General features: G+C 37.5%; 4 protein-coding genes across 7 annotated transcripts in view; all 4 read left to right on the forward strand.

Moving 5' to 3' along the window:
• Positions 1–1,438, forward strand: part of mtmr9 (myotubularin related protein 9) — a 17,477-nt gene extending 16,039 nt beyond the window's left edge. For all 4 annotated transcript variants that reach the window (XM_084432723.1, XM_084432721.1, XM_084432722.1 and 1 more), the window contains exon 11: positions 1–1,438. This exon is cut by the window's left edge and continues 30 nt beyond it. In XM_084432723.1, coding sequence (XP_084288849.1) covers positions 1–134 — 134 coding nt within the window. In that variant the 3' untranslated portion in view covers positions 135–1,438.
• A 3,213-nt stretch (positions 1,439–4,651) lies between these two features.
• tdh (L-threonine dehydrogenase) lies at positions 4,652–10,030 on the forward strand. The gene is made up of 9 exons (XM_084433251.1): positions 4,652–4,792; positions 6,492–6,691; positions 6,854–6,896; positions 7,025–7,095; positions 7,541–7,690; positions 7,909–8,081; positions 8,162–8,252; positions 8,566–8,835; positions 8,932–10,030. Exons 2-9 carry the CDS (start codon positions 6,502–6,504, stop codon positions 9,069–9,071), a joined length of 1,128 nt encoding a protein of 375 aa, XP_084289377.1. The 5' UTR covers positions 4,652–4,792; positions 6,492–6,501; the 3' UTR covers positions 9,072–10,030.
• Positions 10,031–15,147: 5,117 nt separating this feature from the next.
• Positions 15,148–44,269, forward strand: pinx1 (PIN2 (TERF1) interacting telomerase inhibitor 1). Its single transcript, XM_084433362.1, has 7 exons — positions 15,148–15,338; positions 15,749–15,858; positions 18,113–18,205; positions 18,313–18,394; positions 18,614–18,697; positions 25,136–25,221; positions 43,443–44,269. The coding sequence occupies exons 1-7, from the start codon at positions 15,320–15,322 to the stop codon at positions 44,100–44,102; spliced, it is 1,134 nt and encodes a 377-aa protein (XP_084289488.1). The 5' UTR covers positions 15,148–15,319; the 3' UTR covers positions 44,103–44,269.
• Positions 44,270–53,516: 9,247 nt separating this feature from the next.
• On the forward strand, positions 53,517–56,338 carry sox7 (SRY-box transcription factor 7). The gene is made up of 2 exons (XM_084431679.1): positions 53,517–53,951; positions 55,180–56,338. The coding sequence occupies exons 1-2, from the start codon at positions 53,720–53,722 to the stop codon at positions 56,112–56,114; spliced, it is 1,167 nt and encodes a 388-aa protein (XP_084287805.1). The 5' UTR covers positions 53,517–53,719; the 3' UTR covers positions 56,115–56,338.
• The last annotated feature ends 15,751 nt before the right edge of the window (positions 56,339–72,089 follow it).

A 72,089-nucleotide genomic window follows, 5' to 3' on the forward strand; every position in this document is an offset into this window, starting at 1 on the left:
AGTGTTTGGATGAGGCCTATCAGGAGATGGTCCATATTATAGAGTACAACAAGGAGCTGCAGAACAAAGTGAACAGTCTGCGGAGACAGCTGGCCCAGCTGGAGACGGAGGACAGCCCGCTGCAGACACCGTAGGACATCAACAGAATGAAATGAGTCCTACGCACATGTATCTACACTCCTCCCTCTGACCGTACTCTTTCCTTATGATTCCACTGCTCAGCTTTATTCACATTAACATATTTCACTGGTCTCCAATGGATTCTACTCTATGGCCACTAGATCTGATGCTATATTAGTATATCATTGTAGTTTTCTTCCTCAAACACTATGCCGCACTCGTCCTTATTATTGCTTGTTCAACACTTTGAACTGATTAGCTTGTTATTATATGTCATTTCCCTAGATATTGCAAATTGGGTGCTGTGGTTTACACATTCTCAAAAGCAAAGGGACTGCTGATGTGCCATTTTTCATTTTTAGTCATTTGTCACGAAGTGCAATAGACAATGCAGCTATAAAACAGCTGTTTTGAAAGGGAAAGAATTAGAGACTGACTATGAGATGCTGAAAATATCATTTCAATATAACACTGGTGGTTTACATAGTCTTACATGATCCGTAACTCTGGCCACATGAATAAGAGATTGCCAAAAGCGGCACTGTTTGCTTTACAAATGTAAGATCTTCTGTGCACGGGTAATATACATATTTGTATTGAGTAATAATATATAGCATTTTGTTTAAAAAGACAAATTTGTTTTAGAGATCAAAATGTGTCATAAATCTCCATCCACAGCCTTTAGAACCTTTTTTTTGTGTGTGTGAAGATTAAGATCTTTATTAGGATACACAAAGCCGTTGTTTGGGAACAGCTAAAAATAAAGCCCACTGGGATCATTACAATTTCCGTTGTGAACAAAAGCACTTGATTCCCTCCAGTTCTCCATGAATGACTTGAGCATGTTCTTCTAGACTAGAGGTGCTCTCTGCAAAAACATTTCTCAATGAATCAAGATATACACTCATTGTGCCATTAAGGTTTTTGGAACCATTTATTTCATAAATATGTGAATATTTAAATCTATGATGTATGACTCCCGTTGCATATAAAGGTAATTTTAATATTCCAGTGGGTTCTTATCATCAAAGAGACTGCTGCAATTATGAATGTGTTTTAGTTTAAGGAAGGTTTTGATACTGGGTATAGACAGTCAGTTGTTATTGTTGTTGTTTTGTTTTTTTATACATGTGCACAAGTTAATCATTTTTTATTAATTCATTCTGGCACTTCAGTAGCATCAACTGACATACATCATTAAGATCTGTCTTATAAGTGTCTGTATAGTGTCATGCCTTGCTTTACAAAATGTAATATTGATCAAGTGTTACATTGAATTTGATTATGTTCTGTGGGCATTAAAAGATTGTTTAATGTACAGCCTTGTGGTGTTTTCATATTTAAACTGATCTATAAGAGTCACAGTAATCAGGTTCAGTAATCAGACTTACTACTGTAAAGAGTCTACAGAAGTCAGTTTGACTTAGCATCTTATCAGTGCAAAGTGATAATGACCGATAAGGACTAAACACTGATAGTACATGTGCTGAAAAAAAAAAAAAAAAAAAGCAAGCAAAATGGGATCTATTCTAGAATATATAGTTTAAATAAAATATTTCATAGAAAAAAATACAAATAATTATATATATATATATACACACAGTCACACACACACACACACACACATACACGCACTACTAGGACATCAACATATACAGACCCTTTCCAAAAAATTCGAATATCATGGAAAAGATTATTTATTTCCATAATTCCATTCAAAACGTTAAACTTCCATAGATTATAGATTCAGGGCCCACAACTTAAACGATTTCAGGTATTTAGTTGTTTATTTGTACATAATTTGGGCTTCCAGCTCAAAAAACCCACGAAAACAGGATTTAAATTTTTTTGAATATTACATGAAATCACACAGTAATTACACAGTGATACCATGGTCATTGAACCAGGTTTTGGTTATTTTGGCAGTGTGGGCAGGTGCAAATCCTGCTGGAAAATGAACTCAGCATCTCCATAAAGCTTGTCTGCTGAAGGAAGCATGAAGTGCTCTGAAAATGTCCTGGTAGACGGCTGCGTTGAGTGGACAGCACAGTGGACCAACACCAGCCGATGACATGGCTCCCCAAACCAACACAGACTGTGGAAACTTCACACTGGACTTCAAGCATCTTGGATTGTGTGCCTCTCCATTCTTCCTCCAGACTTTGGGACCTTGGTTTCCAAATGAGATGCAAAATTTGCTCTCATCAGAAAAGAGGACTTTGGTCCACTGTGCTTTATTAAATCCAGAGTCAACGCAGTCGTCTACCAGGACATTTTCAGAGCACTTCATGCTTCCTTCATTTTCCAGCAGGATTTGCACCTGCCCACACTGCCAAAATAACCAAAACCTGGTTCAATGACCATGGTATCACTGTGTAATTACTGTGTGATTTCATGTAATATTCTAATTTTTTGAAATCCTGTTTTCGTGGGTTTTATGAGCTGGAAGCCCAAATTATGTACAAATAAACAACTAAATACTTGAAATCGTTTAAGTTGTGGGCCTTGAATCTATAATCTATGGAAGTTTAACGTTTTGAATGGAATTATGGAAATAAATTAACTTTTCCATGATATTCAAATTTTTTGGAAAGGGTCTGTATATGTATTAAAGTTGTCATTTTTTGTCCCAAATGATAGTTTTACATTGCATATGCTTATGCTACATATACAACCGTTGGCTGTGTAAAGCGCCATATCTCTCATCACATAAACACATGTGTGCTTTCCCTGCTCGTTATCAGGAACATGCAGTGCTTCCTGGGGGACGGGCCTTATACGTGTACTCAAGTTACAAGTGCCCCTTATACGTGACCTCTTGAGCTGTGAAGATCATCAGTAACGATTTCTTTGCAATGTCTGGAAATAATGTATGTGCTAAATTTATTTTGCTTTTAATTTTGTAAAAACAATGTCTAGACACATTAGGTTCACAGAGACAGTAGCAGACCTGAAGTAACCCCTCTGGTAAACACCCCTCGCCAAGCCTAAAAGTGTGTCACTTTGAGTTACTCATTCACTATTTTGTTCTGCGGAAGATGCTTTTTAACCTTGTGGAAAGAGGAAGATTTGTCATCCTTTCTCTGTCCAAGTATTGATCTCTTAAATTGAGAAGCCTCATAAATACACCTGGAGTGATGCAATTGAGATTTTAATGGATTTTCAGGGTAAAGATTCGATTGATTGTTTTGAGAGGAAATGGCCTTGAAGCATCGCAGGAAAACTTAATCATATTAATGGTGTGTGGCAGAGCATAACCTGTAATAGCTCTGACTTGTCGTCCAGGCATTGGCAGAAAATAGCAGCAACAATAAAAAAGGAAGGCTGATTTATGCCTGGTAACGTTCCTCTATTATTTTTGTTCACAGCATATGCTCAGGTTTATTTTTTTTCTAAAGATGCCAAAACATACTTTTTAGGGGTGTTCACAGATTTATAATAATAATTATTATTATAAAAATAAATCAGTAAAATTGTTTTTTTTTTTTAAGTTTTAAGTCACCATGAAATCAAAATGGACAATTCTTATGTTTTAAAGTAATATTGTATTATTTATTATAAATGATGTATCCACTTTTGATCTTTAATTAAAATAACTTCCACTCCCTCTTGCAAGGACATCTCTTCTCTGATGATGACGTGTTTACTGGTGTGAGGGCGGGGCTACCTGTCACTCACATGACATCACAGCAATAGCAAACCACAACCATCCAATCAATCACGATGGACAAAATCAAGTCCCGCCCTACATTTTTTTCTTGCTTGAGAAGCCTTCACTCGAAAGTTACCGCAACTTCCGTTTCATGCCGACTGAACCGGACGTTGCAAACGACTTTTCTCCAGTATGACGTATTTCCAAGTGAAACGGAATATTGAACAGAGGGCAGGGTTTTACTTTAGCGCCCCTCCTCTCCATCTCTGCTCATAGCAGACTAACGGTTTGAGGGGAGTGGTTATGCGTTTTCAACCCAAGCCGGCAAACTGACGTCATCAGAAAAGGAACGCCATTCCAGACCGGAAGCAACTTTTCAGATTTCGATTAAAGATTACCACGGCAAACAGTTTGTTTCTGTGTATTAACTTGCACGGATTAATTGTTCACCACAAGACTAGTAATATACGCTAACAAAGTAAGGGTCACTTTGGATTTCATGTCGACTTTAATAGTAATGTTTAAGAATAAACGATTTTCTTACAAAATTTAGTGAAAGAAAATTTCATTGGGTCATTATTTGTTTGGTCCTCCATATCGGAATACAGAATATGTTACAAGAAATACGAAATGTTCTCTCCCAATCTTTACTACGAGATTTCTTCTTTCGCTCACTTTCCACCCCCATCTCATAATCAAAGGTCCCGTTGACTGCATTCGTTGTGAGAGGTGGGTTGAACATGTGCAGCCCTGAAGAAGACCCTCAGTCGTCATGTTTCAGTTCTACAGACGTCAGGGGGGCGTGACCAGGACCTCACCTCCAGCGCTGGCCAATCAGAGCGCAGCCGGCTTCTCTTGAAAGCCTCTCGTGCTGCGGATATAAAACCTCCTCGGCGGGCTGATGCAATACTGGAAGATACTGAAAGAAGCGTCAGTGACGGAAACCCAAATAAAGAAAGCTGCTCGCGTAGACCAGAAAAACACGGTTTTGCCAAATCTCTGAATCTTTTTTGTCAATAGGTGAGTGAATTCATTTACTGAAATCTATTGCGTTTTGCTTTTAAATTGATTGAAATTAGAACCTTATATCTGTAAAGCCTTGACTAGAAAGATAAAATGCATTACAGGCGATTGTTTATTTTACACTATCTGTTGAATCGCTTTTACCTTTCAATCCAATTACTTTGTCTTAAAGATCTCTGCAAAATATCTGTGATTGTAGGCCTATAATGAAGCTCAAGAGGTGACTGTCCTCTGTCTTTATTCATCATCTCATCGCAAGACTCCCTTTTAGTGTTTGACAAAATACGATTGTTCATGTGAAACAGAATATCCAAATCCTGATGTGCTCGTTATTTTAAGATGTTCATTCATTCATAGGGTGTCGTCGTCGTGAGTTTGCTCACGTTCTTCACGCACAGAGCCGCTATAGTCTGTGTTAGATAACAGCGAGTTGTTTAGCAACAGACAACCAATCATGAACATCCTCAGTGCTTATTTCTTGAAATATTCACGCGCAGAGTTTAGTCTCCATGTCTGAGTGAAACGGATAAAAATGTCGAAGAGCGGCAGCAAACGGACACAGTGGGATATGAAGTGAGCGTATTATATTGGCTGTATGATATGTGAATACTTAAAGAGACCAGAGCGGGTCTACGTGGCGACTTTTGGGTAACGTTACAGATGGGCAAGCATTTATTAATACGAGCCGCGTGCTGCATTAGCCTAATAAATATGCAAACAAGAACTTCAATACGGGGTTTACAATCTCTAAGCATGTCTACCAAGGATTAATTACTAACCCAGAATAAAGTATTAACAGTGTGAACATGTAACAAGACAACCCAGAATTACGCCCCACGGTTGACTGGAAAAGCCAGTCTAACCTAAACTGATCTAAATTCCCTGAAGGCTGACTGACCTTTCCGTTCAAGATCAAATCGGCTGATAGTAAGGCTCGGATTGTGTGTCATGATATTGTTCGGCAGAACTTGGCACAATGAAGTCTTTAGAGGTTGAATTGAAGGATGTGTTCGGCGTGGTGCCAGAGCAGCGCTCGCGCACAGGTCTTGCGTGCTGATTGGCTGCCGCCGAAGGCGGGGCCCTATAAATACGCTCAAATTACATCCTTCGTTCCTTTAGTTCTTTTCACATTTGCAAGGTAAGAAATTCGACGATGACAACCTGGAAATGTACTGTTTTCTCAAGTTTACTGTATGAATTTAAAAGGATGAACTTTGAGATGCATTACACTAGGGTTCATTCAATTTTGTTTGGATACCGATGTATTTTGCGTGGGTAAATCGGCTATTATTAAGCCTCATGTGATTAAGTTGGAAATAGCTCTGAAGTAAGAAACATATGTTCGATGTTTGACCCGAAATGTTAATACAAATATAGCACACGCTTTTATATTTAGATGTCCAGTATCTACCAAACCTGAATGACTTGCTTCTATGGAACAAGAAAGAAAGAAGTTAGGCAAAATGACAGTTACCTTTCACTTCCATTGTATGGAGGGGGGAAAAATGCACTGAAAGTGAATGGTGACTGAGGTTGTCATCATTGTTCCACAGAAGAAAGAAAGTCATTCAGGTTTGGAAGAACACGATGGTGAGCAAATGATGACAGTTCACGTTTTAGGGTGAACTATTCTTTTAATACTCATTCAATTGGTTATGTGATGTCTCAACGCCTGTCTCTCCTCTTGTTTTTGCAGGTAACCGAGTATGCCAGTCTTCAGAGCCCTTAGTAAGGTGGCAAAGCAGGCCCTGCTGACCCCTGCGTGTGGATGTCAGTCTCTGACTGTGGCGATACGCAGCATCAGCTTTTCCCCGCGTCAGGTCACCTCTGGATCTGATGCCAGCTTTCATTCTGTGTCCTTCTCTGAGACGGACCACCCCAAAGTTCTTATCACAGGTATGAAAACGACTAGATTAATGATTTAAAAAGTTGGGACTTGTGTAATTCTCACATGTTGATCTCCATGTTTTAGCTTATTTTTAAGAAAGGTGCTTCCTGACTCCCCTACTGTGTTTTTTGCATAATATTTGATAATTCGATTTTTTCTATCTCTGTCAGGTGGCCTCGGGCAACTAGGGGTTGGGCTTGCTAAACTTTTAAGGTATGTATGTTACAGTACATGGAAAAAATGTGTTCAGTTTTGCATTATAGATGCATTTGTAAGTGTAACACTTAATTTTAAGTTTTACATGAAAAAACGCATATAAAACAATTATTCCCGTTTCATAGGAAGCGATTTGGAAAAAACAATGTGATCCTCTCAGATATCAGGAAACCACCAAGCAACGTATTTCACAGTGGTACGTCTTTTGTTCATCTCAAATGAAAGGCTGTGATTTCTTAATCTATAATTTAATTAGACAAGTAATTGTGTTTGCACTCTATTAGTGGGTTCTGTTTTATTATTATTATTACATTATTACATTACATAAACCATATTCATTTAAACCAGATGTTTGCCAAATGTAGTTTAGAGCTGTTGTAAGGGATCATTTATAATTTCCATGTTAAGGTAATTTAAATCAGTAAAGAAATGCTCATTAAGTTAATTGTGGTGTTAATGACCTGTTCTGTACAATCTCTTATAATTAGTAGCTTAGAGAATTGATTTGCATTCCTATTTTAGTAGTTTTTCCCTTATCAGTCCGTTAAACTTTTTAAATAAACAATACTCAAAGCATAGAGCTTAACAGATCACGCAAATGCTGATGTGTCGATTAACAGTTCTCAACCTCTTCCACACAGGACCCTTTATCTACTCTGACATTCTGGACTACAAGAACTTGCGAGAGATTGTAGTAAATAACAGGATCACCTGGTTAGTGCATTACAGTGCTCTTCTAAGTGCTGTCGGGGAAGCTAATGTGGCACTGGCACGAGCAGTCAACATCACAGGTAAGACTTTAGAAAACTTGAACTCAATTTAGTGCCTTACCATGTTTTATTAGTGGCTGATAGTCATTTAGACAATACAGTTAGATTTAACATTCCCCCCCAGCTTTCAAACAGAAATGTATTCTCAACTACTTTGATCTTACTGTTACAATAGCTTAACTTTTGATTGCTTTTGGGCAGAAAATGTAAATAATCTTTTTCTTTTTTTTTTTCTGTAGGACTACACAACATCCTCGACATTGCAGCAGAACACGGGCTTCGGCTCTTTGTGCCCAGCACCATTGGTGCCTTTGGACCAACTTCACCTCGAAACCCCACTCCTGACCTCTGTGTGCAGAGACCACGTACCATATATGGCGTCTCTAAAGTCCACGCGGAGCTTATGGGAGAGGTAAGACACGAGTCATCCTTATTTCAGTATTTTCAGTACTGTTCTGGGCCTTATGTCACTCAGAATGTTATTTCCTGCAGTACTACCACCACCGCTATGGCCTCGACTTCCGCTGTCTGAGATACCCCGGTATCATCTCTGCAGACTCGCAGCCCGGCGGTGGCACAACAGGTACGGTACACTCTGCTCCATCTGTGTTTTTGCCACATGACCTTGCTCGTGTTCGTAATTGAAGTTACGCAACGGGCACATGCTCAGAACGGGGGTGTTGTTCACTTTGAGTATTTTTAGATATACTGATAACCTGCACCAATGCCAGCCAGCCATTTGAACCACACCTCCTACTGCCTAAAGTCACATGTTAAAACCTGAAAAGTTGTTTTACAGCTGTTACTGTTTTACTGTTACAGCTAGCTGCGACTGCTGGCCAAAAAAAAAAAAAGAGCAAAGAGTCATGAAAGTCTGTTTCTTTTGGCTTTTCCAGACTATGCCGTGCAGATTTTCCATGACGCCGTCAAGAATGGCAAGTTTGAGTGCAACCTAAAGCCAGATACACGGCTTCCCATGATGTACATTGATGACTGTTTGCGGGCCACGCTGGAGGTGATGGAGGCGCCAACGGAAACGCTCAGTATGCGCACCTACAACATCAACGCCATGAGCTTCACTCCAGAGGAACTCGCAAATGAGGTCCAGAAACAGCTTCCTGACCTTCAGGTCACATATGAGATTGACTCTGTACGACAGGCTATAGGTATGAGCCAATAAATCTACTCTCAGACGCATCATCAAACATTTTTGTCAAATAAATGGTGCAAAATATTGTGTGATCTTGTTTTTGTCTACATAGCTGACAGCTGGCCCATGAACTTTGATGATTCCAACGCCCGCAATGACTGGGGCTGGAAGCACGACTACGATCTGCCAGAGTTGGTCCAGACGATGCTCAACTTCATCGGCTCAGACTCCCGCATCGCTCAGGCCAACTGAGTCTGCTCATGGACAATGAAAATATGTACATATTATAAAGATTTATAGTGATGCAGAAGAGAGATCCATGGTCTGTAAATAGTCATATTCCTGTTCTCTTTTGTGTCATCTGTATAGACTAGCACAGGCTATGTATGTGTAATTGCAGATTAAATGCAGATTATACAAAGAGGTCAGGTCTCTTTTCTAGTCAGAGGGGAAAACCATCAGAGACGCGAAGGTATTTTAAAAGCTAAATGTTGGAAAAGGAATGGGTTTAAACCCGACGTGTCCTTAAGTGCTTTGCATTTAGTGAGAAAGGATCAATTATGTCTCCAGGCAAAATAAACCAAACAGACATGAAAATCCAAAAATGAACGTTGCAGCTCCTAAAACGTAGCTTCCCAAATTCTACTCTCTTTCTGAGTTTCTTTTCTCTCTTTTTTGTTCTATTTAAGATGAATCATTTTACTTTACCTTTGAAGAAGAACATAATATATGAGGAAAAAGGCTGATGGCTGTGTTCGGAGTAATGGGAATAAAACTAATAGGAATTGTAACGGCAGTTGCTGCCCATTCTAAAATAAACAGACAAAGATTCTGTGGTTTTAACAGGGTGGGACTCAAATGAAGGTCCTCAGGGAAAGTGGGGGTTGTCTTGATAAATGATGTTATCATAGCCCTCTTGGTTGCTTTCCCTCTCTTGTGCACTATCTATTTATTCAGACTGCTCACAAGTAAATCGCAAGTTTCGGTCTTGCTCCACTCTAATAAAGTTGCTTTTTGTTAAATGCAATTTCTCTCATATCTTGCATTTGCCCATAATTGTTTTCCCACAGCGAATATATTATCCCGTAAGAAGGGGAGACTGGGAAACGAAATTAAATTATTATTTTTTAGTTAAGCTTTGCATCCACATTTTTTTGTTCTTATGATCACAAAACTTGTGTCAATAAAGCTTTTTTATCTTTAACATTGTCTTTCATGAGTTGTGTATCATTTTTTTCACAGTTCATCTGTGCTTGTTAAGTATTACTCGGCTGACTATCCTGCCAGTCAAACGTTTTATTTATAACTCTGTGGGAAATATGATCCAACTTTTTGATGGCAGTCTCTCGCAGCGATACTGACTGCACAAGACGAGACCTGTTCATTAATGCACATCCGCATTGCATGTCTTGTTGCTTCTGTTCAAGGTGATTAGCACATAATGCATTGACTTAAGACTAATCTCCCTAAGTTATCTCCGCGGCCTGTTGCCTTTGCATGTTTTGATTGAGTCGTGCCACGTAAATATTTTAGTGCCTTTAGACTGAGTCTCCTTTTTATTTAGATTGCAAGTGTACACTTTGAAAGCAAGTTATGTAATGTCTGTTTGTACAGTAGATGCAGTAACAAAAGATTTACCATTCTTTCATAAAGTGGGGCAATAATAGGGCGGTAGTTATATGATAAACAGGGTTATGTAAGCACTTGGCAATGCTGACTGACAAAAGATTATTTTAAGTTTTCTTTTTGTCTCTAGCATGAACACTGCAAAAATGTAAAAAAAAAAAAAAAAGACTGCATCGTATCGTTGCTTGGCAAAGAACTTTGCCGTCTGTAATATGAGAGTTATGCTCTAGCCGAGTTTCAGTTGAGGACCATTTTAACTGTCAGCAGTTCTTCCAAATGAAATTGTATCTCATGTAAAATATGATCATGTGAAATGTGAACACATAATGTTGTTTGTCTGCACTGTTGCACAATGTGAGCGATGGTGTGACATAAAGTAATGTCCACAGACAGGTTTACACTTACACTGATTTAATTTCTAATAATGTTGTAACAAAAGTAGGCTATTAATTTACTGTAAGTGGTTGCAACAGGTCTATTTGACTTCTTTCTGTATCTGATATAATTATAAATCCTTTGTTCAATAACAATGTTTCAAAATACGTATTTCCATAATTTCATAACTTTCCATAATTTCATAACGTTGTAGAATGTAGAGGTTGTCACACATCACATTGTCTGGAATCCTCACTGGTATGAGGTATGCCTTAAAACAAACATAACCTCTACTTGACCACCAAACTCCAGCCAATGGAAAAAGTGAAAATGTAGTTGTTACATTTAAGATAACTGATATAGTTATAACTGATAAAGTTACTTTTGTTGGTGTCACCTAGCCCTATATAGTATTAAGGTAAATCAAATTTAATTATAATAATAGCAGCCATTATTATAAAAAAATTTATATAGACAAATATGAATGATTTGAGTGGTTTTGACAGCAATATGCATTAAATAATCATCAAACAATTAAATAGAAAAAAAAGAAGTTATTTTCAAACATAAGATAATAAATGTATAAAGTTAAAAACATAATAATAAAAATGTATGATATAGGGTTGCAAATTTAGCTTATATTAAGCTGTAAAACTGGATATAGTTTAGGAACAAGTAGATTCAAATCTCATTTGATCTTTTTTTTCTTCATTTGTCTTACAATAATTTGGGTAACAGAATTAAATGGCTGAACTCGATAAATGCAGCCAAGAGACAAATTGTGTAACAATGTCTATTAATTTTTTTTATAAATAAATAATTCTAATAAACAATAAAACATTTTATAACAAGGCACTTTTAATTCTGAGTAAAATTTATTTAAAGGTACATTATGTACATTTATTTTAAATAATGTAATAAGTCATCAATCCTTCTTCCAAAATATTTCCGGATGGTTTGCGCGGGAAATTGCGTACATACGTTACTCGCCCGTGTGTCTCGTCATATCCGTAAAAAGAGAAAAGTTTTTATTGCTCAACAGGTGAGTCAGTTACTTTATTGAACAGATAAATTGTCATATGTAGCTATAACAGAGGGTCATAATAATCATGTGCTCAGTCACGCAGAGCAGCAGCACAACCTGAACAATGTTATTCCGCAAAATGCATGCATAAATCACGTTAGGCACATGATGTAAGACTTTTGTACAGGCAGTTGGGTTTGCACTGTATAACCTTCCAACTTTCACATCCTATTATTGCTGTAAACATCCAGCTATCCATTTTATTCTAAATTATTAACAGCAATGTTTACCATAATCTAAATGTCATGCAAACATCACATAACACTCATTTGCATGGCACCATATGACAGCATAAGCTCCTCCCACTCGTTCTCTCAGGTATTCTGGCACACCTAATTCAAGAAACCCTCGTTGTGTTTCCCAGAACTGAGCAATGAAATTCAAATGTCATAAGTCTTTCGTTCATCTTCAGAGCACAAATTAAGATATTTTTGATTAAATCTGAGAGACTACAGTGAACCATAAGTTTATCAAGCGACGAGAATACTTTTTATTCTTTTCTTTTTGTGTGTGTGTGTCCTGAAGATGAACTAAAGTCTTACGGGGTTGGAACAACATGAGGGTGAGTAATTACCATGGTAATTACTGACAGAATTTTCATTTTTGGGTGAACTAACCCTTTAATGTGTGTCATGTTGTGTAACCATTGATCGTGTCGACACACCTCCTCATGTCTCCTGTCAACCAATGCAAGGGTCTGTCAACATGCTGGATGAATATTGAATATCAGAGCTGGCAATCTGTCTGTGCTAAATGAAGATCAGTATATAAACATTCCTCCACCTGGTTGGTTCCTTAAACAGGGGAGTGCCAAAAAACTCTGTGTTGCAGCCATAGACAGTATATAAACGGGTTGCAGCTGCCACAGGGTAACCGGTTGCTATGGAAACGGACAACAACCATATAAGGACTTCCATATTGCGGTGGTCTGATGAATGAATAAACAAACATGTTTTACTGCTCTTTACTGACACTTTCCACGAATAGGGGATTGTTGCTAAACTTTGTCAAACATCAAAATTAAATAGACAAAATGTAAAAATTGTCTTCATTTCTTTTTTTTACTATAACTTCCAGTCAAGTTACAATCTGTGTAAAAATGTGAAAAGTGGAAGATTATTAACTAAGATACTAATATAGATTATTTACTTGATTATTAAACATTTTTTAAATAAACAATTGTTAAAAAAATAGCTACTTTTCATAATAGGTTAATTGTATGTTAGATAATATTTTATCTAGCTAGTTATCACAAAAAAACAACATGATTTGTGCCACTAATTTTAAAAAGCAATGGGGCACCAAAGTGCATGTATTTAGTTAACGTAGTATTTTCAGATAAATATTGAAATATGCTCCAGTACATCCCTTTTTGCCACAGTTCTGACTGATTACTAATGGCAATTCGATCTGTGACTTGCACCTCTGCGGTTGTGCAGCGTACCGAGATGGGAATTCAATAAGACATCAGCAGTAGCAGGTAACATTAATCACCCAGACTCTTCTTCTTTCACTGTATATCACCACAGACAGCGGATGAACTCTTCAACCTCAAGATAAAGATCACCTCCATAATCACATGCTTCCCATTGCAGGGAAATGACCGTTTGTGTTGTCCTAAATGGATCAAGAAATTTCAGCCTTGTAACAATGTATTTCTTTAAAGAGTTTTACCTTTAACAGCTATGTTTTCCTTAACATATCCAACTATATTTCAATCTGTCATTAAATGAAAGTAAGTAAATAATCCGTAGTTTATTTATATTCAGCTCATTTTCAGAAACAATGCCCATCTGCAGTCATTCTTGTCTTTTTCTTTCTGGATTATCTGGTAATTATTATATCTTGAGTCTAAAACTGAAACAAACCCAATAATTAGAGACCACAATACATTTGGAGGTAATTACAGGCTCATGACATTATATTTATGGCGGATTATATATTTTATCTCTAACAAATAGATAATGTATAAAAAGTATAGTTATGCAAAGCACAAATAATTGGAGTCTTGCAAACAGCAACTGGACTGTGAAACAGAAAAATACTTTTAGCACCAGAGTGGAGAAAAACAAAGACATTACGGATCTTGGACTGGTTTAGGTTTAATGAATAAACATTATTTTAATCATTTTTTTATTTTGATTAAATTTGACTAAACAGCTCATAAAGCAGCTCCTTCTATATACAATGTTAAAAAAATAGAAGTTATGACAACACATGTTGTTACATTGCTTTAACTCATCAGAATTAAGCAATTCTCAATTGCTCTTTTTTTATAAGTTATACAAGATTCAGTTATTTTTTTTTAAAAAGTCAGTTTAATGTAATTTAAGTTGAAATGATTTAAACATCCAAGTTGATTGTAGCCTACAAGGCAGCAATTTATTTTCTTTTTTTACAGCGAAGAACCTTTTTGGCAAGGGTTCTTTAAAATTAAGCCAAGATAAGCCCATTGAACATTTTAATGATCTCTTTAAGTGGCCTTTTATGTAATTAATATTATTCTATCTCCAAATTTTTATCTTAAGTACAGGTTAAAAAAATACTTTTTAAGATATGGAGTACATTACAAGTGCAAGATATTTTGCTAACATTGCACATACATTTGATTTAGTTTTTAAATCTGATCTTTGGGACTGACTGTCCACAGTGTAATTTTGTAAGTAATGAAATTGTATCTGTTTGTTATTCAGACAGTGTCCTCAAAATCTGATATACCTGCATTGGCTGCTATGGTAATCACTTAATCTTCAGCTCTATGCTTAGAGACATTAGAGAGTGACAGTCATTGTGGGAAAGCTCAGTAAAAACATTTTTTCACTGGAAACTTTGTTCATAAGGACCACATTAACACAGTACATACACATACTGTATGGGGATTTTCATTTATAGGCTTTTACTTAATCTTTACATTGATATTACTGTCATCATAATTAGCTTTAAAAACAGCATATCATCTAAGCAACTTTGGCCAGGCCTTCCAATGATGTACCATGGAAACCAGAGTTTACCAGGTGCAGTTACTAAAGTAAAAATGTTTATTTTAAGATCTTAATATTAGCTACCATTGTTATAAAAATACACTATCGTCAAAGAAACGCAAATAAATTAGTAAAAGCTCACATGAGTTCCTTAAGCAGTTATTGTAATTAAATGTTTTGTTTTTTCCTAAAAATTATTCTGAGCAGTTAACCCACTTACGCCATCTACTGTTACAAAAGTGTTAAAATACGATGATATGACGGCTACTAATTTCGTAAATAATCTAAATGCACGTGCATGATATAGTTTGTTGTGTTTTTTGAATAATTATACATCATATAATAATGTTTGAGACGACAGAAATGAGCTTTTTTAAATCAGGCACAAATAGGACAACCTGCCTGTTCCTCCATGTGTTCAAGGACCCCTCAAGATGTCCATGCTTGCCGAACGTGAGTTTACAATTTGGAATGTATTCTAGGATAGTTGTATGTGTTTTTGAAAACATTACTTGTCGGTTTTGTAAAATTGAATTAGGGATGTGCTTTTGATTTGGAAGAATATCGTATATTAAAGTTATTCTTGCATTCTTCCACGTTGTTTAGTATGTTTGCTAGCAGGCTAGCCACCTTGGCCCTATGATATCACAGGGCGAATCATGAGTTGTCAAATACTTTAAAAATAATTCCGCTTTATACTGTAGGCCTACCTCATAGACACGAAACCCTTTGACATTCATAAAAATAAAATAAAAAGATTGAAACATGAACATATTTCTGATAGAACATGAAACGAAATCTGCTATTATTGTAGTCGCTTATTTTTTTTGTACACTTATATCATAATTTTTGTATTTTATTAGCACGTCGTAAACAGAAATGGGCAGCGGACCCCCAAAACACCACGTGGAGCAACGATGAGTCTAAATTTGGACAGAAGATGCTGGAACGAATGGGCTGGGCCAAAGGAAAGGTATAATGGCCTGAACTTAAGTAACACACTAATACAACCATACGTCAAATGTCTGTGATGAATATTAAAGGCCATTATAATTTTATATATATATATATATATATATCAACCAACCCACCCACAATTCCTACATGTGTTATGAGTACTTGTGTTCTTGAACACCTTTCAATTCTGTTTATATACAAACAGCTTGCCATGGCAACATTATCTAGCTGGCTGACATAGATGGAGAGTTAAATTAACATAGCAATTTATGATCGTCTAATAAACCAAATAAACAAATAAAAAAGTTCAATTTGAATTATTCATTTATTTATATTTGTGATGGGGCCAGTGAAAGCATTGTGGGCTGGCATTGTTTAAAATATAGTATACATTTTTTTTTTTATAATTCACACTATGAAGACAATTGCTTAATGTGTTTTAAATGTAAATTGTAATCCAGATTTGTTAAATTGTTTCAAAGTACTTTTTCCTTTTTACAGTAATAAAAATAAATAGTAAATAGAATAAAATAAAGGTAGAAATAGTTACTATGCACATCCAGGGAGAGACCGTGTGGCCTAATTAAATTCCATCTGAAATAAACTCAAGCATTTTTCATTGAAGTCATTATTTTGAAAATGAACATAACTCAACCAGGGGTGCATTTGGCACACACAAACAAAACTATGGGTGCTCCAGAGGGGGAACAAAATATCAAAAATGCTTGGTGGGGTCCTGTTGTAGAACAAGAAAATCCACATCCAGGCACTTGCATACTTAGACAGGTAAAAAGCGTGTATTGTAAGACAGGGCTACATCTTAAAAACCACCAACACGTATCAGCCCAAACAGGCCTTCGTCATACAATAAAGGCTTTTTTTGCAGTCGGTGTATCAAAGTGCTTGCATGCTTCTGATTATAATTTTGTGAAGGCCACATTTGTGTAAAACCTTATAGAGATAGTACCAGCTAACTGAATCAAAGGGTCAAATCTTAAAAAGGGTGGTTGATTATGATTTCACTTTTCTAACTTTAGTTAGTCTGTAATGTTGCTGTTTGAGCATAAACAACATCTGCAAAGTTACGATGCTCAAAGTTCAAAGCAAAGGGAGATATTTTATTTTAAAGATATCGCTTTTTAAGGATTACAACAAATGGCTGGTAGTGACTATACAACATTCCTCTGGGTTTAGTGACATCACAAACCCTCAAATTTACATAAACTCCGCCCCCCGGAACATGATTTATAGATTATCAAGACATTATGCTAATCAATGACTAGATGATAACTACACATAAGCTACATAAATTCATCATCAAACCATTCAGAAATGTTGTCTACATGTTGTCACTTCTTCTCGAGCCTCTCCATCTTTGTCTGACTCCGGTTTGAAAATAAAAGGCTAAAAGTTTTAGTGCTGAGGTAAAAGGACACAAGTTGTTGTAGCTCCGCCCCCTGTGCCGGGAGCAGCAGCTCATTTGCATTTAAAGGGGCAGACAAAAAAACGGTGCGTTTTTGCTCACCCTTTAAAAGTGACAACTTTAACATGCTATATAAAAATATCTGTGGGGTATTTTGAGCTAAAACTTCACATACACACTCTGGGGACATCAGATATTTATTTTACATCTTGTGAAAAGGGCCTTATACCACCCCTTTAAAGTACCCCCCCCCCCCCCCATTTCCATTTCAGAATGGAATGTGATCAGCTGAAATGACTTTGCTCTTGTTTTACTTGTGTTTGTTGGATGAGCTGGAATTCATGGAGAAAATCAGTGAACAGAAAAAAAAAAGAAAAGAAAAAAAAAAACTCAGAATATGCCTACTTCCATACTATATAATAGGTGTAAAATAGTATGTGAGATGAGTAGTATGTCTGTATTCATAAAAAGGTACCCGGATCACTTACTACTTGCGACAAGTTTCTGAAGTGCGCATCCAATGGTGACTTTACTATACCTGAAGCCATGGGAGCGGATTTGTGAATGGCAGTACTTAGCCATAGGCCACATGACAATGACAACATTGTAGTATTTACAGATGTAGTAAGTCCGAATTTAATTTATACACGCGTTCATACTATATAGAACATACTTTATAGAACAGACTTTTTTAATGGTTGTGAAGTAAGTTTCAAACCAAATGTAGTACCTACTGTATATGTGATTTCAGATACAACGCATGTCTTGCTTGTGTGGAAATGTAATGGTTCTTCTAATAGTCTTATTTGTGTGTGCTCACGTTTTTCCTGGTTTGTTTGCATGGCAGGGTCTTGGCAGGAGTGAACAGGGGTCTACAGAAAACATTAAGGTTAAAGCCAAGAACAACAAACTGGGTCTGGGCACTTCTGTAAACAACGAGGTGAGAAACCATTCCTATTTCTTTCTCTTTGAGCTACTGTATTTTGCGTTGTGTTTTTTTTTTTTTTCTTTTTTTTTTTTTTGTCACATCAATCTTCCTTTTGTTAGGACAACTGGATTGCCCACCAGGACGATTTTAATCAACTCCTTGCTGAGCTTAACAACTGCCATGGACAGAACCACACTGACAGTAAGCAGAATTTTGAACATCAGAGACAAAACACCACTTGTGTAAAAAGTAGTTTTGAAATGCTTTAATTCTCCTTAACTTCCAATAGGTGGTGCTATTGTGATGTTGAAATGACATGGACTATGTTATATGGTTTTCATGTCTGTTACATTAGTCTTATGTTAAAAACATTGTGTGATGCAATTTTTATTTTATTTGAACCTTTCTGTGTACTTTCAGATCCCACACAGGAGCAAGGATTTAGTTTGGAAGAGAAATCAAAGACCTCAAAGAAAAGGGTCCATTACATGAAATTCACTAAAGGTGAGCCATTCACTGTCGTCTTGCAAATCTGACATTATGCAACAGGACTTTATTTTGAGCGAACTTTGCTCTACAACAGTGGTTCTCAACCTTTTTGACTCCAAGGCCAATTATCCACAGCAATAGTCAAAGGCCCCTTTACTTTTCCAGTTACTTTGTGATGTTCTGATTTTTTTTAAAGAATAATAATAATAATAAAAATAATTTAAAGGTTTTTTTTTTTCTTACAGTTTGTGCCTGATAAAATATATTAAAGCATTACAGGATTTTCCAGGGATAAAAACAATCACACTTAAAGGTTGGTTTCCTTACATAACCAGGGTATCAAGTAGGGCTTCACGATATTTAAGAAAAATGCGAAATGCGATATTCGATATGCGATACGATAATGCTTAAAGTGTGTAAAATAAACAAATTATCTTTAAAATATATTTTAAATTATATAACCTACTTGTGTTTCACATTCTTTTTGACAAGAAAACATCCCTACAACTTCTGAAAGTGAACAGCAGTGTTTTACAGTAGCATAAGAGATGTTATTTTAACATCAGTGTAAACCACAGGGTTTAGGGTTTCAGGTAGGCCTACATTAGGTTTATTTAACAACAGAAACCGAATAATCAGATGTAAAAAATAAAACACTGCTTAGTCTTCACTGTATGAATTAAATATATACTGATTCTTATTAAAGCTGCAAAAGTTATTAAGCCAAGAGCAGCGAGTGATTTTCTCTTTGTCTTTTGGTCATGACCCCAGTTACTACAAGCTGTTGCGATATGCATATCGTGAAATATATACATTTGCGATATTTCGATATATTGTGCAGCTCTAGTATCAAGACAGTGGGAATTCTGGTTCTTTAAATAATTTATATTAATATTAATGCTTGTTTTGTCTTAAAATAATTTTAAGTCATCTTGGGAGTTGAGAACCACTGCTGTAGAATCAATAGTTTTATTCATACAATTTTATAAAAAAAAAGAAGTTGTTCTGTATTTAATTGTCGTTATTTATCTGTTTTATTTGTGGGGCTATATTTGGTGATTGATCTGTTTGTAAAGAGATGACTTGAGTCCCTACATAGTCAGGTTTGTCTATTTAAGTCTGGTGGTGAAAGGTGGTTTTTAAATAACCTACATAACGTGTTAATTTGAAAAACATTCATGCAGCCGAGCCAGTTTTTTTTTTTTGTATTATTTTTCAATTTCCTTTATAAATAAAGCCCCCCTTCCATCACTTCCTGTGTTCATTAGCTGAACTTTGTATGCTTTGGCATGTGTAGTACAAGCTCACGGGTCACTGCTGCAGTAGATCAGCATGATCGAGTTGGCGGTCAGCTTAACCAGCAGCCTGTGCCGCCCCTAGTACAGGGAGTCACTTTATGAAGCTCCATGTTTTCTGACAATCATGTAGACAAACAAGTAACCTGAGTTTGATCAGGCAGCTGAACAATCTCCCTGAATGTTTTGTCACTTAGTGTTGACCTCTGCTGAATGGCTCACATCCTTCCCAGCATGGTGAGCAAGGCGGCCTGATGTTTGTTGGTGGTCTCTATGAGTGGGAAATTTATTTGGCCTCGGGTCTAAATATTCATGATGCTGTGACACTTTTAAGGGTAGTATTTTTAGACCTTGTCTCATTTTCCATGATGGATGTTTATAAAAGATGTCAGGAATGTTGGGGAAAAACTCGACGTCTCTTATCACCTGAGAGGACACCGTAACATACCGCTCCTAAGCTTGACTTCCTGTTTCCTGTGAGGAGCACAGGCCAGTGCACTTACTACTCAAAATGGCCTCAATCAGCACCTGATGAGTCCCACAGATAACACCGCATCCAGAACAATGTTGTTGTTGCCGGCCGCCGTTGTCTCTGTTTAAAGCCTTTGTTTAACTACAAGGAGGAAGATCGTACTTTCAGTGGATGGGTCTCATGTCTCATGAGACAGAATGAGACTTCTCACACACAACCTCATCACGACACCCCGAGGCAATTGGGCTACCTCACTAACCTCATGTCCATGACCTCAGCTCTACTCTGATTGGTGGTGTTGACCTCTGCCTCCATAAGTCTCATTTTGTGTCTTCCTGAAGTGAAAAAGCATCACTCAAGCTCATTAGTAAAAAATATTTTTTCCTATTCTTGGTGTGATTGACATCCTATTGTAAAAGCATCACCATTCAGAGGTTAAAGAGATAGCCCACCCAAAAATAAACATTCTGTCAGTATTTCCTTACCCTCATGTCATTCCAAACCTGTTTATTTGTAAAAGAAAAATACAATGTAAGCCAATGGGGACCGAAGCTGTTTTTGTTTCTGAGCATTTTTCAAAATATCCTTTTTTGTGTTTTGCAGAAGAAAGAAATGCATACAGGTTTGGAACGACATTAATATCAGAATTTATTTTTGGGTGGACTATCCCTTTAATAGTAAAAATATTGCAATGGGATTCTGCTTAAATGTATTTATTGATAAATGAATTCTCAGGAGAAGACTATTCTCTGAATGTGTATTAATGTCAGTAATTTGATCCGTAACAGTCTGTTTGAGATTTAAGTTGCTGTGCCTGAAAGTGGAACTAGGACGTCTAACCGTCTTTGAAATGACAAACATGACACTGGTTGTTACAACTGCTAATGGATTTGTGGTTTGTTGTCATGGCAATTGTCTCGTTGTGCCAGCGCGTTGGGGTTTCGCCCATGTCCTCTGTGGAGGCCTTGGATCACCTTTTGCTGATATTAGTTGATCTGGAACCCATAGAAGACCTCACCCTTTGTACGTTTCCCGGGTATGCCCCACCAAAGCCGCTGCCAGGTTAAGGCCTTTAATGGATTTAACAGAGATAAGTTATGTCTAATGTTTAAAGGTGTTACACTCGTTTTTTTGTGTGTTTTTTTTTTTTTGTAAATGTAATACTTCAGTTAGTCTGGAGACCATTAAACTCTAAAATACCACAATACCATCATGATAAAAAGTGGACAAAATCTTTTGACCTAGATGCTTAAATACTAGTATTAAATCTAAATTGCCTAAATAAATACCATTCACAATGGTATGTTCAAAAAGGCTGCATTTATTTGATCAAAAATCCAGTAAAAACAATAATATTGAAATATTACAATTTAAAATAACTTTTCTGTTTGAATATATCTTAAAATGTAATTTATTCCTGTGATCAAAGCTGAATTTTTAGCATCATTAATCCAGTCTTCAGTGTCACATCATCCTTCAGAAATCATTCTAATATGCTGATTTGATGCTCAATAAACATTTATTATCAATGTTGAAAACCATTAATATTGAAAACATAATATTTGTATGGAAAAAATGCTAACAAATTTTCAGGGTTCTTTGATGAATAGAAAGTTCAAAAGTACAGCATTCATTTGAATTAATAGAAATATTTTCTAACATTATAAGTGTCTTTACTGTCACTTTTGATCAAATAAATGTGTCCTAAAAAAAGTATTTCTTTATTCTTACTGTCCCCAAACTTTTGAATGGTAAGTTATGAAAATGTTGTTCTTTTGAAGATTTTACTACTTTTAATTCAAATAAATAATTCCAATACTTTAAATTCATAGTTTACAGTGGTCAACATTTGAAGTGGATCAAAACCTTTCATCAAAGTTATACATGAATTTTTGAACAATACCAGTTCTTGTCTTAGGACAACTTTGAACTTTTTTTGATTCACTTCAAATGTTGACTTATGTAGATTACTTCACTATTATATATATATATATATATATATATATATATATATATATATATATATGTAATAAAGAATGAGACATTGTCCAAATGTTTGACTGTAATATTAGCAACCTTAAATGTATTGTATAGTGGTCTCTTGGTGTTGAACATCCTCTTAGTGTCGATTATCTTTTGTCAGGATATAAATGTGCAGTGTGTAATTATGGTACAACTGCATATATTTCTTTCAATGTCATTTTTATTTTGGTTTTGGACTGATCCTTTAGTATGGAATCAAGCTGAGCCCCACTCTAGACAGGATGGAGGTAGCTTGTTTCAAAGATTGATGGCTTTCAGAACAGGAGAAAGGCACCAGCGTCTCCAGCGCCCATCTCAGACACAAGCAGCGTAAACCAGTAACCCAGATTTAATTGGCTGCCCATTTATCAACTGATCCAGCATTTTTTGATGTGAGCTGAACTGCAAGCACTTCATCATCTGAGTGGGTCAAGCTGTTACACAGATGAACGAAACAATTTGGGACCCCTTCGTTAACAATTAACCTGATTTCTTTTGAGAAACAAACCATTGCATATCATTTATTTATATATTTATATATTTTCATCATTACTATTTCCTGCTCAAGCAGTTCAAAGAACACCCCCTGATCTTTTTTTGCCACCTTCACTTCCTGTTCCAGAAAAGCCTCTGTCTTTGTTCTTTTATTTGCAACTGACAAGCTTAGAACTTATGTAGGTGTCTTATGAGGCAGTCAATTAGTATCTTGCTTGTCAGATTAGCAAGTTGATCCAAAAAAGCCTCTGTGATTGCTAATCTGGTTTGGCCAGAGTTCCATCACATTCGTTGCCATCTCAACAGTGACCTTGCTCCCAACAGGATTTCACAACCTCATGTGCACTTGTAGACTATACTGCCTCTCGTCGATGGCTTTCAGACACTTTAAAGCATTTTGTTTTTAAATAAAAATGTATATTTTATTTTATACTGCTTTCAATATAATCGCAGTAAATGAATGGCTGTCAATTTCTAAAATGACACAAAAAGTGCAGCATACGCCTTGTGAGGTCCAGGACCTGGTACTCGAACTCGGGTCACCCGGGCTGCCCACAAGGCTATTAGCACAGACTATAGGACGTTATTTTCAACTTGACGGCGATGTTTTATCCTCCATCATTCATTTTGCCTGTACATAAATGAACCTTTTATGTCATGTCATCATAGATTAAACTTTATAAATTAAAACATTTATTGCATTTATGAAGAAAAGGCTTAGCACCCAAGGATCTATCGCCTATTGGTTTACTGTGTCTTTGGGCGGATTGTTTAGGCGAATTGCCTGCAACAGCCATTTTTTTAATGTTTTGTGAAATACTCTTAGAGCAAAAATAGGAGTCCTAAAATTAGGACTGACACGCCCATTATTTTTAAGAGTTTTTCCTAAATTGGCGAGTTAAGATGTTTTGTGTATACGTCCCCAGATTTACAATAAGAATAAGGAGTGAAGAATCAAGAAGAATTGGTTGATTCAGTTCAGAAAACCAACTTGAATGATTCATGAATGGCAGCTATCTGTTCTTTCATTTAACTCTCTGATGTATTGAATCATTTCGAATTTTTGAGTTCAACTCAACTGATTCAATGATTTGGTCACAGCAGTTTACAGCTCACTGGAGGGGAAGATTTTCAGTGAATAATGGCTTGAATTTCTGTTTGTTTCTCACTCAAAGCTATCATATGACTTATGAAAACCCGGAATAACGCACGAGTCGTCATGAACTGGTTTTATGATACTTTTATGGTTTGTTTGCTTCATTTTTGAAGCTTGAAATCTCCAGTTTCTCATTCATTTAAATTGAATGGGGGAAGAAAAATCAGTACATGATTCAAATGTTCATTTTTGGTTGCGTTAATCCTTTAAAGGTTTTCTGTGGCACTTGTAGTTACACCCAAAACTAACCTTTGTTAGTTGATAGATCTCTTTTCCAAAAGTAAAAAGGTCATTTTTGGGCTCCACTTGATGTCCACTGTGATCAGTGGAAAGCTTGTTCGGCCTGGCCTTTTGTTTAGACTGCTTACAGGATACCTTGGTTACTTGAAGGCAAGGTCTCCCCTTTGAAAGCCACGCTGAAAAAGACCCTAGAGCAATAAATAAGCGAGTGTTATCAGGAGCTGCTTGGAGGAAGAGGATGCAGCTGTACGAACAGGACTCGCGGCTGAGACGGGCGCCCAGGCACTCCTGGAGCCTTTGAGCTGCTGGAAAACGGGAGGTGTGAGGTGGGGTCGGTCCTGCACCGTTTGTTTTTCCTCAGCCGTTTCATCCCCTGCGACCATGCAACGTGCCCTTTTTTTACCTTTAAACCTTTCCTCTCGGCAGGAGTTCAAAACTGTCCTGTGACCCTTATCCATTTAAATCAATAGTTTACACAGTTGAACGGCACTAGAAAAATATCCATTTGTCAACAAGTTACGACCGGAAACCTTTCCCCTTCATCTCTCCAGATGTTCGTGAAATGCATTAACACGTTTCTCTTTCTAAATCGGAAAGTAATGTTCGATAATGTCTTTTTAAAATGTGTTTGGTAGCGGATGATAGTTTGACAGAAGCACAGGTTGAAATGAACTCCACTGCCCTCACAATAAAACAGAACTCTCATGCTCTATTGTGTGGAATAATGTCAAAGATCTATAAAAAGTCTTCATGTTTTTAACCTTTTCTCACAGGAAAGGACCTGTCCAGTCGCAGCAAAACAGACCTGGCTTGTATTTTTGGGAAACGATCGAAACAAGAAACAAGAAGCCAAGATGAGGTAAGCTGTGTAACTTGGCGACACATCTCTTTTTTTTTTATTATTTTATATTTTAAAATGTCGTACAACAATATTCCAGGTTCAATACAACTATAAGCATAATCTTGATTTAACCCTTGATTTAACAAGAGGCCAAGATGAGGCAAGATGAGGTAAGCTGTGTAACTTGGCGACACATCTATTATTATTATTTTTTTTATATAAGTATAAGCATAATCTTGATTTAACCGGATTTAAATGACAAAAATAAGACCACTCTTCCGCTGCGTTGACCAACAGAAAGCTGTTTAATTTGAAAGTGATTTCTGTGTGAGCTGCCCGTATGGACAGTGTGATCTTCCTTTTACAGTGAAACACTTACAATTGAAGTGTATGGGACAATTTTTTTTAAATACTAACTTTTCTTTGTAAAGTTATATCCAATTTTACTATGTTGCCATGACAATGCAAAGCCAGAAACCTTAAAACCAGGGCCTAAAACTAACTTTGTCACACCTGACAATGGCCGGTGACTTAAGAAAATCTACCGGCCATAGATATTTTTTTACCAGCCGTGAAACAGATTAATCCTTATTAAAGTACAAAAGTTATTCAGTCAAGAGCAATGAGTGGTTGTTCTTTGTCTTTTGTTGTTTGTTTAACATTAAAAGCACAGCAGCAGGACTATAAGGCTGCTGTCACTTTAAGACCTGACGCACAGATCCAATATACTGATACACGTTTTATTTCTCAACTGTTTACGTTCACTTAAGCCATAACCAGTTATGTTGTAAGATGTACATTTTGACTAAATTTGTTTGAATATGTCTATATGAATTCAAACCAAGGTCCATGCACAGCCTGGTAGGTGCAGGTGGATAGCAGGAACGGATTTAAATGACAAAAAGAAGACCACTCTACCGCACACTGTTGACTTTACTTTTTTATTTTATTCAAAGCGAACAACACGTTTCGCATATAGAGTCCTCAGGTTCGCTCAGTGAGGGAACCTGAGGACGCTATATGCGAAACGCGTTGTTCGCTTTGAATAAAAAAAAAAGAGTAAAGTCAACAATGTCTATATGAAGAGCTTAGTTCAGTAATCGTGCACTGAATTCTGGACGCTTCGGATGTCTGCGCACAGAATACTTCCTACACAGCACGCGAGAAACAAATTGAGTTCCCTGTCGCGTCTTGAGCATGTCATCAATATGAAAAATTTGAGGCTTAATCTTTTGTGAAAATGCAGCACTGTCCTGTCATCTGTCCTGAGCGTCGTTCATGTTCTCACAATTTTGCATTGTTAGAATTTATAAAAATGTTACCGGCCAACTGGCAATTAACACCGTTTCATATACTCGCCAACGCCGATTTTTACTCTCATTTGGCGCATGGAGAGTGTTCATTTTAGGCCCTGCCTAAACTGGAATCTTCAAATGCAACATGAAATGGTGTATTGATCAACTTGAAATTACGCTAAAACTTAAAACTACTTAGCCCAAACTCAATTTGCAAAATTGGCATGCCTAGTTGGCCTCTTTTCCCTAGCCATGACCTCGTCCATATTCTCCTCTTTCGCTTCCTTTTTTTAATTTAAATTATAAAAAAAATTCACAATTGCTAAAGTGCAATTCATCTCGCTCTATTTGTTTACCACTAGCGCATGCAGATGTTTTATTCTTCTATTCTAACTTGCGTCTTAGCCTATGATTCAATAGGTGTCATCATCGTACAGTCTACATACATGTCATACCCAAGTTTATAAGATCCATGTGTACAGTGTTATTTGTAATGATCTTATAGGATTGCAGAAATCGCACAGTCTGTAGCAGACATTACAAAAACAAAAGAAAGAAAACAAGGTTAGGTTACTATTTATAGTTACTCTCTATTTAAGTATATATATATATATATATATATATATATATATATATATATATATATATAGTCTATGTTGAGCTGACATTTGAAGTGTTACATAAAACATGAGAAGAATATTGAGATGTGGCAAAGCTATTGCAGCAGGTTGCATGTCACCTTACGGTCCAGCCCACCTGTAAGCACCGCTGACCTCTGCTTTCACGTCACCCGCTCGCAGCAAGCTGCAGGCTGATAATGAGCCGTGTCATAGTGTGCAGTCTGACTCCACACGCGAGCCACTGTAGGCAGGGATCCCGCTGAAATCCCCTTAAAGGATTTGCACCCGCTCGCTCCTCTTTCACCCCATAGTCCTGTCAGCCACCTCTGTGGTCAAATCACAGGTAGTGTATTTCTGATGATGTGCTGGTGGGCACGATCAAACTGCATTTCCCCATCATCTCCCAGGTACAGGAGGCAGTGATAGAAGTAAAAAACAGAATTACTGATGATCCCTTCAAACCCTCGAAACTTGGTTTGACGAAGTTTGGTTGAAGGGATTATTGAGTAGACTTTTTGGCTTACACGGCTCTAATAGTTTGGATTCAGTTTGAAGGTGGCTCCACCAGCCCTTTTTGTGTTTGTATTTCCTTTGGACGTCCACCTTAAATTTGGAATTGTAATTATTTCGCCACTTATTATTTTGCAAGTGGACACGTCATTTGCTCATTTTTGTTGTGATGTAAATACTTTACTGAATTTTTTGTGATTTTTAGTTCTTAGTGGGATTTGTATTTCCACAAAGAAACGGCAGCGCTTGCAAGGCAGCAGAAGAATAGTTTTAGGTAATCTTAGGTTTTAAGCTTTGGCTCGTAAATGAAATGTCGCATCAGAGCAGCTTTGCTGTTGTCATGACACTCGGCACGTGTCTCGTTTTCTGGCTGCTGTGCAAAGACAGAGTTGTTATGTTGATTCGCACACAGTGTAAAACAGTTGGTTATTTTGGTGTTTTCTCATACCACAATTCAGAATGCGAATAAATGATGAATGTTAATTTGCCCGTTTCTAATTAAAAAAATTCTAACAATGTAAATGGGAGGTTTTCAAATGCAATTTAATCTTAAACATCTTAAGTACACACATTATATGATCAGTAAGTTATGACAACATATGACAAAAGTTGAATAAGTTAATTTATTTTGATAAGTTATACAAGAGTCAACTCCTCTTTTTAAAGTCAGTTTAATATAATTTAAGTTGAAATGAATTAAACATCCAAGTTGTTTGTACTTTAAGGCAGCAGCTTTTTTACAGTGTAGAAAATTTACAAACAAAGTTAAAATATACAATAAGCTGTTCCAGTTAACTTAATTGAGAGCAAAAAGGAAAAACAGTGTTGCCTTGAAGGAAGTGTAAGTAAATTCATTCCTGTGTAACAAACTGATCAAACAGGTAATTGCTCAAATGTCTTTCATAAAGAGTTGGTTACGTTGTTTTTATTTTTTAGTGATCTTGTTGCTTAGTGCCAGTTGTGTATGGAATAACACATTCTTGCGACATACTTGGGTTGTTATAAACTGAATAGATGAAATGAGGGAGTCTGAACAGAGGTCATTTAGATTATTATTTTTTTTTTTTTTAAGTAATATATTGTACTTTTCCAGTAAGATATTGGTTATTGGAAAAAATATATAGTAAATTAAGCAATTTTATATCTTTCAGGTGCCATTTAGTTTTCACATTAAATCCCAGTTGGTTTTTTTTCTGTTTTTTCTTGACCTTTCCCTCTTGGTTGTCAATGTTTACCTCAGTGTTCGTGACATAGCAATTCCAAGTGCATCTAATGTATGTGCTGCAGGTCTGAAGCCCCCGCCGAACTGCCTCTTTACTGAGAAAGCAACACAATAGCAGCAGCTCATGCTTTGCTTGAATTTGGAAGTGTTATTTTTTATTTTATTTTTTTTCATTTTTTCTTCCGCTAATCGTTTTGTTGCAGTTTGTTATTGTCCTAGTCTGGAGGGACTTCATTGACCGGATTGAAAACCAATCTGAACAGGCTCACAATGGCATCCCAGGAGGCCGTGTGGCGAAGGGCTGGTGGCGAGCCCTGTAAACGGGGGGCAGTTAGGCCTGCATAGGAAGCCAATGAGGGGGCGTTGTTTGTGTGCATTGTGTGCTTGTGCGGTGATACAGCCTGTGGAAGATTTTTGCCTCAGGTCATAGATGCATCCTGGGTTCACAATGGGACCGTGAAGGTGATTATAAACCTGTTTAATACAGTTTTCGTGACCGAGCGGTGTCACCTTGCAGGTTTTAAGTGCATCACAGTTAGTGTCTATGCAAAGGTCCGATCTCACTGCTTCTGTGTCTTGGCAGCCCTCACTACCACCTCTTGCACCAGGGGTTTTCCTCCCCTCTCTCAGAGCTTCCTGTAAGTCCCTTATCTCTTGTCACAGTGTTCTCGGACACACACATTGGAGGTCGTTCCAATTCGCCCCTGATCTCATTACCTTGATTTAAAAAACTGTTACGCAATTGTATTTTGTTGTAGTGTTGTGTTTTTTTTTTTGTTTTTTTTTTTGTTTTTTTTTATATACAGTGAGGAAAATAAGTATTTGAACACCCTGCTATTTTGCAAGTTCTCCCACTTAGAAATCATGGAGGGGGCTGAAATTGTCATCGTAGGTGCATGTCCACTGTGAGAGACATAATCAAAAAAAAAAAAATCCAGAAATCACAATGTATGATTTTTTTAACTATTTATTTGTATGATACAGCTGCAAATAAGTATTTGAACACCTGAGAAAATCAATGTTAATATTTGGTACAGTAGCCTTTGTTTACAATTACAGAGGTCAAACGTTTCCTGTAGTTTTTCACCAGGTTTGAACACACTGCAGGAGGGATTTTGGCCCACACCTCCATACAGATCTTCTCTAGATCAGTCAGGTTTCTGGGCTGTCGCTGAGAAACACGGAGTTTGAGCTCCCTCCAAAGATTCTCTATTGGGTTTAGGTCTGGAGACTGGCTAGGCCACGCCAGAACCTTGATATGCTTCTTACAGAGCCACTCCTTGGTTATCCTGGCTGTGTGCTTCGGGTCATTGTCATGTTGGAAGACCCAGCCTCGACCCATCTTCAATGCTCTAACTGAGGGAAGGAGGTTGTTCCCCAAAATCTCGCAATACATGGCCCCGGTCATCCTCTCCTTAATACAATGCAGTCGCCCTGTCCCATGTGCAGAAAAACACCCCCAAAGCATGATGCTACCACCCCCATGCTTCACAGTAGGGATGGTGTTCTTGGGATGGTACTCATCATTCTTCTTCCTCCAAACACGTTTAGTGGAATTATGACCAAAAAGTTCTATTTTGGTCTCATCTGACCACATGACTTTCTCCCATGACTCCTCTGGATCATCCAAATGGTCATTGGCAAACTTAAGACGGGCCTTGACATGTGCTGGTTTAAGCAGGGGAACCTTCCGTGCCATGCATGATTTCAAACCATGACGTCTTAGTGTATTACCAACAGTAACCTTGGAAACGGTGGTCCCAGCTCTTTTCAGGTCATTGACCAGCTCCTCCCGTGTAGTTCTGGGCTGATTTCTCACCTTTCTTAGGATCATTGAGACCCCACGAGGTGAGATCTTGCATGGAGCCCCAGTCCGAGGGAGATTGACAGTCATGTTTAGCTTCTTCCATTTTTTTAATGATTGCTCCAACAGTGGACCTTTTTTCACCAAGCTGCTTGGCAATTTCCCCGTAGCCCTTTCCAGCCTTGTGGAGGTGTACAATTTTGTCTCTAGTGTCTTTGGACAGCTCTTTGGTCTTGGCCATGTTAGTAGTTGGATTCTTGCTGATTGTATGGGGTGGACAGGTGTCTTTATGCAGCTAACGACCTCAAACAGGTGCATCTAATTTAGGATAATAAATGGAGTGGAGGTGGACATTTTAAAGGCAGACTAACAGGTCTTTGAGGGTCAGAATTCTAGCTGATAGACAGGTGTTCAAATACTTATTTGCAGCTGTATCATACAAATAAATAGTTAAAAAAATCATAAATTGTGATTTCTGGATTTTTTTTTTAGATTATGTCTCACAGTGGACATGCACCTACGATGACAATTTTAGACCCCTCCATGATTTCCAAGTGGGAGAACTTGCAAAATAGCAGGGTGTTCAAATACTTATTTTCCTCACTGTATATGAATTAGGCACTTCTTAATGTCTCAAGGTCTTGGAAACATCACATCTCTGAGAAAGTTCAACAAAAATGGATAGCAACCAAATTGCTCTCCATCTTTGTCAAAATCCAGTTGCCAACTTTTTGACAGATTGTGATGGACACTATAATTTTAAAATGTCCTCCTATATCCAGGTTTTCCAAGACAGTGGGAATCCTTGTTCATAATTAAAAAGGAATAAATCAACAGTTGTTTAAGTTGTTTAACTAATTAAAGTAGGAATCATGCGGTTTAACTCATCTTTAATCTTGTTTTGTCTTATTTCAAAATAATTTCAACTCTTTGGAAATTTGCTGAGGCCCCCTGGTTGAGAACCACTGCTATAACGGACGGCCGTCACGAACATGTTGGAGAGCCGGCAGTGTCCGAACAGACCGCTGTCTGGAGGCCGCGCTGCCATCCATCACTGCCTTTTGCTCTGAATGATGTGGGAAAGTCTCAGTGGCAGGGAGAGCAATGTTCACAACTAGTGCTTTTGGCTTTTTTTTTTATCATTTTTTTTACTTTTGTGCCTTTCTCACAACCGTTGTCTTTACTTGATCACATTTCTTTTCGTATTTTTAGCTTTCAGTATTTATTCTTGATGTCTCTCTTATTTCGTTCCCTCCCCATCCCTTTCTCTGTCGTTGGCTCGTTCTCTTCTCGGGGGCCTTAGTTAGGCTGTAGGCTAGTGTGTACGGAGTCATGAGGAGTGGGTGTGATTTATCTCCCTCGGCCCTTGCGTAGCCCCCTCCACTCCGGCAGGCCCAAAGGAAAGAGCCGAGTTTGCTTGAACGTGGCTCGGTTTGCGAGGCCCCAGCATTAGCTGAAATAAACCCTCCTGCTGCTGGTGAAAAATGTCCTGTGATTGGCTAATTAATCAGTCAAAAGGGGAGCGTCGCGGCCTGTGACTTGAGGGACCCGAGCAGGCGACCGCTGAGGGCCCGCTGATAAATGGACTCCCTCCTGCTTCATACATCAGTGAAACTTAGTCATTTTTTACCACTGCTCTTTGCGTCAATGGTGGATCGCTAAGGCCTACACTTATATATTTCGTGTGAAACTCCATCTGTGTGTGTGTGGAATGCATTTCAGACAATCGTCTGATTTGGTCTGCGCCCTTTAAATTACTCCATAAATATTGTCTATTCAGCATAATGTCCACATTGAAGTTTTAGTTTCAATATTATCGTGCCCCAGATTGTTCAATTTGAAACTGCAAACAATAGACTTTCAGTTTGAAAATCCAATGATAAATTTGATATTTCTTGTGATTTTTAAATGATCATTTCTTTTTTTTTTTTATCAGTTATTTGTGCCTCTGCTATTTAATTTAGCCTAAAAGAGATGCATTGCTACCTGTTGCTGCAAGTCCCTTGCTTAAAATCCATTTTTTTTAGAATATATACACTACCGTTGAAAAGTTTGTGCTCAGTAAGATAATTTTTTTTTTTTTTTTTAAAGAAATTACTTCTAAAAATTTTATTGATCACAAGAGACAAAGACATTTACAATGTTTTCGAAATATTTCCAGTTCAAAGGAATGCTGTTCTTTTGAACTTTCTATTCATCAAAGAATCTTGAAATAAATGTAGCAGTTTCCACACAATTATGAAAATTCAGCTTTGCCATCACAGGAATAAATTATATTTGAATATATTAAAATAGAAAATTATTTTAAATTGTATTTCACAATTAAAAAACATAAAAAGAAAACATTAAAATATCTTCCCAATTTATTATTATTGTTGCTTTTTTTGTTTATTATTATTATTATTATTATTATTATTATTATTATTATTGTTGTTAGGAAATGGTTATGCATAACTTTAAGCAAATATTACATCTATACCTTTTTACTACACTCTTCCTACACAAATGTAAATATACTACATATGTAAGTACACAAACATTTTATTTAATTTTTTTAAATGATGACTGTAATGAACTGGGATTTCTTGTAAGTAAGCGAAAAGACGGTTCGCGTCTGTGGTTGTCTCCATGGTTCTGGTCAGGCATCTCCTCGCTCTGTGTTTCCAGGGGTTGGCGTGACCCCCTGTGGCCTCTCCCACTCCCACGGCAGCTCTAACACAAAGCCCTCAGGCTAGAGGGTGGTACCTGTAGCTGTTCTGAATCAGCCCACGCCCGTCCTCATGAAGGATCGCCAGCCAGTTGACTCGCCCGTTCCCCCGATGCCGCCACCTCACCAAATGAGGAGGAGAGGCTGCACCATTTGGCAGATGTGGTGAAGGGGCGAGAGGCAGCGATGTCATTGGCCGCATGGGAGTCGGCTGGTGGGCGGAGTTGAATACTGAAATGCTGCTGAGGATGCAAAAGTTGAGATCCAAATATGCCAGCAGGCTGATGGAGCTCCCATAACAAAACCGCTGAGTTTTATCCACATTTAATATATGATTACACAAATGATAACTTTTGGAAATTATACGATATTGATGAGAGCTTTGGAGAGGTCACTACTGACTATAAAGTCCCATTCAACATTTATTTGCTAGCAAATGTAATATTTGTATACAGATAATGTTTGCTGAAAGTTATGCATAACCAATTAATAATAATAATAATAAAACATCAGCAATAACAATAATAGTTTATATACATATATTTTTGAAAACTCAAATCATTACTTCATAAGATCATTAAATATTCAAGTACAATTTATATATTAGAATTTATAAAAATTCGAAAAGTTTGCGGTTGGAAATATTTTTTTAATTGGTTTGAAAGAAGTGTCTTATTCTCCAAGGCTGCATTTATTTGATCAGAAAGTACAGTAAAAACAGCAATACTGTGAAATATTTAAATGAACTATTTCTTTATTTTAATATATTTTAAAATGTAATTTATCCTTTTGGTCAAAGCTGAGTCTTCAGTGTCACGTGATCCTTCAGAAATCATTCTAATATGCTGATTTGCTGCTCAAGAAACATTTCTTATCAATATGGAAAACATTTGTGCTGCCTAATATTTGTGGAAACTGATACATTTCTCATACTTTGATGAACAAAGTTCAAAAGAGATCCCTATAATTTTCTGTCCTCTGTCTTTTCTCTCATTAAAGTAGCAAAATGCAAAAAAAAAAAAAGTGAAAAGCTTTAAACACATTATTGCACAATAAATTGCACAAGCCCACAATAGGACTGCATATTATGACTAGAAGATTTGTGCTCAGTCAGGACCATACAGCAGTGCAAACTGGCACGTTGCAACCATGTGGTCCAGCATGTTTAACTTCTCAACTAATGCGTTAACCGACGCCGGTGTTCAAAGGCATGTTTGTTTGGAAGCAGGAGAGCCCTAATATGTTCTCAGATAACATCTAATTGCCTCAAACAAAAGCGCAGCCTCCCTTACGCTGTTGACAGGGCTACAGAATAATAAAGAAACGGACCGAAATGACTGCTTGCAACATACCCTCCGGCAACTGGCTTTACGCCCATGCCAACCCACGGACATGTACAAATTAGTGTGAAAATAAAAACGGCATTAACTAAAAAGGGTAACTGAAGTGTCCAACTTTAGCAGTCATTGTTGGCCCAGGCAGGGCTGCCCTGGCATGGTGATTACAGTACGAACAGAGGAAGCTAACCACCCGACGCTCCTGAGAGCCACCACCACTGCTGTTTTCATGGGTCTCGGCTTGCATTTAATCACCGCCAGTTTAATCTAATAAATCACCGCAGGGCAGAGAATAAATGGTGTGTCCTCCATCTTGGGGCTGACACATCAGCTCCTTGGAGGGCACGGAAAGGCAAGCACTTTACATTGTAAAGCAAGCAGAGTTTAGTGATGATGCCCTATGCAGTGTGTTGTCGCCATTTGTTACTCATAAGTAATGAAGTCTAGGGTTGGTGGAGAGGTCTGCATCACGCTGGCTTACTGTTTGCATTAGGTCTACGTCTTTGTTATTCAAATGCCTCTTCATCACTTACACCTTCATTTACCATATTCATTCCGTTTCAGGGTTTTGTTTTTATTTTATATACATTGTTTTATGTTGCCTGTTGTACATTTAAATTGTATTAATAATTATAGAATTATTTGCAATATTATAATAATAATAATAATAATAACATACATCATGCAACCTAAAAGAATGTCTTTCGTGTATATCTGGTATGATGATGATGATGATAATATTTAAAGAATTTATTTCTTGTTGCCTTTTGTAAATTAAAATTGTATTAAGTAATTATGTTATTTATAATATTAATAATTTTATTATTATTATAACAATGTAACACATCATGCAACTTAAAAAAAATGCATTTTGTGTATGTGTAGTAGTAATAATAATAATAATAATACTAATAATAATAATGGCCATATCAATATTAATACAACTGTATTTATTATTATACCAAATTAACACACATCATGCAATCTAAAAAAAATGTCTTTGTATATCTGGTTTTATAATATCAATATTAATACAATTATTATTATTATTATTATTATAAGCAGCAATGTGCTTGTTTGTGTCCATCAATTTGTATTTCAACTTTTCATCCACTGCTATGAAGCCATTTTATGCAACATTTAAATATATATTTTTTTAAATTAGCAAGTTGTCTAAAGTTTTGTATGCACGATTTATAGTGCTGCCTTGTTAAAGAATTATGCCAAGCATACATTTAAAGTACTTAGACATGGATCAAAGGATGGCTTGTAATTGAACTATTTGCTTTGTTCTACTTCGTTACATTACATTCACATAATGTATTATATCATGATACATGTTAAAATGCTCATTAAACCATGCAAAGCTCTGTATTGCGTGGGTGCCACCTGTTTTTCTGTCCGCCTACGTGAATGGTATGAAGGATGGCGCGGCGGGTCCTTTCCCCTCATCAGGGAGGGACAGCTGGGTAATCTGGGTCCCGATCCATAAGCCCAGGCCACCACCAAATTTATAATAGTGGCAGGACAATGAGAACCCGCTCGCACAATCAGCCCTCTTCCCAATATCGTCTCGATATTATCCATCGGCCTGCGAGCGTAATGGGCTGTGATCCATTTTGTTTAGAATATAGTTTAACTTGGAGCCCTCAAAGGGGAGTAAATTATCCTCAAATGCTTCCATCCTCAAAAATCGGGGGGATAAGAGAAAAAACAGTGCTGATGTCTTTTGGGGGGAAATAAATCCCCTGAATGAAGATTGATTGATCATTCAACTCCAGCTTTTCACCATGCTTAAATTTAATTCAGTTTTCTACATTTGATGCTACACCAAGAGCTGAATCAGTTATTCATTTAGTCTGGCACAATCATGTACTTTTTTAAAAGTTTTCAAAGATTATCTAAATAAGCAAAACGGGGATTATAATTGCAAAAATATGACAATTTTAAGTCTGGTTTGCAAGACTTAAAGACTTAAAGATTTTATAATGATAGCACTAACAAATACTAACAAATTGTGAACTTTCCTATACCCTGCTTGTACTGCATGTCCACACTATTTATGTTTAACTTCATGTATTGTTTGATGGTCTAACATCCTCAGCTGGGATTATTGTAAGAGAATTACAAAATATCTGTACTAGAAATAATCATAACTTTATATATAGCACAGTATTATTGTACCATATTGCAGTCTTTAATCCCTGGACACTAGAAGTTCTCATTGCTGACGCAGCATTTGCAGTGCTAAACTAGCGTAGTCAGAGTGCCGTGTCTCTATGCTGGGAGGAATATTACTTTTGTATTATAAATTAGGGACTCTCTGACATAGCACAGAGTGGGACAAATTAGTTGCAGTTTTCAGCAGCAAATCCAAGAGTGTGTCACGATTTGGGTTTGTGAAACACATTCCGGAGGCATTTTGACAAAGAAAATTTTTTTTTCACCGTCCCTGGCTGCTATAGACTGTCTGCTGCAATGTGTTGGCGTCAGCGGCGATGTCTTGTTCTACGGTTTCCTCATCGCGGCCTTTTGAATGTCCCGACGCCCCCTTCCAAGTCCAGCCCCACTGCCGCACCGCCCCCACCCCTCCAGCCGGAGCAGGAAAGAGCCCGTAGCTCCTGCTGCAGGGCCCTTATCTGAACGCTGCACACAGTTCGGGGAACGCATCCTCTTCCTGGGGCCTCCCATCTGCCAGGAGGAGAGAAAGAACGAGGGGAATGTGGAGGCAGAAGAAGCCAGAGAGTGTCTGAGAACATACGGGGGCCATTTTTGTTGTTTACACCCTCATTAGGACGTCCAAGCAGAGTCATGAAACCTGGACTTGCGTTATCTCCATGTCAGCCTTCCTGCTGGCTTGTTTGTTTGTGTGCGTCTGCACGTATGTGCTTGCATGTGTGTGGTATAACCCAATCCGTGCTCAGCACTGTTGAGGGAATGCTACCAGCAGCACTTCTCTCGGCACATTAGAGAGATAAGCCTAATGGAGGTCCCCAGGCGGTGAGACGTCGCACCACACACACACACACACACACACACTCTCGCCACCTCTCCGATGAAGAGGATTTCCCCACTCGCTCCATCTCTCTTCCTCTTCTCCTTCTCCTCCTCCCTCGTTCTTTCTCTCCGGAGAGTAATTTCACAGTTGGCTCCAAAATGCCCCCCAGTCGTTTCTCTAAGTCCCTGCTACATGCTGTCAGCCACATCTCCTCTGATGACCACTTTTGGTCCCCTTAAACCAGAAATATAGATTTTATTTTATTTATTTTTTTGGGAGGGAAAAGTGAGACTTCTGTTTTAATGAGCCTACATCTGCAGTTCTCCAGTCTCCCTCTGGGTGACTTCCAACTTTTGAAGAGCCTGTGGTAGCGACTTGTAGTCACGATGACCACTGTCCTGCAGAGTTTAGCTCCAACCCTGATGAAAACTCATCTGCCTGTACCTTTCTAGCAATCCTGAACTTTTTTAAAATGAAAATGTAAAAATAAATAGGCAATCGTAAAATGCATTTTGCAAATAAGCAACATTTTAACTGCATTTTAAAGGGGTGGTTGATTATGATTTCACTTTTTTAACTTTAGTTAGTCTGTAATGTTGCTGTTTGAGAATGAACAACATCTGCAAAGTTATAATGCTCAAAGTTCAAAGCAAAGGGAGATATTTGCTTTTAAAGAAATCACTTTTTAAGGACTACAACAAACAGCTGGTAGGGACTACACGACATTCCTTCAGGGTTAGTAACATCACCAACCCTAAAATTTACATAAACCCCGCCCCCTGAATGCGATTTGTAGATTATCAAGACAGAATATGCTAATCAATGACTAGAAGATAACTACACATAAGCTACATAAATTCATCAACTAACCATTCAGAAACGTCCTGTTGCATTCTACATGTTGTCACTTCTTGAGTCTTGTCTCCATCGTTGTCTCAATCTGATTTGAACATAAAAGGCTACAAGTTTTTTAAATTTTCAGTGCATGTCTATGTGAGTTCAAGCTCTTCAAGCTCCGCCCTCTGTGCTGGGAGCAGCAGCTCATTTGCATTTAAAGGAACAGACACAAAACGGTGCGTTTTTGCTCACCCTCAAAAATGGACAATTTTAACATGCTATATAAAAATATCTGTGGGGTATTTTGAGCTAAAACTTCACATACACACTCTGGAGACAACAGAGACTTATTTGACATCTTGTGAAAAGAGCATTATACCACCCCTTTAATAATTACATCACTGAAATTAATTAAATCGCATGATTTCATAAAAATAGTAATATAATAATAATAATAATTTCCTTGCAATTACAATGAGTGCTGTATTTATTTTGAACCATAGAGATATTTGTGGGCATTCTGTAGGTTGACGCTTGAATTTAGGATGAACTACGATTTTATACGGAGAGATGCATTTATGAACCATTTTTGTGCATACAGATGTTTTATAAATCATTCATAGGCAAGGCAAGTTTATTTATATAGCACATTTCATACACTATGGCAATTCAAAGTCCTTTACACAGAAATGAATTAAAATAATCACAAAATCGAAAATTAAAACAGTTATGAAAGGCAGTTTTACTCTGAGATTTTCCCATGGTGATTACACACCGTCTTCATAGGAACATTTCCAAAACTATCTTGTTCATGTTGACATTATATCCTCATATTTATAAATTAGGCCCCTAAAATGGATGTTTTAGATAAGGGAGTTTTGATGATGTCTGTCTTGGCTAGTATCTTAGTAAACATAGTCGGTTATGTCTTAAGTAAACGTAACCAGTCGAGAAAGACAACAAATGTGCAACATTATCAGTATATTGGATCTGTGTATTGTCTTGAAATGACAGCCTAATATTCCCGCTGCTGTCCTTGTTTTTAATGTTAATCAAACAACAAAAGAACTGCAGTCTCACTGCTCTTGACTGAATAACTTTTGTAAATTTAATAAGGATTAATCTATTTTTAATGCATACAGTGAAGACTACGCAGTGTTATTTACATTTGTTTACTTGATTACATTTTTGTACCTAATCTGTATCGAACTACTGTCAGATCTACCTGAAAGGACTTTTTAATTTGTATCTTTGTTCTAGTTATTGCTTGTTTCTTCATTTGTTCCTTATTTTATTACAGACTTTTTACATTTACATTTTACATGGAATGCAAGAACAAAGTCTGGCAAGTGAAATAAAATAATTACTAGCCAATGGCGACGGTTGCATTACTTCTGTTACGTCGTGTCTTTTAAAAATTCATATAACAATATGATAATAACAATAGTTATAATTATTATTGTAATGTTTTGCCATTTTTCACTCTCTGTATATAGAATGCTTTTAACCTCTTTAGAATTGTAGGTAGTCCATATGTATTTTGTTGTTTCTTTGCTATACAAAACCTTTGCAAACAGTTTTTCTTTTTTTATCCGGTCCCTCCATACATCTTTTGAAAAATGCCGTTTTCACCACCGTCTCTGGCGTAATGTACAGCACCGGCGTGGTTTAGCGCAGGCTTCAGAGTGGGTATTCTTCACTGCAAATCATTATGCATTGAGGAGGCCATTAGCAAAATGAAGACGAATGGGAGAGAGAGTCACCGTGATAAAGTATTGGAGGACGACAGTTTAATCTAAAATGTTCCTCTGTGGTCTTTCAACATAGTCACTATGTCTTGCTATCGTTTGCCTGTCGTGATTAAGCTGTGTTATGCTAGAAAACTCTCACTCATCAGACAAGTTTTTCAAGAATCAGTTGTTTAATCCAGCCATTTACACAGTGACCTGGAGATACGCCTCCTTTTAAACTGTTTCTTCTTTATAGATGTGCTGGTGAATATTATACAACATACAAAATATGAAGGAATTAACAGAATCGAATTCTTGATAGATTGAGAGGAAATGTATTTCTCTTTAGACATTAAAAAAAATTCTCTAAAAATGAAGCTAAGAGTTTTTTGTAAATGTCTCTAAGCAGATACTTCATACGCAGTTCTGTGTTGTCATGAGATACTTGGGACAAGTCTCAGCATGACAGGAGTTTGATTGACAACAGTTAATGTGACACGTACATGGGTGTGTACATCATGTTACTTTTAAATTAATTGAAGTGGGTTGTCCTGTTCCTTCCTGACTGACAAGTCACCCCCTCACTGCTTGATGCGATCATTTCATCAGTTTGTTCCACTTGCACATTGCATTCTTTGTCTGATCTTTAGAATATTACTGTTATTTTTACAAAATTTAATAACTCGTGCCACGAGATCTCGCAACATATATTGCCATGATGGGGTTTGAGGGTGAAACTAGCATAGATTCAGAATCACTGATCACATGACCAGAGTAAGATGAGATGAATGACAAGACCATGGTGGATGATTCGTTGCGCAACAGAGCCTAGCCTAGGTCAGAGAGCTGCTTCTGAAACGTGCTGCGGCCTGGATGGTATAAACACAAGCATTGACTAGAGTGGCCGCGATCAGCTCCGGTAGCTGCGTCGGAGCCGTAATGCTCCGAAGATGTGTGCAGTGTTAATAAGGGGTAAGCGTCTGATAAATGTACCACCGCTCCCTATACACAGAGTATGTGCGATCGCGAAAGTAAAACGCAAGTTCTCTGATGCGCGCAAAAACAGGCTACATACAGTAGTCTTTCTCCCAATATCAAACCAATCTTGGGATGGGCTGTGCAGTGTGCACCTCTTAACTCTGGTCTCTCTTTTGGTCTCTGTTTGCACTTTGAATATTGAGAACAGTACTTTGATTATGGTTGCACTTATTGTTTGCACTTAAGACTAAGAAAAAAAACTTGTTATTTTTATTTATGCTGTATTATAATTTGTAGAAAGGAGGTCACACACAGCCTCAATCAGAAGTTTTGGAAGCTCATAATTCATGTACAGTAAGGTCTGAAGAGACTCATCATACAGGAGAGAAGCCAGTCAGTTGAGTTTGTGGCAAAACCTTTTATAGTGCTTGTTGATTTTTGTCTTTCAATGCATTTGATAATTCATACTCAGAAAGTAGAACGGAAATGACATTCATTACAAGATGATTAGTTAAAACATTTCAAAATGCACCTGCAGATAATTTTTGTAGTCATGAATTTTGTCATTGAGGATTTCTTAAAAATACTGTTCAAAAATATTGCCTTGTTCTCGTGAAACCAATCTTGTCTTGTCTCGTGAGCCAAGTGTCTCGTCACCCCAAAATAACAATATACATTATAATTGTATTATACAGTTTTTATTAGGGGTGGTTAATCTGTCTGATTTCCCGATTTGATTCGATTACGATTATTGAAGTCCCGATTCGATTACAGTCGATTTTCGATTATTAACGATTCTCGATTAGCGATTATTGATTTTCCAGTTCACAACAGTAAACGAAAATACACTACAAAGTGATTGCAGTATTAAAAAAAGTCAGCTGCTGAATTACTTAACTCTTTTATTGAGTAACAACTCAAAGCACTTTCTGTGTCATGTAGTTATAACTTCAGAATTATTTGTATGTAGCTTATGTTCTGTAGAACACAGAAATGAATACATCACATTGTGTTGTGACTCATCAAGTTGAACTAAACAATAACAAATAAATGAAAGGCTTATTTCCTTTAGGAAGTAGATCAGAACCAACATACTGTAGAAACTGGACAATTTTCTTCTAGAAAGACAAGGTGTTCAGCTAAAGATATTAAATAGCAGTCCCAAACTAGCTTTTGTTAATACAATGTTGGTATGAGCCACCACAGTATTTTACAAATATAAAAAATAACACAAAGTGAAAATAAAGTGGCATTTTGGGGTTAATATTGAAACGACAGTTACCATGGTGAATACACAATACTAACAAGAACTGTTAATGAAACATGGAAACTGCTCCTGGTGAATAGAATGAAAATCATACCTGCATGCAAATCCTTCTCAGCTAACACACGACGTACCAGTAACGTGATTTATTGGTATTTTACTTTTATTTCATGACTTACTAATTTACAACGTAACAACGTTGCATGCTCGTAGTTTCCTTTGCACTTTATATACAGTGAAGCGATACACGGCGCGCGCCTCCGCATTTGCGCGTGCAACTGAAGAGTGTGCGCTATGAGTACAGTAACGGCTGACAGGACAGGAACGTCCGTTTTTCTGAGGTGAAATACTTTTTATTTCAGCGTACACATACGTCACTGCCTGGTAGTTCCTATATTGTGCTGGGTTTTCTGAAGTAGTTGTGATTCGCCTCTCATAACATAACATGCTCTAAATGCAGGCAGAGTGGATTTTTATTTTTTTATTTATTTTTTTTTAATAAAAAATCGATTTTTGAAAATTTAATAATCGATTCATACTCGTCCATAACATACTCGCGATTAATCAATAATCGATTTTTTTCACCACCCCTAGTTTTTATACAGTAAAAATATCATATACTATATTATCACATAATTATACATACATACATACATACATACATACATACATACATACATACATACATACATAAATAAATAAATAAATAAATAAATAAATAAATAAATAAATAAATAAATAAATAAATAAATAAATAAATAAATATGTGTGTGTGTGTTTTGTATTAGGCATTAAGTCATTTTTCATTACAATAAATTATAATAATTTGTGTACAGTTTGTTTCAATAATTTTTATATTTTATTAATATTTGAAAAAGATAGATAGATACTCATATTTATCTCATATCTCTCATATTTGCCCATTTCTTTCATTCAGGGAAGCAGTGGACCTGACTCTCAGGAAGAGCGAGAAGAAGACAGTGACACAGTACCTAATCCAAACCCAGAGGAGCAACTAAATACAGTGACCAGCACACTGACCATGCAAGAGTACTTTGCCCAGCGGATGGCCAAGATCAAGAAGGCTCACGGAACATGTGACCCAGCCGTCAGCAGCAACACACCATCTCCACTGGCTACATCTGCCTCCATGGAGGACTCCCCAAACACCAGTGATATGGAACAGTCCAAAAAGAAGAAAAGGAAGAAAAAGGACAGGGAGAGGGATCAAGATGGCACAGTGGAAAAGATAGAGGAAGATGCTCTGACCTCAGTAACAGGAGGGAGTGTTGAAGAGCCTAGTTACCCACAGAAAAAGAAAAAGAACAAGAGCAAGAGGAAACGAGAGGAGAGGGAGGAGGATGGGGCTGAAATGTGCAGCGCCCCTACAGTAACGGATGGTGCCACTGAAGAAGAGGTGCCCAAAAAAGGGAAGAAAAAAACATCTGAGGTTCATACAGATAAACATAAAACGGTAGAAATTGAGAATACGGACTCTAAAGTTTCAGATAAAAAGAAAAGGAGAGAACAGGATGAAGAGGAGGGAGCGATTGACAATGTAATGCCCAAAAAGAACAAGAAAAAACAGAAAAAATGATTTTGTACAACTGACTGCTCTTGAAACTATTGGCTTTTTGATATCATGATTTTAATATTGAGATCATCAAAATTAATGGCAATGAAGCCCATGAATTTAAATTCATATTTGGTTTGTATCTTCATACTTAAACTAAATCAAAACACATTAAAAACATGAGTCAACTGAAAGTGAAGTTGTGTGTTTATATGTAACAGATTTTTTGTTGTTGTCAGGTTTCCAGAAAGTAGCATTATGCTTTCTACAAGACCAATATGGGCCATAGGAGTATGCCATAGTATTTATACTATATATATCTGTTATATGGAAAGAAAATGAACCTCATTGGTTCTTGTTGAAGCTCAAACGTGCTGCGTAACACGAGAATGAACCTCATTGGTTCTTGTTGAAGTTCAAACGTGCTGTGTAACACGAGAATGAACCTCATTGGTTCTTGTTGAAGTTCAAACGTGCTGTGTAACACGAGAATGAACCTCATTGGTTCTTGTTGAAGTTCAAACGTGCTGCGTAACACGAGAATGAACCTCATTGGTTCTTGTTGAAGTTCAAACGTGCTGTGTAACACGAGAATGAACCTCATTGGTTCTTGCTGAAGCTCAAACGTGCTGCGTAACACGAGAATGAACCTCATTGGTTCTTGTTGAAGTTCAAACGTGCTGTGTAACACGAGAATGAACCTCATTGGTTCTTGCTGAAGTTCAAACGTGCTGCGTAACACGAGAATGAACTTCATTGGTTCTTGCTGAAGCTCAAACGTGCTGCGTAACACGAGAATGAACCTCATTGGTTCTTGTTGAAGTTCAAACGTGCTGTGTAACACGAGAATGAACCTCATTGGTTCTTGCTGAAGCTCAAACGTGCTGCGTAACACGAGAATGAACCTCATTGGTTCTTGTTGAAGTTCAAACGTGCTGTGTAACACGAGAATGAACCTCATTGGTTCTTGCTGAAGTTCAAACGTGCTGCGTAACACGAGAATGAACCTCATTGGTTCTTGCTGAAGCTCAAACATGCTGCGTAACACGAGAATGAACTTCATTGGTTCTTGCTGAAGCTCAAACGTGCTGTGTAACACGAGAATGAACTTCATTGGTTCTTGCTGAAGCTCAAACGTGCTGCGTAACACGAGAATTAACCTCATTGGTTCTTGCTGAAGTTCAAACGTGCTGTGTAACACGAGAATGAACCTCATTGGTTCTTGCTGAAGTTCAAACGTGCTGCGTAACACGAGAATGAACCTCATTGGTTCTTGCTGAAGCTCAAACATGCTGCGTAACACGAGAATGAACTTCATTGGTTCTTGCTGAAGCTCAAACGTGCTGTGTAACACGAGAATTAACCTCATTGGTTCTTGCTGAAGTTCAAACGTGCTGTGTAACACGAGAATGAACCTCATTGGTTCTTGCTGAAGTTCAAACGTGCTGCGTAACACGAGAATGAACCTCATTGGTTCTTGCTGAAGCTCAAACGTGCTGCGTAACACGAGAATTAACCTCATTGGTTCTTGCTGAAGCTCAAACGTGCTGCGTAACACGAGAATGAACCTCATTGGTTCTTGCTGAAGCTCAACCATGCTGCGTAACACGAGAATGAACTTCATTGGTTCTTGCTGAAGCTCAAACGTGCTGCGTAACACGAGAATTAACCTCATTGGTTCTTGCTGAAGTTCAAACGTGCTGTGTAACACGAGAATGAACCTCATTGGTTCTTGCTGAAGTTCAAACGTGCTGCGTAACACGAGAATGAACCTCATTGGTTCTTGCTGAAGCTCAAACGTGCTGCGTAACACGAGAATGAACCTCATTGGTTCTTGCTGAAGTTCAAACGTGCTGCGTAACACGAGAATGAACCTCATTGGTTCTTGCTGAAGCTCAAACATGCTGCGTAACACGAGAATGAACCTCATTGGTTCTTGCTGAAGCTCAAACGTGCTGTGTAACACGAGAATTAACCTCATTGGTTCTTGCTGAAGTTCAAACGTGCTGCGTAACACGAGAATGAACCTCATTGGTTCTTGCTGAAGCTCAAACGTGCTGCGTAACACGAGAATGAACCTCATTGGTTCTTGCTGAAGCTCAAACATGCTGCGTAACACGAGAATTAACCTCATTGGTTCTTGCTGAAGCTCAAACGTGCTGCGTAACACGAGAATTAACCTCATTGGTTCTTGCTGAAGCTCAAACATGCTGCGTAACACGAGAATGAACCTCATTGGTTCTTGCTGAAGCTCAAACATGCTGCGTAACACGAGAATGAACTTCATTGGTTCTTGCTGAAGCTCAAACGTGCTGCGTAACACGAGAATTAACCTCATTGGTTCTTGCTGAAGTTCAAACGTGCTGCGTAACACGAGAATGAACCTCATTGGTTCTTGCTGAAGTTCAAACGTGCTGCGTAACACGAGAATGAACCTCATTGGTTCTTGCTGAAGCTCAAACGTGCTGCGTAACACGAGAATTAACCTCATTGGTTCTTGCTGAAGTTCAAACGTGCTGCGTAACACGAGAATGAACCTCATTGGTTCTTGCTGAAGCTCAAACGTGCTGCGTTACACGAGAATGAACCTCATTGGTTCTTGCTGAAGCTCAAACGTGCTGCGTAACACGAGAATGAACCTCATTGGTTCACACGTCAAGTAAACATGCTTTAGCTTCTGTTTATCACAAGTGATGAGTGAGTTGATGAATGTTTATATGTGAAAATTTCACATGATTTCATTTCAATGATGTTTATCATTTTTATGATAAAAAATATCTTCATTAGATCTTCATTCATCAACTATCCCTTAAGTTTTTAATACTTTTTCTTGTAAGTATGGTTAATTATTTCTCTTTCAGTATGAGTTAACATTATGCAGACTTTTTGTAATGTTTTGAGAAACTTATATTTATTAATAATGTTTCAAATGCCACCTCTATAAGTTAATTCATATAATTTTTGTTCTATTTAAAGTTTTTTTTTTTTTTTATGTGGTCCATGGTGGAAGAAAGAGTAATTTCCCAGAAATAGTTGAAAATGGAAACAAATGTGTATAATCAAAAGATTAAAAAAATTTAGACAAATATTTCTTTGGAAACAATGTTGTTGTTTTGTTGTTTTGCTGAATGGCAAATGGGTTTTATATTTGGCTGTTAATCATTATGCAAGCATTTAACTTTTTGACTAAATATTTGTGACAAAATGGAAAAAAAGTATTCTACATTATGGGATAAATACGGGCATAATTTGTCAATATCAATGATGTAGCTTTGTCATCATTTATGTTGGACTAATTGAATTCATGTGAAATAGGGAAAATCCAAATTCTGACCCATGTCCTAAATTCTGAGTTCCACCCAACTAGTTAATATACTGATCATAAATAGTATGATATTAATACTGGGCACATGTACATTGAAATGACTAAAAATGGTCAAAACAAATCTGTTGTTTTTATTTTGCCACATCCTTGTAAAGCTTTTTCAGGCATCATCCTGTGTGGTATTAAAGCTTTGTTAGAAATAGCTTATTTATAGTGTATTGTGAAATTTGTGGCAGGTGGTGACTGTCACCTCGAATCTCCATTACGCTTGAAAAATCACTTCTTCACATGCACAACTTATGCAATGTTGACAAACCAGCTCTGTGAATATTGCTTGTACAAATTGCGTAAAGTTGTCTGCCCGTTCCCTCCTTTTACCCCCTTTAAAACATTTGTATAAGATGACGGCTGAAGAGCGCTTTATTGTTTCGGTGACGAAATAAGTCATTCCCATTCAAGTTAATCAGTTTTTTTCTTTTTTAGATAAAAAATATTTTTGTTAATTAATGTCTTGATTCGAATCTAGCTTGATTCATCTTTATCTTCTCTGAAATAACTTGACCAGCCCAACATGTCAGCAGTGTTTACTGTCAGTGTGATTAATACAAATAGACAGTTTTGGGACATGGATCATGGGACTTAATTTTAATCTCACCTATTATGCACGTATCCTTAATGATGACGCTAAACAAACACTTCTTCCTTTTTTTTGAAGCGCGTGATGAATTGTACGACCCTGCTTTTCTTTGTCACGCTAATGTGTGGTTTTGAGGTCTTTTCATAATGATAATGTTGTCTATTGTGCTGAGCTTATCCAATGTATGTTAAGTATATATGACTTAAGTCTTGAGATGGTGCGGAGTAACTGGCAGCAAATACGATGCTTTTGTTTAAAATCCTAATGACCTTGTCACACGGTCAATATTGATCCTCTGAAAATCTGCCATACCAAAGGATGTCCTGTTTTATCAGATTAATCAGATCCAATGGCATCCAACGTTTTCCCGCGCTGTTTGTTCACCTGTGGGCATCTGTCAAGAATGAATTAAAGAGACTTGAGCAAAGTAACATTTTCAAGAATACGCCGTTTTTGAGAGAATAGCAGAAACCCCAGCAAGATAATCTTGTTTGGAGTCTGAGTGGGCGTATGGAGCAAAAAGAGGGAAAAGGAAACAGACAGCTTATGTTACTCCGAACAATAATTGTAGAATCTGCCTAACAGCAATAGCTTAGTTTGTTTACATGTCTTGACTGCTGCTATAAATGGCATCTGCTCCTGAGGTAAATCTGAAAGCATCGCCAAACCCGTTTATGATGATCAAATAATAGAGCTACATCCTACCTATTCCCACGGTCCATGTCCAGAATCTTTTGAGGTGCTTGTCAAAAGGAGAGGGATAAGAAGATGGACATTGTTTCAGTTGTTCTTTAAAAAAAAACATATAAAGGGCAGATTAAATCCTTAAATTGGAATAGGAGGATCATCACATTTTGCTTATTTTGCCTTCTAGCAAAGGATAAATGAGCTTTTAAATATACTTATTTAAATAAAGTGGTCCAGTGACATAACTTGTCCCACAATAGGGGTAAGCTGTGTCATGTTAAATTTATAAGGGGGGCCAGCGAAACTGAAAATATTTCTGTTAACTGAATGAAAATGTTTGCCATGCATAATTTTGCAAAACTTTATAAACAAGTTAATAAATGTAATCAGGAAAAGGTTTTTATTTAGTAAATTGTAGGCCTAACAACTGATTACAAATTACATGACGAAAATTGTAGTTCGTAACGGAATCTAGATTTCTCGGTTTAGGTAATGTATTCTCACTCATTTTTGATTACTTTTAGATACCATTTGACCTAACTCGTTTATCACATTGATTTGAATGGGATTATTGTGTACCATATTGATATTTCTTTTTTTTTTTTTAAAGGGGAAAGAATGTTTTTTTCCATTCTTTGTTTTCAACAACATGAAATGCTTTAAGCATTGTGCCAGGGCTTCCCCAAACTGGGGTTAATGAAAGAACTGCAGGGGGGTACAAATGTAGAATTAAAATGAATAAAATATTTGAAAAAATAAAACAATTGAACAATACAAATATTAATATTTTGCATGTCAATGTAACCATTATTCGACATCAGAGAGCTGTGAACATGCAAATGTGCTGTTCAATTATTGAAAAATTGAAAAACCTCGGGTCTCCAAGTAAATATTTTAGGTCATAGAGGTTTGTCTGACAAAAATGTTTGTGAATCCCTGCATTACATGACGAAACAATAATAAATATGAAAATGGCAATGATATTACACATTTAAAGTTTTGTTTGAAATATTTTTGTCCAGATCAATAATTATCGAAGGTCACTGTATATGATGAAGACAGTGTTTCACAGCTATATATCAAGTAACTTGCATAATTATTTATCGCATATTTTAAAGGTGTGTTTGTCCCCAAATTTAGAAGCATCACAAATGTATTTACATGACATTTACATGGCCATTCTGTGAATATATTCAAAGCTAAACAGCATGACATACAATCTTATTTTTTTAGAAAGAAAAAATGTAAAGTGTGGATAGAAGAATTAAGAAAAATCAATAAATTATAGTTTAATGCCATTGTGTGAAAAATGCAATAATGTAATCCGTAAAAAAGTTTCTGATTTGATTATCAGCATTTTAAAATGTAATAAGGTCTGAATGCAAGTAATACATCTGATTACGTAATCCAGATTACATGTAATCAGTTACTACCAGCACTGTTAGCCGATTGACTGACACACTTTACCCCATGATTACCATTTAGAAAAAATGCTTCATTTAATATTTTATGGCCAAAAAAAAGAAAATGGATTTACAAAGAAGGATCATGTAACTGAAGACTAAAGTAATGACTGCTGAAAAAAAAATACGTTTTGCCATCACAGGAATAAATAACTTTTCCAAATATATAAAAAAAAAGAACGACTTGTTTTAAATTGGATCAACATTTCAGAATTTTACTGTATTTTTGATCAAATTGGTGAGCAGCCGCAGTGAGATGTTCAAAAAAATGAAATCCTACCGACCCCAAATTTGTACATGGCCCTTTGAAAATATGGTAATGTGAAAAAAATTATGGACTGTTTTTTAGATTAAGGGGGCATTACAGTTTAGCCTCTAAAACATCTTATCCATAAGATCTTTCCTTCATGCTGTGGAAATACAAACCGGAAGACTGAACATAATAAGCTCATTGATGAAAAGGGGCGGAGCTACATCAGGGTCCAAATATAATGGTCCAAACCCTGCACTCATCATAGACGGATACACTCGACACAAAGCAGACACGTCTGCGTTTCCCCAAACGTTAATCAAATGAAACGTGAAATAATGCCTCAAAATCCAGACCCGTAAAGATTTTTAGTGATCGGCACAAATGAGTGAACAGTTTGCACCTCACACCCAAACATGCAGGTATGACGAGGAGAGCAGTGTAGTGTCATATTCTGTTGTAATGGTTTTTTTTGCAATCTGGGGCATCAAGCTCCTCTTCCTGTTCCTGCAAGGAATGAGTCCCACATTTTAATGGTGTTCATCCTCTGCTTGTCCGCTGCACTGGAACCTACCACGAGCTCTCAAACACTGGAGCAAAGTCAAACATGGGATCGGTTTCTCTGTTCAGATTCTCTTAAGTAGAGCATTGGTTTATTCTGAACTCTTTCCGGCAGCTTTCATGAACTACCTGTCAACAGGATCCCCACCTTCTGATGTTGACAATCTAGCTAGAATCCCTCAAGCTAGAAGTATGAGGATCTGAACTACCTGAGGTGTGAATCATTGAGCACAACGACCGGTTTTGATGAGTAAGATGATGTAGATCAAGTACGGGGAAATCTGTTGTGTCACGCTTGTGACGCTGTTGAATAACAGTTTCCTCCAGCAGGAATGAATAATGAGACTAGATGTAAAACACATCATGATTTCTGAAGAATGGCTTCATGGATGTATGCAGACGGCCCCATCAAAACTAAATATAGCAATCTATTTAAATCAACATTTAAACACCACCATTGCGATCTTTTAAAATCTATGCACAATTGACGACATAATCTTAGAAACAGTCCTTTGTAGCAAAGGGGGAAACCAGTGTTGGTTACCACACTTTTTATTTGCTTAATATCTCTAGTGGAACAAACGGTAAGATAAGCCTTAAATTGCACCTAGTTGGTGAAAACATTCACGACAAAATGTGTCTTTTAAAAAAAAATCAGTGCCAGCCAATCCCAACATGCATTTATTGTTAATTATTCGAATTTTATATCCAAATGCCAAATAACCCCACTCACACTCTCTCGAGCCTGGCATCATCATTTATTGCATGCTTCCAAATTTTAAATCAAAAATCATAAAACGGATAATCCCGGTCCTGGCCTCTGATTGCTATTTTTTAATGCAGGTTGTGCCTAATACACCATTTAGCCGTGACCATTCACAATATAGCATGGCCTCTTGTGCCTTATTGGTTAAATCACTTATTTTTTAAATAGCTTCCTACATCCACATTTTATAACAACTTCAGCTGGATGTGTGAATTTTCGATTTGACATTGAAAAATTAAGGAATTGTCCTTACTTTATTTTACAGTGTCCTTACATGTACTTTACCATATTAATAAATTATGCATAATTACATGAGACTAACCCTCAACCAAACCCTAATCCTACCTTAACCCATATAGTAGCCTAAGTGTTGTTAATTAATATTACTCAGTACTTAATAATTACACTGTAACAATGCCACCTTAAAATAAAGTGTAAGTGAGAATTTTTAATCATTTCATGTCTTGATAATATCATTGTGGATCAAGACAACAAACATTCAGATATAACAACACGCAATTATGAACTAGAAATTATCCCTGACATAAGTCCTACACATAAATGTTTCAAATTGAACCAAAACGTTATATATATGTATGTATGTATGTATGTGTATGTATGTATCAAAAGCCTCTAGAAGCCACCTTTGTCAAAAATTAGATAATAATATTGAGTTAATGCTCTCCGCACATACGTTCATCAAATACTTTAACTTCAAACTCACTAAATCCCAGCCTCAGCCCATTCAGAAATGCCGGTACTTGAAACTTATAGCCTACATAGGAGCCTGATAAAAATGATAATATTAAACAAAAACTTTAGACGGACTTAGAGGCTTTTGCATCTGAAGTCGTCATACAGATAATGCATGAAAAATAAAAACATACAGGCTACAGTAGGCCTATATGAAGCCTACTGGTGCTTTGAACCAATACCTTGATCTGAAGAACCTTGTGACATCAGGAACTTTTTTAATCTCCAAAGAACCAGTAAAATTGTTCTTGATATTGAGAAAGTGATTTGCTGAACTTAAGAACCATTGAAGAACCTGCAATTAGTAGGGTTTATCCAACCAAACAAGCCCCTTATCTTATAAGATAAACCAGAAGCAAAAAAGTTAGTTAGTAGTCAATTGCCATCACTCAGATTCGCGACCTCCATTTCTCAAAGCAGTGATTTGCCTTCTCAGCTCTGATGACATATCCCGTAACACTCTCACTGGGCCCATATTTATAACCTGTTAGCAGAGCACACAGATAACTCACGAAATACGCTATCTTTCACAACATCCAGTCGCTCTGACTGGGATATTTTATTTAAACAAAACAGGCACAATCACTATCACTTATTAGGTCACATGACATAGGGGTATACCTTGCAGTGTGATTGCCTGTCTCACGAACATAACAAAACTGGGAAAACTAATACAGCATAATATATTTTTATACGTTTTAACAATTATATTCTCTTATTTGTCTGTTGAATAATTGTTATGAAGTGTCTACTACATTGACTGAAAACGGGCAACAGCCTTATCCATCACTAGCATCAAAATAACGTGTCATGAAAACAAACCCAACCAACAGCTAATGACGTGATTTAGTAGTAAAGCTGTTGAAATATTTTTGTCACCTCGTTTTTTCCTCACCGTCGTTGGTCTCAGGTTGCAGTCAAGGAGGAGCTGAGATCCTCCCGTGGGCCTGTGCTGGAAGCTGCTCCTCACATATAAAGCGCTTCCCAATGCCGGAGGAAACAGTGAATCACACAGCTTCAGAGGAGGGAGTCGATCTCTCTCACAGTGCTCTTCAACCACCAGCTGCTCAGTCAAATTCATCTCTTACTGCGCCTTTACTTTGATTTAGATTCAAAACGGAGAGAACATCTCTAGGTCACATTCGCGCCAGAGAAACAAAGTTTGAATTAAAGGGGAAGGTGAAGTTTTGAGAGCGCACATGGCTGCTTTGATAAGCGCGTATTCGTCCTGGCCGGAGAGCTTTGAGTGCTCTGCGGGAAACGCGGACGTACCTGACGGACACACCTCTCACAGAGCTCCCGCGGACAAGGTGTCGGAGCCGCGCATCAGGAGACCCATGAACGCCTTCATGGTGTGGGCCAAAGACGAGCGCAAGAGACTCGCAGTGCAGAACCCAGACCTCCACAACGCCGAGCTCAGCAAGATGCTGGGTAAGACATTATCATTATTATTTGTCTAATAATTACTATTAATATCAACATCTCATTATTATTATTATTATTATTATTAAAGGAGATTGTCACTGCATGGCAAGTTTTCGAGACTTCATTGTGAGACTTCATTCTCTGTTGCACAGTTGTTTTGTGCATTGATTACATAAAGTGTGATGTTTTATCCCTTCTAATTGTAGCTAACTGTAGCTAATAATTGTAAACTAATTGTAGACATAAGTTAAAATACTTTTTGGTAGCGGAAAGCACACAGAAAGCGTTGATCTGTCCGAAACGGACCTGAATTGAAAATAAACTGAAACAAAACCGAAATAAATAAAGCAGTCACAGTGAGATGCGGCACATTTTTAGATTGTATTTAATTAAATTTAGATCAAGGGCACATTTATCATTTCACAAGTGTGGGAGATTTTTTTCCCCAAACATAAACAGCATACTAGGCCTTTATAAATCTGTAAAAATAATTTGTTTGTAAAACAAAAAACAAAACACTTAATACACATATATATGTAGAGAGAGAGTAGGCCTATATAAAATGTAAAAATTATGTCAATACTTAACAATAATTAGTAAAATAATGTAGAATAATTAAATATATAAATAATTCATTCATTTGAAATAAGTCTGATCTTCAGGTTTGCATAAGAAATAAAACAAAAATGAAAAACCTCATTGGATAATTAATAAGAAGTTTTGTAACTATAATTTGTAATTTTTACTACTACACATTTTGTTCTCTATACTGCCCTGGTTTTAAAACACTTTCAAGTATTTTTAAAAACTAAAAATGATGAACTCAATATAATTACTGCCAATATTGGAATTCAAACGTTATAAAATTAATGCCAAGCAACAAATAATGTACCGTTAAAAAGTAAGTTAAATACCGTGGTGTACATTTTTTTTTTTGTAACTGACATTATAAACAATTATAGTTGATGAATATTTGTATTATTTCTTTTGAAATATTCAAAAATGCTTATAAAGACATTAAACTAGCTCTGTCTGCTGCAGAATATAAGCAGACAGACTAAATGTGGCTTTAAAGACCATGCTTATAATGAACCATGTAATTATGTTGTGTTGGTGCTAATGTGATTGTCAAGCTATTAGTTTGTAATTGGTCAATCTCAAAAACTCCAAATAGATCCTTTAAAAAAACATAATTGAGTCTAATGTGTCCGTTCTTTTTTTTTTTCTCCAACAGGAAAGTCATGGAAAGCTTTAACTCCACCGCAGAAGAGACCGTACGTGGAGGAAGCGGAGCGTCTGAGGGTTCAGCACATGCAGGACTACCCCAATTATAAGTACCGTCCCCGTAGGAAGAAGCAGCTGAAGCGCATTTGTAAACGCGTGGACCCCGGCTTCCTCCTGACCACCCTCGGTCCGGAAAACTCCCTCCCGGATCCTCGCTGCTGTCACCCCCTGGATAAAGACGACGAGAGCGGTGTGAGTGGCGGCTTCGGTTCTCCGAGCGCAGCTCTACCCGGCGTCAGGGTCTTCAGAGACCCCGCCAGTTCCAACAGCAGCTTCGATACGTACCCGTACGGCTTGCCCACGCCACCTGAGATGTCGCCTCTGGACGCCGTGGATCATGAACACCAGTCCTACTACTCGTCCTCCAGCTCAGTCTCCACCAGCTCCTGCTCGTCTTCCGCCTCTTGCCCAGACGACAGGCGTCCCACGCCGGCGCACATGAGCAGTCCACCCCCTTACCATCCCGATTACTCCCAGCAGGCACCTCTGCACTGTGGTCACATCCAGATGTCCCACCAGGGAAGTGGGGCGACCTTTATCCCAGCACATCCACTGTCCTATTACAGCCCTTCGTTCCAACAGGTTCAGATCCACCATGGGCACCAGGGGCACCTCGGCCAGCTTTCACCCCCTCCAGAACAGGGGCACCTGGAGGGTCTGGACCAGCTGAGCCAGGCTGAATTGCTGGGTGAGGTCGACCGAGATGAGTTCGACCAGTACCTAAATTCCACCAGTTATCACCCTGAGCAGGGTGGGATGACAGTCACGGGACACATCCAGGTAACGCCGGCTTCCGTTTGCTCGAGCAGCGCTACGGAAACCAGTCTCATCTCCGTATTGGCCGATGCCACGGCAGCCTACTATAACAACTACAGCATTTCATAAACGCCAAAACAGGGACAATTGACACAGACAGAGACTGTGGGCTCGACGTGGGTCAGCAATATGACTGGCAGGTGAAAGGGGGGCTGTGGAGGGAGCGGAAAAGAGAAGCTACAGGAAGTCAAAGGACACCTCAGGGATGCATAGATTAAAAAATAAACTGAAGTTCATTCCCATCTTTGTTTCCAAAAGGAGAACGGAAGTAAAAAAAAAAAGAAAAAAAGAAATTGGACAAACAGAAATGCTCTCATATCTTGCCACAAAAGCATGTACATATGCGATGAAGCTTATTTATATATCGAATTGCTTTGCATTAAAGCTTATTGTATTGTTTTTTTTTTCAGTCCAGATATATTCAGTTGTTTTGTTTTTTTAAACCTCAATTGTTTTACCTCAAAAATTATTTAAGTGAGGCTGGTCTCTTCCTTCATAAGACATCATTTTGAAGGAAATGTTGCCTTTTCTTTTCCCTTTACATTCATTAAAAAAAAAATTATATGTATACTCATAAACAGTTCAAAGAATAATAATAATAATGAATACTATTGTATGCCGATTTAGGTTTGCCATATTAATTTAATTCAAATAAAATTTTGAGTTTATACATTTAGCGTTCTCATTTGATGTCCACACAGATGTCAATAACAAGCGGAGTAACGTAGCTCATTATTGATGTTTGTTGAACACCATTCTTGATGATGAGGTCTTTTGATGAATTGCATTGTGTTTGCCCATATAAGTACAACACAGTGATTCTGTTTGTAGGTCTGGATTTGAGAAAAAATGTTGCAGATGCTCATCATTTTGTGATATATTAAGTGAATGTTCTGAGGTCCCATCTGAATTAGATGCGGCTAAATAAAAACACAATATAAATACAGGAAAAAAGACTCTTGCTTTTGTAATTACAGGTAGATCAAGGTTTTTTTTTTGGGGGGGGGGGGGGGGGGGGTGTCTCTGCTAGTAGTAGTAAGTAAACTGCTTTTTTTTCAGTGTAACTATTAGTATTCAGCTCTTTTTTAGTTTCATTATTATGATAGTGATAGTATGACAGGATATAAAAAGCTTTATGAAAGTTAATTTTTTTTTGCATTTGTAATTATTATTTATCATTAGTGAGTATAGAAACTGATTTATGGAAAGTTACAGAATACTAATAACTGTTCATGGATATTTGTCCACAGATATTTCTTAGAAATATTTTATTTATAGCTCAACATTTATGTTTGCAGTATTTTTGGAGCTTTTTTCCATGCATTTTTTAGGACCGTTTGAGGTCCTTTCAAGAAGCTGACCTGTAATTTCTCTGTGCTGTGCGTGGCGGGCCGTCGCCATAACCACTGGCGGTGTCCACCCTACGTTCGTAGTTTGCTATCAGCAACACCCATTATGCACTCAGTTTCACTCCTCCGCGGATCAGAGGATTAGTGTAAAACAGGCTCTGCTGTTTTTCTCTCCGCCTCCATCTCCACAGGCCTTTTGTTTCCCTTATTCTGGGTGCGTGTCTTAAGCAGAACGCTGGAACTCCCCTCCTACCCTACCTTCGCCCCCCTCTGCTGCCCGTCCTATCTTGCTGATGCAGACTTTCATAATCTCTGCGAAATAAATAAATACACCTCGTCCCCGTCAACTGTTTTACACGTTCAGTTTTTTTTTTACATTTTTGCTCCCTCTGTCTCTCTCCCTCTCTTTTCAAATTCCTCCTCTTTTTTGATAAAAGGAATCTGAAGTGGGGGAAAGAGGGAGGCGGTGGCGGGCGTTTGACAAATCCTGGAGTCTGGCTTGGTCTTCCTGCGTTTTTTGGGAACGGTTGAGTCGTGTTTCTTGTAAAGAGGATGTGGCGGAGAAGCAGTGTTTCCTGCCTGATAAGAGTAAAGCCTCTCTCCGTCAGGATGTTTGGGCCCCGGCCGGTCCCCGCATTAAAAGAGCCCATGGCGAGGGAAAGGGAACCTGCTGTTCATTTTAGCTGGGAGGAAACATGGCTCTCGTTGATTAATATCTCACACTGTGGTTTTTTTAGGGCTTCGATTTGACCCTCCTCTGGTTTGGCCACACACCGGGCTCAGCACAGATTTTCTTAATCTGTCTCTGTCACTGGCTCCAAAGACAAGTGCTAGTAGCTCGTGGTTATGATGTGAGTTGAGGCATCGTATGCGTTGTTATGAAATGTTTCGGTCAAGGCACATTCATCACGCGACTCCAATTTCTTTTCACAACTGAGGTTGTTATTAACAGCCTGTGACTGAATGCTTAAGGTTTGGGAGAAAGGGGGTGATTGGGGCCACCAGCCGCAGGCCGAGGCCTGAATTGTGGCTTATGACACTTATGAACTTTTAGGGTCAGAGTAAGTGGGCCCAATACAACCTATTCCACTGGCCTTGGGGAAGGGCATTGTGTCATGGTTGGTAACATGCACTTCAACATCAATAAGTAGGCTATGTTAATATACTGTACATTTTAATAGTTTGATTTCAGTTAGACTGACACTGTAATTCTGTCTACAACTGACCTCGCCATTGTGTGCTTGATTCAAAAGACAGAGGTAATGTGCAATGTGTATTTAAATCGGCATGAAATGGAATTTGCAATATATCCGAGTAAAAAGGCTTCTTGAACAAGAACAAATGTTTGGCGGGACTTGATTTTGTCCATTGAGAATTGATTGGATCATTGGATGGTTGTGGTTTGCTATTGGTCGATCTCATGTGAGTGACAGGTTGCCCCGCCCTCACTCCAGTAAACACGTAATCAGAGAAGAAATGTCACTGCAAGAGGGAGGGGAAGTTATTCTGATTAGAGGGCACATTAATAAAAAAAAATATAATAATAATAAAAATATATATATACTGTATGTGCACAAATAAATCATGTATAATAAATACTGCAATATATAAAAAATAAGAGTTGTCTATTTTGATTTCATGCATGGTGACTTTAATCTACCATTAGGTACCATTAGGTGAATTCAGGTAAATTGGGCGGTTTAAGCTTGCCTGCATCCGAAATCGCATACTTCCCTATATAGTAGGCAAAAAACAGTATGTGACAAATATATGTATGTCCGAATTCACAGTACTAATAAAAGAGTAGGCAAAAAGTACCCAGATGACCTACTACTACTGTCGAGATTCTGAAGTGTGCATATGATGGACACTACTATCCCATGAGGCCACAGGAGAGGATCTGTGAATGACGTTATTTTAAGTCAGGTGATAATGATTGATAGACATGTGTATTCTACATGCCAAACGACTCATCGCCATTTATTGGAAAAAGACAAAAAGGCCTACTATAACTCGATGGTTAAGGGAAATATCTTCATGCATTGTAATGGAAAAGATAATATTCTTAAGGGTAAAGAAGACCAATTTAAAGACCCTTCAAAAAGTCCCTTTTTATTATTTATTGAACATGGGGATATTAACAATATAATAGAGGAGGAACAAAGTGCTTGATTAGGTATTATATTCATATGAAAATATATTTTAATTTGCACTATATCAATGGAGTACGTCCAGATTACATGCACACGTTCATATTATAGAACATGCTTTTTTTAGTGGTCGCAAAGTAATTACTTATTAAAAAGTAGGCCTATGTGATTTCGGACACAACCCTTGGTTGTACTGTGCTCAGTGGGTTTACACCAGGGGTGCCCAGTGCTCAATCATGTTCCAGGAGATCTACCTTCCTGGGGCCAGTACCATAATGCTAGATGAACAAACTCAGGGTTACAGGATTAGCTTCAAGTTGACAAAACCAAACCATTTCAATCAGGCTTTGTTGGTTCCATGACACTGATCATCAACTTTCACTGTCAACTCAAGCTTTGATCCTGAGTTCATGAATTATAATAAATAATCATAGCTAAAAGCCAGACAAGTTTGTATTTAAAAATATTTATAAGCCTAGTGACCTTTAATTTGGAGCAAGAGAAACTGGGGGAATGATTTTATTGTGCAAGACATCACAGTTTGCTCACAGCTGATTGGTCCAATTTCGGTTTGAGACATATGCCTACCTAAACACTCCGTTTTTCCCGAGAGTCTCCCGTATTTCACACCCATCTCCCGCCCTTCTCCCGTTTTCCTATTTCTCCCGGGAAACTCTCGTAATTTGTATGGTATTGTTATGCTGTTTGAGCTTTCCTGTAGCTCAAACAGTAGAGCGTTGGCGCTTGCAATGCTAAGGTTATGGGTTTGATTCCCAGGCAAAGTAAAAACTGATATGAACTGAATGTAAAAGTGTACCTTGAAATGCAATGCAAGTTGCTTTGGATAAAAGTGTCTGCCAAATGCATAAATGTAAATGTATGGCCCAAACCTCGTAATATAAATAATCACATCAATATAATAATAATAATGCGTTACATTTATATAGTGCTTTTCTAGGTACTCAAAGCACTTTTAAATATGGAAGGGGGGAATCTCCTCAACCACCACCGATGTGCAGCATCCACCTGGATGATGTGACGGCAGCCATATTGTGCCAAAACAAACCACCACACACCAGCTTATTGGTGGAGAGGAGACAGAGTGATAGAGCCTATATATGGGGATGATTAGGAGGCCATGATGGACAGAGGCCAATGGGCAAATTTGGCCAGGATGCATATAATATATTCAATAATATATTATTGAAGGTTGTCCAGTTGCCAGATCTTGTATGAAACGCATAGCCTACTCACACAATCAACAAATCATACAAATCATAGCCTACAAATCAACCCATTTGAGATCTCTTACCGGTTAGAGATATATAAACATATTACAGAACTGTTGCTGTTTTTATCGGTCTGGATTGACAGAGTTTTCATGATTCGATTCTATTTTTGATTCATAAACCTGCGATTCGAAATCGATTCCGATCTTGATTCAATTCAATTCAATATGGATTCATTTTGGATATCAGAAAGGCTACATGTAATTTTTCCCCAAAAAATATCTCTAAATACGTAACATGGAACCTTGTCAGCTGGTACATTATTATTATTGGTTAAAATTGACTGATTCGTATAGAATTAAAGGCAGTTTTTATTTATATCCCAACTTTTAAAAGAGTAAAATATAGCATGTACTGGTAATAAAGTGCATAGCACATATATATATATATATATATATATTAATTCTCCTCACTAGAGTTATTAACTAAATGATGGTCATTGAATTGTTTTTCTGAGGTAGGCTAGGCCTAAATGTAACGTTACATGTCATTTTTGCAAGCTGTTTTGTTGACTTAATGCATGAGAGTTGGCAGTGTTTTATCAGTTGTTTTTAATTTTACTCATAAAACCGATTCAATATAAGGGAATCATAAACTTCCAACGCTGCATAAATGAGAAAAGCACCGTTTAGGCTAAGTTCATTCAAATTCATACGGCGCATGCGCGAGAAAAGGCCGTTTAGGTCAGGTGAGCGCGTTAGATTCTCTCAGATAAAACAACGATGTAGTGTTGCTTTTAGTCGCGTTAGTACGCTCGTACATATTATATTTCAAATAGATTAGCACTATTTTAATCATATTTCACTGGACACATTACCCTAATTAAAAATAAGACATAATAAGAGTGTGTGAACCGTTTAGGTGAGTGTGTTTGGTTTTTTGTTTTGTTTTTTTAAGCTAAGCGATGTAGCGTGTAGTCACGCAGATGAACTGTCCAGCTCGTTACTGGACATATTTCAAAATATTATACTATATTTTAATGATTTCTCTTGAAAAATTAACTGCATTAAAATAAGAGGTGTTCTGCAGTTAAAAGTTAAAAAGCCTTTTTTTTCACCACTTCTCATAAACACCCCGGCCCATTGTAGTCTCTGTGGAGACTGCTGACTTTCAGGAAACCAGGGCAAACAATCAACTCATCTGCTACAATCTTTTCCTGTGTGAAACTTGAATAATTCTCCATGCAACATACTAAGAATACACTGCACTCAATGTCACCCACAGAATGGCCTCTATTTCCATGTTCCTCAAATAGGCCAGAGTGTTGGCTAGCACTACAGTGCCTGAGAATTACATTAATGTGCAGAATGTTTTTCTTTTTATGCGTAAAATGAAGTTATGCATTCTTTATTCAATTTAAAAATGAAAACAACCAACTTGTCTATTTTAACAACTTATTCATGTCTATATTTGGTGTACAATGTCCATAAAACACTTTCACTGCATGAATTTGTGTCCATCTTACTACAACCCTTTAAGACAACCCTTAAAAAAATCCCCCTTTTAATGGGTTCTTGTTGTTTTTTTCTCTCTGATTGCTCCCTGGATCAGCTCCATTCTCAGGTCAGCTCTGTGGAACGTGGATGTCAGGTAGTCCCAACTGTTTCCTGTTTCCTCAGCAGTGACGTCACATCGCTGGGCAAATATGCAAGAGAGCAGTCCAGCACGCGCCATCTTCCTCACAACGGGTATCTGATGGTGTGACGACCTTGCTGAGCACATCTGGGTAAAGTATTAAGTGTCCCGAGGGAGAGGAGGTCATGCATATTGACGCCCCTGTCGGAGACATACTGGCTCGAGCTCTGACTGGGTGTGGACAAAACCCACCTGATAACGTCAGCCCATATGCTAAAATGAGTTAGACAGCACATACTGTACACTGTAAAATTTATTCTATTGATTCAACAATAGAATACTGTGATTTTTACTTTGAAATTAATGCAGGCAGATGCAAATTGTTCTGGGAAAAAAAAAATCCTGTACCTTGGACCAAAATAAACCAGCAAATGCAACTCTATTTATTTATAGCCAGTATAGTACTCATACAATAACAGTTATGAGATGACTAATGCAGAAGCAGATAATCATTAAGATTTTACAGCACATGCCGCTATATCACAGTCATTTTGTGCTGTTCTTCTTCACACTATACAGTCAAATTAGATTGTATTAAATTATAGCGCTACAGTAAAAATACTGTATGGCAACTACTAGTAAAAATATACAAAAACCACCCCACACTACACTATTTTTTTTTTTTTTTTTTTTTTTTTTTTTTTACACAGTGTTGGGCTGGTCTGGAGCTTTGTGTCATGATAGTATTATTTGTGTCACGGGTAAGTGTGAAGTAAAAAACTAGATGTGTGACGCGTAATGAACGATATAACAACTTTTAATAAACACCAAAAACGATAATCACTACACACAGTAAACATTACATATGAGGATAGCAATCAAAGAGACAGGGAACAGGTGTGCACTAATTAGAAACCATGGAAACAAACTGAGAACTCGAACTCAGGCAAAACAGTAACAAAGAAAGCCATGACCTAAAACTTAAACAAAACATGATTCAGAAACAAAACAAGACATGAATGTGACAATATCAGCGGAGAGAGACATCACAAAGAATGATGAGAAAAGAAGAGTTTCAAAGTTACAATAATCCATGGAAGTCTATTTTCGCCTATATGTAAAATATGAGATCAATTTTATAATGATAAAGTATAGTCACAATTGTCTGAAATAAATTCACATTATGAAATATTACGGCAGTTATGATAAATAAAGTTGCAATTTTGAGATATAGTCACTATTATGAGATATAAATGGAAAATAGTTTGATATAAATGCTGCTTCCTCGTGTTATCGGAATTATCGCCAATATGAGGTTTTTAGGTAAAAATTACACATGAACGTCCTCTGAAGTCGTATTTACCATCAAGTGAATTATGAGAAATAAATTCACATTGTGAAATATTAAGTCACAAGTATGAGAATTGTAAGATAGATAAAAAATCGCTATAACCTTTTTATTTTTTACCCATTTTGTAGCAGAAACAGACTTCAATAATAACCTAACCTATATTTTGAATATAGAGGACCACAATGGAAATAAGCCTGAGGCTTTATTGCGTATATCCTCGACAGTTTTTTAAAAATGTGTATGAATTGGTCTTTTGGGCTTGATTGTACTTGTTTTAACTTTTATTGTCAAATAAATCAAATCAAATCAAACCACCCTCATAAATTTAAATCAACATTTGTGACAGTGGCCCTGTAATTTTACAGAACTATTGTCTCATATTAAAGTATGACAATAGTTTATACCTAATCCCTCTGCTATGTCACAGCAAACTTTCCAAACGGAACAGGAGTCTGTGTCTGTCAATATGGTCACTGCACATACCAGCATGTGGATTGAGAATAATAATAACCTGCTTACTATTCATATTTGGCATCCATTACTGGTGGCTGGGGATTATAGGTCTAGCTGTTCTCCTGCATTCCTGCTCATTGTGGTAGAACAACAGACTCGGCAGGCAGATGTGGTGCAGGCGTGGTGCAAGGCCAGCTAAAGAATGGACCAGACCCGGCCCAGGGCCCTGTGCCATGTGGTGGAGCCAGCGCATGGATACAGATGGGAACCCCTGGAAAACTTGAGGGATGCTGCAAGCAGCCAACGGCCACCCACCTGTACCTGCGTGTGAATACGCCAGCCCTGTTGAGTCCAGCACCTGTTTACCGCAGATACTGAAAGGTGCCATTAACTGAGAAAATGAGGCTGGAGTTCCACTGCCAACCACGGGAGAGGGAATACAGCTCCTCATTTTCCTGCTCAGCGGTAAGCGATTCCAATATCAACATTTTACCGCCTTGTCTCCTCCTGCTCAGCATTGTCAGGATACTTTCGCCATGCATACTAATTGTGAAATGTAATGTTTTAAATATGAAACAGCTCAACAAATGCACCTGCATGTCATTGGAAATGTTAGAAAAGGCTTTAGACAACTTATCAGAACATGGTGGAAAAACACCTTATGCATACCTGATACTAAAAATAGATTTGTAGCATTATACATGTTATTACTGTCAATTTTGATCTTTTTAATGCATTTTACTCACTCCAAACTTTTGGGGAAAAAAGACCTTGGTTAAGTCAAGTTTTCCAAATCTTTTTCTATTTTCAAAAATATATATATATTTAATTTCAACAATCAAGGGACAAGCATTCATTTTAAATTGGTTATATTATAAATGTAATATGAAGTAGTGTAGGGGTCAATGGGTTTTTCAGGCATTTGACAATTTAAAATTAAAAATGTGAATTCATTATCTTTTTAAATGTGCAAAACAATAAAAAGTCAAACTATTTCATATAATTTGAAAGACTGTAAAATGAAGCCCTTTATGTGGAGTTTCTTGACTATTTTAAATCGTTTTATGCCGCAAGATTGGATGCTTTATTGTATAAAGCATCCTGAGAAAACACAAAGCTATAGTTTCAGCAGTCAATCTGTGCCAGGATCTTCCACACTTGTGACCCAAAATCCCCATAAGGAGCTGACATTTACTGTAGGTGTAATCAGTGTGTCAGACCCTTTGCTGATGCAGATCATGATTCTGTGAACATCCTAGCAGGGTCAGCTTGAGTAGGCTGCAAACTCTACAGGCTTGTTTTTGTAAAGCACAGGAGCTCCCAGGAGTGTCATAACTCTTAACCCCAATGTGGAGGAGGATGTTCCTATTGTGCTTCCTAATTGCAATGTGGATCTTTCATTTAGTCTGTGTAAAAAGTCACGTCATTTCCTGTCCTGCCGCTGGCAAGAGTTTTGGTGACAGCCCAACACTCTGGAATTTTTTGTTCCAGTAATCTATGACCTACATGAACTGCAAAAACTCATTAAGCCATATATTTAATATTCTTATGAATCGTGAATTACAAAATAGCAGTGCTTTCAGAGATGAGAATGAAAATGTCAGCATTGCTTCCGTGTTTGTAAATATATAGGTTTGACAGCTCATAGAGTGACAAAAAGAAACGTCTTGAGTTCAGCACGACGTGATGCTTGTGACCAATCATAGCCGACCACTAACATCTTGTTTGAAGTCACTAACTATTGTGTCTGTGTTTACTCAACCAATTTCCTGAAACCACAGTAATGATTACGATGAGAGATGTTTTAATCGGTTTCGTCCTGTTACGTCTGGCGTGGACTTTATACCTGCTTTCTAGACAAATCACATGAGCAAAAAAGAAAAGTGCTCAGCGTCATTATTCAAGCATTTTGCCTGTGAATCACATCTGAACCCTTCAGCGCAACCAACATAACAGCAATACCAAAAACCATTGCGTTTATCCTCAAATATGTTACTCTGACAAAAGAGAGTTTCCGATGCCTTGATCCCATGTGTTTACAATGTGACAACAGGGGGAGGATCAGTAGCAGCTGACCTTGGCCACTGCACAAAGTAATATCATTTCCCCTCATGTGCGCAAACATTTGAACATCATGAGTGATGTTGTTTATGAGTTCGCAAGGCATCTTTTCCTGGTGGATAGTCAGATCTGTTTCCTTAAGACTTCACTTCAAATGAAAATCATGGAAATGAGTCATAGTGCCCCTGAAGCTGGACAGTTCGTCTTGACAGGTGCATAACAGGATATTCACTATAGTGTTCATGTATCATCATATAATAGAAGGAACGATGCTGATTTAATAGATAATATAATAGATAAGTGGTCGATTGGTTTAGGATGATTGACAGGAGAATAGGCAGTCCGTTGAAGTTGTCCAGGACGCGTGATGACAGATTAGCGTTTACAGTGTGTTTCTTACTAAACAAAAACAAATCAGACACTGGTAAAACAGCTATTAAAAGGTATTTAAAGGAGTCATAACCTAGTATTACCTTGGATACCTACTGCTGTATTATAGTCTTTCAGGCCCTTCTAAACAAGAAAAGTGGAAAAAAAATAAACACAGAGCTCCTCAGACCCTTATTTCTGAAGGCATTATTGTCTCGCGAGATCTGATGCGCTATTTTGGCTGTCGTGGACGGTCATTTTAATAATGCAAATGAGGGGCGCGTTGATTGGTTGCAGGAAGGAGGGGGGTTGACACCGCAGGTAACTTCAGCATCATTACAAACTGACATCATGGCGCAAGTTGTCAATAAACCCGATCTGGCCGCGACCTACGGAATTCAACCGTATATGTATGAGCCGGACTCTGAACCAGAGCTGGAGGGAAGATGTAGAGTCGATGGAAGGACGTCTACATCAAGATGTCTCTGAATGGTAAAGACAATCATTTTGACTGAGACATACATTAACATCAGTAAACGAGCTAAAACATTTGTTGCTAATTTCTCCCTCATAGGGTTTACCTTTTATTTAATGTAGATTACATTAACGGAGATGTAGTCGAATTTTTTTAGCAGCTTATTACAGTGGTTATTGAGATCAACGTTTGCTATCATGTGGTGTTTTTGCCTTGTTTCACGTTCTGGTTTTTTAGAAATTTAATATTTTTCTTCTACAGACATGTAACGTGATGTTTTTCTTTATGTTTCTTATTACTTGACTGTTTGTTTTATTTATCTATCCTTATCTATTCTATAAAAAAATCAATACAATGATATGTTGTCATAGTTATATAATATACAATTCGATGAAAATATAGCTGTATCATTTTCTTGTCTGTTTATCACTGAGGTCAAACTTCATAATAACAATTGTATCAGATTTTAAACTATATTATAAACTATACTATAAAACAAAGTGGAAAGATATGGCTAGCATTCGTAGAGTCCATTCCCCATGTTTACCTCGAAGCTAACATTACATGCAATAGCCGCATTAGTAGTTAGCTGCTGTTTGTTACACACAGTAGAGCAATAAAAACAGTCTTACTGTTTCAATTTCAGGCAAGTCTCTGATGGTTGGACGCGTTTTCCAAACGGAGCTTCGAGGCCAACTTCGCCTGATATTGCCCCAAATTTGTGAATAGCCGCGTTTCCACTGTCGGGCCAGGGCTTTAAACGGGCCGTGCCGGGCTAATAGCCTCGGGCCAATAGCACCGGGCATGCGTTTCCACTGTCGGGCCAGAAGCTCCACAGCGCTTCACTAAAACACGCCCGTAACACGCCTCTCTGGGACAACGTCACACTAACCCATCATTTCACCAACAAATGGAAGTTTTATCAGAAAACTAATCAGAAATCACTGGAAACAGCGTTGAAAACAAACACGATAAAAGCGGCCGTTTGCTAGCTTTTTTTGTTTGTTTGTTTAGCAGCTACTTGAATATTTAAAACCCAAGCATCGATGTTTTACCACAGGTTTACAATAAAAAGTGATACATTGATCATAATGAATTAATTTATGTAAAAATTGCACATTAGTCACTCAGAAATAAATGACCGTTAGGTCTATTTCACAAAAGAAAGAGGACACACTTACTTTTTCAGTCGCGTCTGTTTCTTTATCTGGTAACTTAGTTACAGGACATATTTACATCACATTTAGAAAAAATTATAATTTCTACAAATATATGCCATACGACCTGAGGAGCTTTAGCACTCTCTCGACTCCCATACAGATATTTTCAGTCAGAGAAACAGAGGAAGCTCCCGAAAAAAAAAGTTACTTTATTTTTTGATAGTCCGGTTTAAAGAGACGAGACGTAGGCTATGACAGATAAAATAAAAACATGACTGTGATAGCCTTTAAGATTGGTCTGATTTCTTCAAGCGTTCGCTATGTTGTTTTTTTTACTATGCGTATCCTATCTTCAAGCGTTTACTATGTTTACTATGGTAACGGCTAGCGCGCATAGTCTTTTGCATCACAAACAGAAGGCATTCAAACATGAACGCGATTTAAATTATTTTATTTTTAAGTCTTAAATGCTGACAGAATCATCCGGCGCTGCCGTCTCCCAACGGTAAACTCCTCTGTTGGTAACCACTCCTCTAGCCCGAGCTGGCCCGCTTTGGCCCAAGGTATTCGACGGGCCAGAAATCCTGGCCGTTGGCCCCGAGTAAGCCCCGATCAAGCCCCGGAAGTGACAGTGGAAACGCGACTGGCCCTGGCACGCACTAGCATGGCCCGGCCCTGGCCCGACAGTGGAAACGCGGCTATTGATTCTGTGTGAAATGTTTAGCGCAGACACCGAACAATAAGCCAGTTGAAAGTGTTGTTGAGACAGCGTCATTAAAAATGAATTTTATCCACTGGTCCCTGATAGTTTGGTCCGTTTTTGGTATAGAAAACACATTTGCATGTTGTTTCTGGCAGTCAACCACAGAGCAACTCACGTGTGCACTTTGTTTCTGCATCTTTCGCGACTGAATATGAGGGGGAGAGGGGAAGGGCGGGCTTCCTGCAGCGGTGTCCATATATGGTATATCCCTATCTTGCCCCATCTTGACGTCAAGACGGGGCAGAAATCAAAATCTCGTATTTGAGTGCGCGTGCACGTGGGCTATTTTACAAACCCTGAGGTAAACAAACACTTCACTTTTAAATATCGGCTTCCCGGCCAGTGTATAATCATTATGCAATCATAACATACATTGATTCTTGTGGAAAAGTGAAAATTGCAGGTTATGACTCCTTTAAATATTGCTTGAAAACTTTTGAACGGCTGTCAATGGAGAAAGGTGCTTTTGCTGATGCTGAACTGGAGAGGTGAGTATATATAGTCTAAGGGTACGTTTACACGACAACATTGTACTAAAAACTGAACCGTTCTGTAAATGCGTTTTTCGCGCACAGACAATAACGTCAAGATGATCTGATCTGTGAAAACGACTAAAAACACTGTATTATTATGGTGTAGTTGGCGCTGTCACTTTGTAAAGAAAAATGACGCACTATATATAGACTGAACATGTAATAAGTCACCGTTTTCACAAATTCACGTTTTCGTAGTTTACACGGAGCAATACCGGTATCGTTTTCAAAAACGTGCACTTAGAAACACGTTTTCAAAAGTTTGCGTTTTCAGGCCCACCCCAAAAAAGTTGTCCTTTTTCAGCTGAAAATGATGTTGTGTAAACGGCCCCTTAAAGTGCAACATTGACTGATAACAGGTGAGTTCAATCAGTCATTTGGCGAGCGTGAGAGGGTGAGTGAGAGAGTGAGGGAGTGGAACTATGACGGAGGATTCGTGACATAAATGACCTCAAAGAGACGTGTTGCATGTTAATGTACTGCAGGTAAAGATGTGCTCTTTAGCAGGTATGTGTGAATGCAACCTTGCATATGTGTCAGAATTAATTCAGCTGCTTATTTATGCAAGAGGTTGATTATGGAAAAACAGTAAAATTTGCATTTGATAAAGTGTCTCATGTTCACACAGTCCTTTTTTTGTGATGCTCACATTTCTCTTTGCCCTCCTCCCACTCAGTCTCCACCTCCTTTTTCTCTCACTTTCCATCTCTCTCTCTCTCGTTTTCTTTTACAAACAGACCTACAGCTCAGAATTTTGTCGTACCTTATGAGATTATTTGCTGTTTTCCTCAGAATACAAGTTTAGCATATCAGATTTGCAGTTGGAAAACGTATTACAGATATATACAACTGCTCGTCATTTTTCAGAAAGCCTTATAAATATTCTTGTTATGATTTGATACATTGACTTCCTGAACTTAGGTCTTGGGTGGGTGTGCTAAATACAGGGATGAGAGGGGTCAGTAGCTTCTGGGGTTTGTTGTGATGTTTGGATTGATGCCCCTAGTGGCTAATATCTCTACCACAAGCACTGTAATACGAATGTGCCCATACTCGTATAACTCATACTCATTGTAAGTAGTGATCTTTTCTTCTGTATTGTGATGAGAAGTGTGTAGTTTCACCGTAAAATAATGTTTAAAAGAAACATTCATGGCTGAATCTTTCAAAATAAGATCAATAACAAGCATTTAAAAATAGATTGGGTGAATTTTTAATTCATGCCAAGTTTAATGCTATTTTGTGTTGTTGTACACACACAAAATATAGACTGAAAAAAAAAAATGACTTGCTTTATTTACTTACCTTCATGTTGTCCCAAATCTGTATGACTTTCTTTCTCCTTTGCAACACATAAGGAAAAATTGTGACGGATGGTTGCTCCTTTCAATGCAATATCAATAAATGTCGACTGCAGCATCAGAAATTATACAAATCGTAAAGATAGTCTGTATGATTTGCTGTATATTGTGTGCTTATATATATATATATAAATATATTAGTGATGTCAATCAATTAAAATAATTAACTAATTAATTCTAAATAATCTGTAATCTCACCTAACATTAAAGTTTTTTATATATTTTATATCGTAATAATTTCACATTTAATCTCCAAATTAATGTAGAAACAACATAAAGACAGTTTCCTATATTTTAAATATTTGTTTAATGGCATTTTTTTAAGAAGGCATCACCGATATACTGCTACTGATGTCTCTATGAAATAGATTTTTTTTCTCAATTGTAGCCATTAATTATAGGCATTCAACATTACAGTATAATTGTTTAATTTACCTGTGCCCTTCAATATATCAGGGCACAAGTTTTTCTATTGGCCCAGTCAGGCCGGTTCAGATTTTTACCTGCCCTGTCAAAATGCACAAAAAGTTATTGTTTTTGACCAAGTGCTCAGTGCTTTAAGATTGGTCTAACAGGTAGAATATATACATTGTATATAGTTCAATCCTTATTAAATCTACAAATGTTATTCGGTCATGAGCAGTGAGTGATTTCCTCGTTCTTTGATTATCTTTAAAGGGATAGTTCGCCCAAAAATGATATTTAAGCCATGATTTACTCACCCTCAAGCCGTTCGAGATGCATATGTCAGTCTTTTTTCAGACAAACACATTTTCAGTTATTTTAGAAAATGTCTTAGATCTTTCAGTGGTTAGAATGTGAAGCTATGGGGTCCAGCTGCTCCAAGTCGCAAATTGTGCACGCATCCTTCACAAAAATAATCCATCCGGCTCCAGGGGGATAAACGAAGGCCTTCTGAGGGTAATCCGTGTGGTTTTGTCGTAAAAATATACATATTTAAAACTTTATAAACGAAAATAACTGGCTTCCGGTGGCGGTCGGCGCGCGTTCATGGAGATGGAAGTGTCGTGACGTAGAACGAGCGTAACAGCGCAGCCCGAGAGCAGAGCAAAACAAAACTCTGCGTTCGTTCTACGTCACGACGCTTCCTACGCTACGTCCTAACGTCATATGCCAGCATCCATCTCCATGAAC

This window comes from Rutilus rutilus, assembly GCF_951802725.1.
Source record: "Rutilus rutilus genome assembly, chromosome: 15".
NCBI lineage: Eukaryota > Metazoa > Chordata > Actinopteri > Cypriniformes > Leuciscidae > Rutilus > Rutilus rutilus.

Coding starts and splice junctions, on each gene's coding strand:
- tdh (XM_084433251.1), top strand. CDS start 6,502: ATGCCAGTCTTCAGAGCCCTTAGTAAGGTGGCAAAGCAGGCCCTGCTG. Junction 6,692..6,853: donor CCCCAAAGTTCTTATCACAG/GTATGAAAACGA, acceptor TATCTCTGTCAG/GTGGCCTCGGGCAACTAGGG. Junction 7,691..7,908: donor ACGAGCAGTCAACATCACAG/GTAAGACTTTAG, acceptor TTTTTTCTGTAG/GACTACACAACATCCTCGAC.
- pinx1 (XM_084433362.1), top strand. Junction 18,206..18,312: donor GCACTTCTGTAAACAACGAG/GTGAGAAACCAT, acceptor TCCTTTTGTTAG/GACAACTGGATTGCCCACCA. Junction 18,698..25,135: donor TTACATGAAATTCACTAAAG/GTGAGCCATTCA, acceptor CTTTTCTCACAG/GAAAGGACCTGTCCAGTCGC.
- sox7 (XM_084431679.1), top strand. CDS start 53,720: ATGGCTGCTTTGATAAGCGCGTATTCGTCCTGGCCGGAGAGCTTTGAG. Junction 53,952..55,179: donor CGAGCTCAGCAAGATGCTGG/GTAAGACATTAT, acceptor TTTCTCCAACAG/GAAAGTCATGGAAAGCTTTA.